Here is a 72,089-nt window from a genome sequence, read left to right as displayed (position 1 = left end):
CTCGTGTCAGCTGTCCTATGCCTACTCAGCCCCAAAATAACTGCACCTTCTCTAACCAGCTCTCCCAGTTTTACTGTTTTATGTGACACCGTGCTTCCCTTTGGCTTGTTTGGGCATTCCATATCATTGTTAACACTCCAAGTCTCCTCACTGACTAGGTAGCATGAACCTCTGTGGAAGTACTGATCAACAATAACTAGATATCAGTGTGTTATCAACATTATTCTTATCCTAAATCCATAACACAGAACCGTATGAGCTACTGTAAAGAAAATGAGCCTGTCCCAGGCAGAAGCAGAGCACTATGTCACAGCAGTGAACAAGTAGTTTGAAAGGGAAAAAGAAGTCTTAGGTGTGATTTTGTTTTTGCATAATATTTTAGTAAAAACTAGTACCTATACTAAAAGGAGATGAGCCCTTAATAAGTAGGAAGAAATCTTGTATGGTGATAATAACTTTACATTCTGGTTTGTAACAAATAATCTTTTATTGTTAAAAAAGGAATAGCTAATAAACATCCTAATAAACCCTAGGAATTTAGCTATTTCTTAATAACGTACATTTTGGACCCTGGTATTTATCATCAAAATATTCAAATTTACTGACAATTTTGATCATTCACTGATAACAGAACTGGTGTTGGCACTCTCCAGTGCCTCCATATGATTTCTGATGAGCTGGAAACAATATCTGCAAGATAAATCATTATAATGACTCAACAGATTGTATAGATGGGACTACAGTTCTGAACTGTAGCTGACCTACAGCTAAATCCAACTGGCATATGCAATTTTCTCCTGTCAGAAGAAAATGTGGCTAAAAATTACTAGCTGATTGAAAACATAGTTCAATATCAGGACTGTGAATTTTAGCACTGTGACACAAAAGAGCCATAGCTAGAATTGTAACTGCAAAAAACATTTGGGCAAAGTACAAAATACATTTCAACATTACTTTTTTAGCTGGCAAGACTTCTGATTTTGCATGTGTCAGTTTTTCCGGGAGTGACCACATTACTGTATACAATTATGCTTCTGTTATCTTCAAAATTACAATGACAGGTCATTACATCATTTCTTTCTTAAATCCAAAGTAGACATGCCTACAGAATTGTTTATCATTTGTGTCATTTTATAGATTTTATGTGACAAAGCACAGTCTGGACCTACGTAGTTTTCTGCAGAATAATTACCAGTTGGCATACCAGAACAAATGGTAAGAAGCCATCAAACAGCTCATCCAGGCCTACCATCCATCTGTCCACTTGCTGTCAGTAGAACAAATCATTTTTATCTTTAATCATTAAATTGTTTTCTGTATATTGGATTTTTAGCTTTCCCAATAAATGCTTGTATGAAGGCAGCATTTAGTGTTGTTTTAGCACCCATCTCCCAGTGGAGTAACCTTCTTTCTGGCTTCAATTATTTAAAAGCAATATGAGAAATACAATTTAAGTATATATTTGCCTCCTCATTTTCTCCTAATTTTGGTCTTCAGTGCACTGCCCATTTTGAGAAGTAATTATATATATTTCAGAATCTTTTTTTTTTTCAAAGAAAATAGCTTGGATGAAACACATTTTTTTTTTTGACAGCTCTCTTTTGTCGGAGTAGATAATAGTGTACCTGAAGGACAATAATTGAATTGATTTTTGCCGGTAAAAAAATCCTAGAATTTTATTTCTTCAGTAACAGGTGATTCAAGGACTAGTGTCTAACAGGAAAAAAAAAAGAGGAAGTTTAAACAGTTTACACTCCAATGTCTTCTTGAAGAAGGCAACTGTTTACCCATTGCAAGCCTGCAAAAATTGCAACAGCAATGTTGTCACCTCATAGCCTGACCAGGCTTCCTTCCACCTGGTGAAAATGCCTCCAACAACTTTCTTGCCTTTTCTGTTTCATTGCCTTTCCTCACAAGGTGTAACTTTTCTAACTCTCTGTGTTAGATGGATGGGGAGACTTCCTTGCTATATATTATTGGCTTTGCGTACTTCTTTTGACTTTGTATAAATTAATTTAACATGGGTGTATCAGGTTTAAAAATGCACTTCTGAAAATCCATAAACTTTTCATAGTTTAAATCTTCTAAGACTGTGTACAGTTTATACAGATTGTTGGTGTTGGAAGTTGGGTTTGCCTTGAGAGGAAGTGAGAATACAATGCATTTTTATACTAGATGATAATATGGAATGTAGTCAAGCAAAAAACACTGAGCTTCTTCTTAGAGACTTGATTTCAAAGCACCATTAAGTAAAGCTGATTGTTTTGCCCAAACACTATCTTCATTACTTAAATGCAATCTGCAAGGGAAATGGATGCTTTCTTCAATTCGCTAAATAGTTCAACTTGCTAAGTGTCAGATAAGATAAAAAACCTTTAAATCCCAGAAGAGCTTGATCACAGAATGAAAGACAAGCCACATTTTATTTTACTGATTTATTTGACTAATAATGCCTGAATCATAACTTGTTTCTGCTAAAACTTCAATACAAAACTCAAACATTAAGTTCTAATTTCACTAAGTATTAAAATATCACCAACAACTGGTGAGATGTAATAAAAAATTAAGTCAACAGCATGCATAAGTTTACAAAGGCAAAGGAATTGCCCACCATACTAAAGCTGGTCCTACCTCCCGGAGGACCTCTCTGTTCACCCTAACAGGCAATGTGTAGCCACATGTCACCTTCTATCTGCAAGTCAGATGAGAAATTTCAGCCAAAGAATTGCCTGTGAAAATTATTTCCTACTTACTGTGGTAGCAGAAAAATTCATCATGTAATGTAATGCTATTTTCCCACCAAAATTTTTCTCTTCTCATGGGCATCCATTAACTTACAATTACTGAGATCACTATAAAAGAAGGGTCCGTATTTTATGCATGTCATGCTAGTTTTACAAGCCTGAATGATGTCAAATCGGATTTATCCTATGTAGACCATACTGAGATTCTGTCTAACAATGATTGCTCTCTCGTGGGTGAAGTCATGTAATATAAACTACTAATACATATTTTGACAATCCAGAATGTCTAAAAATTCACCATAGATAAGTGAAGGCCCAGCTGGCATGGATTCATGAATGTCAGGTCCTGCTTCACCAACCTCGTCTCCTATTACTGACTGACCTGCCTGGTGGAGGGTCAGGCCTAGAGAGTGATGGTAAATTGAGTCAAATCCAGTTGCTGACTGGTCATGAGTGGTGTTCGTCAGGGGTCAGTATTGGTGTCTGTCCTCTTCAGTATCTTTATTGGTGACCTGGAGGAGAGGATTGAGTGCATCCTCATTAAGTTTGCAGATGACATGAGGTTAGAAGGAAGTGCTGGTCTTCCTGAGGTTAGGAAAACCCTTCAAAGGTATCTGAGCAGGCTGGATCTCTGGGCTGAGACTAGTGAGATGAAACTCAACAAGAGCAGGTGTGGGGTCCTGCACTTTGGCTACAACGTTAGACAATGCTAGAGGCTTGGGCAGAGTGGTTGGAAGACAGTGTGGAAGAAATGGATTTCAGGGTATTGGTCGGTACTCAAATGAACATGAGTCAGCAGTGTGCCCAGGTGGCTAAGTAGACCAATGGCATCCTTGCTTGTTTCAGAAATAGCACTGCCAGCAGGAACAGGGAAGTGATTGCCCCCCTGTATTCAGCTCTGGTGAGTTTGCACCTTGAGTATTCTGTTCAGTTTTGAGCCTCACACTACGAAAAAAGACGTCAAGGCCCTGAAGAGTGTTCAGAGAAGGACGGTAAGACTGGTGAGGGGTCTAGAACATAAGTATTATGAGGAGAGGCAGAATGAATTGAAATTGTATAGTCTGGAGAAGAGAAGGCTTGTGGGAGACGTTACCGCTCTCTACAGATGTCTGAAAGGAGGCTGTAGTGAGGTGGCCTCTTCTCCTATGTAGCTAGTAATAGAACAACAGGCAATAGCCTCAAGTTGTGCCGGGGAGTTTCAGGTTGGATATTAGGAAAAATATATTCTTCTCTAGAAGAGTGATCAAGTGCTGGAACTGGCTTCCCAAGGATTTGATTTAGTCACTATCTCTAGAGGTGTTCAGATGTATACTAAGGGGCATAATTTAGTGGAGAAATATTGGTAGTGTGTGAATGGTTGGACTAGATGATCTTGGAGGTCTTTTCCAACCTTTCTGATTCTATGATGAGTTAAGGACTCTATTACATCCAACATGTCACTGTGTGTCACTAAATAAATGCTTGCATAGAATAACAGCTTTCTGTGAGGAGCTGGTGATGGAAATAAACCATAATTTTTATTATTTAATAATCATAAATTTAATAATCATAATAATTTTAATAATCAGAAAATTTATAATATTAATATAATAAAATCATCTATACTGTTAAGAATTTTCTATACTAGAAAAAGAAACAAAGATAGGCACATGAAGATAAATTCCACAAATTGATTATAATCTACACATGTATAACTGGATGTAATTTGAAAATGTTCAAAAGTACAAACATACATTTATATGGACTGCATTTGACAAGCTTCTACACTGTGTGAGCAAAGGAATCCTTTAAGCTTCTCTGTTACTACTTTAGTAGCTGTCAAAATGCAATTAAAAGATTATTAGCTACTCATGATCAGTCCATCTGGCTTGCTTGATCCATGGTTGTGCTGGGCTACTTATCCACCTCAAAGAGGTTATTTCAGAGTAGAGAAATATCCTTGTTGGAGAAATTTCTTTTCCTAGGGGAACAAATTTTAACCTAAATTTATAAAAAGCACTACCAGCACTTTTCACCATGTGTATAGACAAGATTTCACAGAAATGAGAAGAGGCAAAAGATCATGACATGCTGGAGGGACGATGGCAGGTACTGAAGAAGAGTAGCACAAGTGTCAAAATTAATTGATTCGCTCCCTCTTCCTGTGCAGTTGTTTCCTCAAACATGATTATGGGGTATTCCCTCATTTAGCTCACAAATAGTAATGGTATTTAAAATTCACAAGCATGACATCTTAAGAATCTCAGGGCTAAATGATTAAATAAAACTTCTGTTTCTGACATTGGAGTAAGAAAAATATCTTATGTTCTTTACTTGGAGTCAAGAGACCTTGCCTTTAATACAATTTCAAGTTTGGTGCTAAATATGCTAACTATTTTGTACTCTAAGGATCTTAAGGAAGATTGTACTTCCTTAGCATCTTTGCAGACTCATTGCTTAATATACATGGTGCAGGTGGGATTAATTTTGCTTAGTTAAATCTTTGAAATCAGTGTTATGCAAAATATTCTGGCTAATATAGAACAAATGATGAATTAACTGAAGATCTTTTTTGATAATTTCTATTTTGTATCATTTTTTTCTTCTATGATTACCTAGTTTCCTTTCCCTGAAAGTAGCTGTACAGACACAGAGGCTTGATTATCGATATTGTAAATCACATCATTACCATTATTTACCTCATTAAGGTGGGATGTCTTCTATATCTGAGAATGACAAAGTCTTCGGGAAACCTTATGCAGTGTCTTTTCTCATCATTTTTAAGCTTCCGGTACAGTGCACACATTTAATGTTTTTTTTTAATTTTGTTTAGTAATTCATGATAAATTCATGAAAACTTGAATATAATTATCTTCTGTAAGTAAGGACAGAATTGTTATCTTCATGTTACAGAACAATAAGCCAAGCATTTAATTATCAGCCTATTAACATTAGCATGTCCTAACCACTAATAAAAATGCTAATTGAATTTTGTCAGAAACCCAATTGTCTGAATGATTTGCATATAAATTCTGGAGACAGTTGGAAAGTAGTTGTACATATTTTAAAAACCCAGCTGGCATCTTAGCCTTGTTACCCTTAAATAGTTTTCCTGATTTCAGATATTCTTCACAGACTGTGCTTTAAATATGACTCTCCAAATAGATACTGAATTTTACACCATAGAAAGGATTATATCAATCAAGTAAATTAAAGATGTTATTTAAAGATAGGAAAATATATGCAAGTGTTTTCAGCATTTTTGTTACCTTCAAAATCAAGAAATGTTTGAGCAGCATCTGGTTAAGAGATAACAGCAAGTTAATTCCAGAACGTACTACAACCATACTATTGATACTTCTGCTATGAAAATGTGTTTTATTTGACTCTGAAGGTGTTTACTGTAATAAATTTTCCATCTTTACTCACCTGGGAATGGGACTGAATAAATTTGCATACCAAACTGAAGGGCTACGTTAAAAGAATCATAGAATGACAACGGTTGGAAAAGATCTCTAAGGTCATCTATTCCAGCTATCTACCTAACACCAATATTTCCTCACTAAGCCATGTACTGTAGCACAAAATCTAAGCATTTCTTGAACACCTCTAGGGATGGTGACTCAACCACATCCCCGGGCAGCCTGTTCCAACACCCAGCCACTCTTTTGGAGAAGAAATTTTTCCTAATATCCCATCTGACCCTCCCGTGGCAGAAGTTGAGCCATTCCCCTCATTCAGCTACTGCCTACGTTTGGAAGTATCTAACATATTTCTTGTCATCTTGTTTAGCTTTATTTATTTATTTACTTAGCTTTTTGGCATCTTGTAGTATCCATGCTAACATTCTGAGACTTTGTATGTGCTGAATGTAACCATTACCATTTAGGAAGAACTGCATATCTTTCTGATGTCCTTTTGTACCTGCCAAGCAATACTCCTGTGTACTTTGGATTTCCTCTCCTGAAAATATCTTTTGGAAAATCAAGTGTCTCCTGGCCTCAGGATTTTCTGTTGCTCAAAACAGGCAATATATATGAGAAAGCAGCAACAGGACAGTTCTTCCTTCATGTTAAAATAGACACTGTATATTTTAAGGTAAGAATCCCTATCTGAAAAGAAACAGCACCTTCCTATTCATGTAAAAGCCTAGTTATTGGAACTTACACTAGAATCAAGAGTACTGTGCTTCTGTGTTCTTATTACTAAGAGTGGGACAGAGAGCAATTAACAATAAGCAGCTTAATGCTGATGAAGAAAGTTAAAGCTTATTCTGCAATGTTAGAAGTCTTATAAAGAAGTCAGAAAGTTGGGCAGTCAGTGTGGTTCTTGGAAATCCTTATATGAGTTCTGTTTCCTGAAAGCATTACTGCTATTGGAGAGAATATATACAGGATAGTGGGGAGAATGAAAAGACCTTTGGGAAACACAATTTATATGGAATAGTTTTTAAAAATTGACCTTTTATAACTCTAGGAGAATAAGGAATATAATGGTGATGTAACTCTTTTCTGCTGCGCAGAAAGTCATCATGAATATTTTAGTAGATGTAATTCTTCTCTTTTGGTAGAAGAACAAGAGTAACTGTCACCAAAAAGAGTTAGTTAAGTTGGTACCTATAAAAGTTTTGATATTTTGGAAGTTTAATGGTCTCCTGTGTTGAAAAACAGGTTAAAATAATGCTTTTCAGGGATATTTGACCTTTATTTGATCTTGTCTGAGTGGATTTGGATTTTTTCCTTGACCTCCCTATAATATGTATAGCTGAAAAAGTTGAAAATTGTGTTTGGAGGAAAGTGACAGCTCTGTAACTGAATCAGATCTTGTGACTAGAGGTGGGCAGCTCTAGCCACTGGATGAATAGCTATCATATTTCTTTCTATTTAGGTTGTTTTTAGGGTGCGTTGTTTTTCATGAGGATGCCCAGATTTCACCTTTATTTTCTTGTGTAAAATACTTCATGTGTTTTTAAAAAGGTGCTTATTCATTGTATCTTTACCTTAGCATGTGCTGGAGAGTGTGAATACTGTATTTTTTTTTCTTAGCTCTTCATAAGGATATCCTACTCAGTTATATATCATGTACTGAGGCTTATAACTGTTTTTTATGTAATGTAAATTTAGCCACAAAAAGTCCATGCCTGTAGATAATATACAACTTGCAGTTGGAAGTAATCCTCTATTATTTAAGAGTAATAGCCAAAGTTGTAAACATCAGGGAAGGGATGAGCAGCATTTGAAGTTAGTGTTCAAAATTTGCAGATAACTGAATTGAGCTCTACTTACATCTCTACCTACAGTAGACCTGCTGGCTTGGCAGTAGGTTCCAATTCTGTAGAGGAACCTTACCTGGATGTTTAAAAAACTTTGACTTCAAAAACAGTTGTAGTAGAAACTAAACAGACAACACCGAGTGATGTTCTTGTAAATCAGTCTATGCAGAAATGAATGAGAATGTTAATTTCTCCCCAGATCTCTATATAGCCTATGTATCTATGAGAGCTAGATTACTGAATAGTTTTTTTGCTAGGATATGGTAGGATGACATTCAAAGATTTTTGTTCGTGATCGTGCATAGACCAACATTACTGCCTACTATAATTATCAGGTTTCAGCATTCACTGTGCTGACTTGTGATCTCTTAGCTATTTGAGAATGTATACATATTCATTAGCAAAACTCTTTCAACTTCTCTTTAACTTAGACGTGATTCTCAGTCAGTTTCAAGTGGAAGGTGCCAGATAAGACTTTGTTTTAATTAATTAACATAAAAAGGTATTCTACCCAGGGTGAGATTTCTTCCTAGGGTTTTTTTTTTTCAAATTAGAAACAGTGGTTTGGCATATAAGTAAGAAATAGGAGTTTTAAAAATGAGATTGATGTCCTAGACTGCTGAAGTGTGAGACTCTTCTGCACTAAAAAACTTGCCATTTCTTCAGAAACACTTGATAGAATGTGCAGACAGTGTTTTAAATGCTTTTGCTTAACAATTCCAAATGCTCCTGTAAGAATTTGATCAAGTTGTTCAATGATGCACAGCTTTTGAATAATGACTTTTGGAGAACACAGAAACAAATGAAACCTTCCAGGTTTCATGCTGCAGTATACTCTGCATACTTCAAAATAAGAAGACTTGCAAATATCCAACTGAAACATAGATTACACTGTGGTGAAGACAGGAAAATTACATAACTCCAAATACTGAATTTTGGATCTGCATTGAGGAAATGTTTTTTTTTTAATTTGTTCTAAGTAAAGAACAAATATTGGCATTATGAAATTATGTTGTAGTTTATATCCCTGATAGTAGATCATGTCAACCAGTATCTCCCAAGCTGCTTGTAACTTTGAAGTGGAAATGTGTTTCTAAGAGCAAAAAAAAATAATAAGTAAATACCCCTTCTGAACTCATTTGGACTAAACTGTGGTGCATGAGTGTAAGGCAATTACTGTTTCCTACCATTATATTGAGTCAAAAATATAGTATTAGGCTGATTTCTGTGAACATGTGGTGAGAAAGAGGAGACTGGTTAACCAGAATGCCATAATGGCAGGATGGTAGAAGGTTTGCTAGATAGAACATGTTTATGTGGAATATTATGAAAGGGGGACAGGAAGAAATGGAAATAAAAGAGACAACAAAATAAATGTAGTTACAAAATTTATTTACCAGGTGTACTTAAGGGAAAAAATATGCAACGCATCTTTATTCCATTTCTACATTTCTTCTACCACTTCACAACTAGCTGAAACTTTGTGATCTTCCATTTAATCGTTTTTAAAATGGTACCTTGATAAATTTTGAAACACTTTGCTTCTAAACTAATTGTTTTCACACATTATGTTTCCAAATGAAAATAACATTTGAAGTTTTGCTTTATTACAGAAATCTTTTAATGTTAATTTTAATCTGTTCAAACCTTTTTACACAAAGAGTACTGTTATTATAATTGCTGCATTTCATTAAGTTTAGATTGGACTATTAAACTACATAAACTACTCATTTAAAAATATCACGCACAGAATAAGGACATCAAAAATAACAATGCTTTAAATAGACTACTAAGGCATACATAGATGCTACGTAGAATCATTCAGTAGAATATTTGTATAAAAAATATATGTAGGTTGCTCTGAATGTAATTTCTCCTATTTATTTCTGTAGTAACTACAACAGATACAAAGACGACCATAACACTATTTGATAGAGCAAATTCTCACTACAAAACATGAGTTTCCAACATGTTTATTGCCATTAGCTATACACTTTCATCACTGATGAGCAAGAGCCTGCATGCTGTGCTCATAAAATCTGCATCAGCGGTGGTGACCCATTGTTGTCACTGCTGAAATGTACTGCCCACTGTGGTCATGTCAACTTGTTGGTCTCCATGAATGTTCAGCAAGAATCATATAATATCAATGGGGGCCCTTTTTTACTTCATGGTAGAATTAAATTCCACACTTTTCTTCTCAAACCTGTCTACATCAGATGTCATTTTGTCAGGCCGCCCCTTTGCTGCCATGTATTTTATGGCAACAAAATGTGATGTGATATTGGTGGGAAGGTTCAGCCTCTGCTGCCATGTCACTGACATCTGCCTCTGATGTTGTGTGTCAACAAAATAGGAGGCATGACTTTTGGAATAGGCCTTGGCTATATAATGTATGTGTGTATATATATGTATGTTCACATGTGGATGTATGTGTACATACATGTATATACCCATGCATTCATGGATATGTATCCTTGCAAATTTATTTAAACATGGCATTATGAGTCAAGTTTTATAGTAAAGTTTTTAGGAGTTTTCTTCCCGGAATGGGACTTTAGAGAGAGAAAACAAACTAGGGTCAGTTTACGTTTTAATTAAATAACTATCAAATTGGAAGCTGTTATTTTCATTGTAAGTGGGTAATATACAGCAATCTTTGGATAATACAAAAATACAAGTTTTTACTTTGAACTTGATAGATTTTTCTAAATGACTATTTTTCTCCAGACAGAATTCAATCAACAATTATGCTCCTTTCTTCTCTCAATCAAGAGAGAAAATAATGAAAAAAAGACTTGCTCCAAAACAGAATAATAATAAACACTTATTGCACACAAAACAAAGAAATAGGGCATAGTTATCTTAAAATAAAGGAACACTAGCCATTTCAGAGGAAGAAAATGTGGGGATCAGCCAACACTGAGAAGTTATGGCAGTTATACACAATATATTTGATTTGTTTTTCAGTCCAAAAAATGCTGACAGCAGCCATTATGAATGATAAAGGTATTTTGAGGATCTGGGCATATTTTTCACCTCCAGTTAATCACTGTTGGACACTAAATTTTTTTTGAGTACCTCATAAATTAAAAATTTTGTTACTTAAAGTACTTAAACATTTTCAGTTCCAGAGATGATGTGTGACAGCAGAGACCATCTTTCACTGTATGTGTTCTTTCTTCTGACTGAATCTAGAATTATATCAAAACCAGATATCAAGGAAAAATAATATGTCCAAAAAAATACATGCAAACAAGTCTAAACAAGTCCAAATTTAAGTCCTAATAGACATACATTTATGCACTTAAGTGATTTATATTGACTTGGGATGGTTCTCAGGTCAAGAGAAAGACTTAGATTTGGAGTCTTAATTTAGATGAGATTAGAAAAACTGGAGAAGGACAGAACTGAAGTTTTTCCTTTTAGCCTTTGTATATGCAAAAAGAACGTTCTCTTGTGTTAGGACACTTGAGTACATGAAAGAAGAAACTGAAGGATACTCCAAGAAGGTTTGGTAAGACAAGTATACTAGGTCCTCTCTCACCCAAATAATTCATGGCATCTTTATATGGTAAAAAAGAATGAGTCAGTTCTCTTGATTTCATTGTCTGATGTCTCTTGTAGCCACCTCTCCTCCAGTGGTTTTGTATGAGAGGTCTGAAAACCTTTTTGAATATTACCATGTTTTTTAAAACTTTAGACTGCTCATCCCTTTCTGCTGTTGAAGAATTTTCATGAACAAAATCATGTTCTACAAAGTGTGTTTAATGACAAAAGAGAATATAAACCTGGTAGATGATATTTTCTGTTTTAATTTCAAGAAATTTCTTCAAATTTCTAAAATGAGGGCTACTTTTCTGCTTGGTGTGCACCCTAAATCCATTGCTTGCTGAGCATTTTCCATACTTTTCTGATTTGTTAGACTGTTGCATGTTGCCTTGGAAACACGTGAGGTGCTTTTACATTGCTATGGAAACAAATCAATATAAATATCTTTACGTTTTATTAATAGACAAGGTAGTCTAAAGGTCACAAAAATATGCCTGTGTGGGTAGAGCATTAAATAATGTGTAGGGTGTTTTTCATTGTTGATGCTGATTTTTTAACTAATCAAAATATTAGCTGATGATGAAATGAGCATCTGTTTTGTCCTGCTGCCTAGGATGAAGTGACTATTTCCACTTCCTGTCATGAGTTTCTCTAATTCACAGTTTTTGCAGTCAGTCTTTCAACAATTATGACACTAATTTAAATTACCATTGAATTTGGTATTGCAAATGTTATTGCACTAAAGCTAAATTACAGGCTCATCTAAATTGCAATAATGTAGTTACGTTTTACTGCTATCATTGGAGCATTATTGTCTAATCTGAGAACAAAAAAGAGCTTTTCAGCCTGCAGTAAACCACAAGCTCATGTGACCTTATTCTTTGCTACCATATTACTTTACCAGAATTGCTACCAAAGTGATTTACCCTCTTGTCTGACATATGAGAACTACAGAGATGCTCCTGGGATTTTTAAGACCTTACTTGATCTATAAAGGTTTAATGTCTGGTTAAGCTGTGCAATAAAATAACTACAAATTTTTGTTTTCTTTTTTTCTTTTTTTCTCTGTCTGTTCTTTATATACAAAATGAGTAGTTGTAACTAATAAAAAAGTCATTGCTATATTTTTCACTATGGCTTCACACATATTTGTATATAACTGCAGAAACACACTGGAGGACTAGACTTTCATTTATTCTAAAATAAATTACAATGATACATTTTTTTCATCATTTTCTGTGGGCTTCCAAGAAGAATTTTCAATGACATTAATTTTTTTTTTTTTTTACTAAATATCATATCATTTACATTTTAGGAACCTCAACAATATGGGAATACTGAAATAAAAGAATAATGCATATCTTTATCATGACAATGTAATTCAGCATTTGTTTTCCTTGGCCTTAAATTTACAGCCCCTGAAAGTTTGACAAAGGTATTTAAAGGTTTCAGTAATCATTTCAATGTGTTCAGCCCTATATATCATTTTCTGCCATTGTATTTGCACAGATGGATTCTAGCTAATCTTTGAAGCTCTACTAACTTGAAGAAATAAGACTAGCAACCAATGGGACAGTGTCTCTCTAAGGGAATTTTATGGCAGGTACCATCCAAAGAAGTTTTTACACCACTTTGAGGTAAAACTATTTTGGTCTGGTTTAAACAAATTGATGTAAGATATAATAGATAAGGCAGAGTCAGTGATTAATGCCAGCTTGACCTAAGGCAAAATATTTCTTAACTAACAATTTTCCCCTGTCAATCTGTTTACATGGAAACTTTCAGTTTTTGTAGAACTCCATTTTCTGATGGCAGAAAACTGTTCTATTGGAAATGCATTGATGCTATACTATAATTCATTAAACTAAAGTCTGTAGCGAAAGATGAGAACAACATGGATATGCATGGACATAAGTATTTTATTACAAGGATTAATGTACTTGCCCTTATAACAGCCAGAAGCAAATATGAGTTGCATCTGGTAGGGATCTGTCAGCTCTCAGAACATTTGAGAAAAGAAGCACATGTTGGCAGTACCCATAAATAGTGCATTACAGGAGTAAATAAAATAGCAAATGGTCAAGCAGATGGTACTTCCTTCCCTATTAGTCCTGTTAAAGCCCGGAAGTCATAGAATAGATGACACGACACTGTTGTCAATGTACCAAACATACAGGTAGACAATATCTGTATTGGAAAATTCACCTATGGAATTAATGAAGAAATTAACCTCAAAGCTGGGGAAACATGAAGAGAAATCACTGAAAAGCTAAGAAAAAGGAACTCACAAAATGGATAGTCCATAGCAAGTTATTCAGCCTCTCCATCCTACACTTTGAGTATCCACTCCCATTTTACATCATCTAATTGTTTCCTTTTCTCAAGTCATTCACTTTGCGATTTCAGAAGAATCAGACTTCACAGGTATTTTTCATTGGCATTTGCTGGATCAAGGTTACATTGGATGTAAACAACCTGAGTGGAGAAAGATAATAAAAGATTCAATTCCAAGCTTCCATTTTACATGCACATGCTCTATTTCAGAAAAATAGTTAACTCTGTTGAAGTCACTCAGAAGCTTTCTTGAACGTTTTTAAGAGTAGAGTTTCTACTATTTGATCTGAATGTATACTTTTGGGAATAAGTATATAGTTAGATTACTCAAATCAAATCTGAAATTATGTCATAAGTTATTATTAGTCTAATGCTTATAACTGAATTCATTTCTTGTATATTTTGTCTTTTGACCTCAGCCTCTGCAAAGGTTCGTCTCTCTTTTGTTCTTGCTTCTAGCTGTTATAGAGAATTGAAACAATTTCTGAAATTATCTCTGACAAATATCTGTGGTATGAAATGTCATTTGTTGGTCATAAACTGATAGGTGCTGTGATTGTTAAATCTAAAGCACAACACTCCTGAAAATGTAAGAGACTTCTTTCTAAATTCTGAAATTCCGCTAATCAGATAAATTAAATTTAGTGATTGTGAGATGCTTAATGGCATTGGCTACTATCAGATGGACAAAGACAGAGATGGAAAGAAGCCAATAATACTTTTAGGACCTGACTTTATGATCCCATGATTGCATGTAATTTACTTCGATTTTCAATCATGCCTAATCTAATTTGTGTTCATTTTCTGTGTAGAGTGGTTAGTTATGTCTCCATTTGTCTTGCTATACTTCTTTTTCTGGGTGGTCTTTATTTATTGGATTGTTTGTTCTGTGATCTTCATCTCATTTAGCTGTCTTGTAAAGTGTGATTTGATGTTTAAGGCTATGAAGTCTTTGATGATCAGGTTTTATTTGTTTTTAACTCTCATTTCTCCCTGTGTAAGGATTAGGAAGTGGCAAAATATATCCTGCTACTTGCATTTTCCTAGCAAACAGGATTTCCTGACGGTATTACTTTTCCTCATTTAAATGTCTAGATACAGTGAAGTTCAATTTCTCAATCAGCCTGTAAAAGGTGTTGGTATGAACCTACACATGATCCTGCATACTAGTTTCAGAGAAACTCAGTGGATGTTCCCAGGTGTTTGTGGTTTTAGTTTGATCTGATCTTGAATACAGCCATACACGGGAAGCATTTTTATGGATTATTCTCATGCACTACACATTGGTAGAAAACGACAAGAGAGGTAAAACTGCCACAAGTTTTACTAGCTAGAGTGTTAATGTTTCTTTTTAGTTGGTTTCCTGTGGACAAGGTACAAATAGTTCCACCTGAAAATGAAGAGCCAAGTCTTTACTTTCACTTTGTTTAAGGAGAGCAAAATGTCAGATGGCTGGTTAGATCCATATAGCCTTCTCATTCAATTGTCATCAGGCAGACAGTTTGAAACATTGCTTTGATATATGTCCACAGCAATGGCTTCCTGAATGGCTTTTATTTATGTGTCAGTGCAGTGCAAAATGTATTCTTTAATATGGAAATTGTTTCACATACTTCCAATTTTTGTCTTTGTCTTTACATGTGGAGAAAAGAAAAATCTAATCAGAACATGATGATTTTGATGAAAGCATGATACCCTACCCTTTCAAAATATCTGAAATGCAAGTTTTGAGGTAGACAAAGATTTTAAAAAGACAAGAAAATATTTAGAAATCAAAATTACTCTTAGACCAAAAAGAGCAGTAAAACCTTAATGGAGTTGTTTTGAAAACAGAAATATCATAATGTTATATTCAACCTGAAATGCATTGGAGTAATGTAAAAAAATACAAGCAATAAAATAACAAAACAGACTGTATAGGAAACAGCCACATTGAAACAGTAAATTAACGGCAAATCAATAAAATAAAATCACAGATTCACAGAATTGTAGGGGTTGGAAGGGACCTAGAGATCATCGAGTCCAACCCCTGTGCCAAAGCAGCTCAATAGACCAGGCTTAAAATGTTTAAATGTTCTGTCATTACATAATATAATTGTAAACATTACGTTAATTATAGTGGAAGTAATAAGATTTTCAAAGGAGCTTTGATTCTCAAGATGAAATTGTCTTAAAATTTTTTTTTTTAATAACTACATTCTTGTCTTGTTTTTTCACAAAGTGGAACAGTCTGACACTGAATTTTTTGCATTAGACTGCTCAGGTCACATTCTGTGTCCAAATTGATGTGACATGGCACAGTAGGACTCATTTTCAGAACAGCTTGTAGGAGAATTAAACAATTTCGATCACTGTTAATAGAAGTCCTGCCCCTTATCTATTCTCAGTGTATGCTGAAGACTTACCCCATATTTGGGGCATTTTTGCAAGACTGACGCAAGCCTTCAAGACATAAGCACTGTTTTATGTGGTCTTGGAGGGCAATGGTTGGGGGTGGGGAGAGAAAAGCAGGAAGTTTCTATTTGTGAAGGTCATGTGTGAAGTCTTTTTGAACTAAATGGTGTTGTACATAATTAGTTAAGACAACTCTCATGTCTACTGGTAATTCAACCTGACCACTGTCCACATGAGGAAGAAGTAGGACCTATGAGTCTGGTATGACACCAATGCACTGTACTTATTCTTGCTTGCAGAAACCTCACTGAACAATGTTTCTTCCACTGAAAGAGTGGAAGAGTCTAAAAATCTGCTGTCTAGTGGCATAGACAATAAGTAGATCAATCAGCAATTGAAAAGTACCTTTCAGGAGCAGGAGGAATAGATGAACAACTTGGACTAAGAGGTAATTGAGGTTGAGATCATACAAAAGAAAACACTTCAGTAAATTCTGGAAAAAATATATCTGTGGCAAAATGAGGAAGAGCATTCACATGAACAAATATACCTTTAGTGGACTAAGGCAGGAGTGTTGTGCATCAATGACGCCCAAAGAGTTGTTGGTATTCACTAGAGTGTGTGCAAGCACTGAAGAGCTAAGTATTGATTTTTAATCAGTAAATTAATTTTTTATTATTAGACAAAAACTGGAGAGCCCTATGGATTGAATAATATCAATGCTTTTAATTGTTTTCACTGGGGAAAGGAAAAATAATCTCTGATGACTCCTTCTTTCCCACCTTATTCTGTGAGTTTGACCAATTGCAGTGGGGACCCATGCTTTTCTTGACATTCATTTCTACTCCTGTCCCTGCCAGCACCAAGGTGCTTGGGTGCAGTCATGAAGATAACAAACGAGCTCAGAAACTGGGTATCTACCATGGTGAGGGATCTTTGTACCTTAGAGATCTCTGTGGAGTGACTGCAGCATTTAGAGTGTTGTATTTCACTGAAAATAAAGCAGGGCCTCAGCACAGAAACTTTTCCACAACAGAGCTACCAGAGAAACTAAGAGAGGGTGGCAAGAGGTCCTTATTTTTAAGCTAAATAAACCACTTATTTCCATTATTTGGCCCCAGGTCTGTGTCTTGTCACTTGTAATTAGGCAATCTGCAGTACCTGAAACATTTATTTTTGTTTTCCTAAACCACTGAAGCATAATTTTATTCTCATTTCTGTCAGAAAAAATCACATTTGTCATATATTAAGTTTTGGGAAACTGCCATAGTTTTTATTTCATCATGCAAGCTCATGTTATGACTGGACATCTGTTATTGTCCCTGCTGGCCTGAGGGTTGTATCATACATGATTAGGTTAAAGAATGTGACTCAAACTCACCTAAAAGGAAAGGTTAAACTCTGTAATTAATCCACTGTGTGTTACACTATACAAGTTCACTTGCTACTCTGAAGTTCTTTTTACATCTCTGAAAGTACCATGATAGAACTCTATTTAATGTAACAACTTAATGTCCAGCTATTAGTTTGTCACCCCAAAACATAATTATTATCTTGTTTTAATTTTGAGGGTGAAGACTGTCTTTAATCTCTGTTTCTTATTTTTCTGTTCTTTCCCCAGTAACTTTTGCCCTTCAAATTCTTCATTCTATTGGAGTCTTGGGCCTTGAATGATAGTGCCTTAATATCCTTTGTAAGCGAAACAGAGCTAGTTCCTCTGGCAGTCTTTCTTACACTGCCTAAGATAGTTCTAACCCCAGTTAGTTCCCTAGCCAGCACAGCTGCAAAAAGAGCTGGGGGAAAACTTTTTCAACAATTTTTACTGAAAAGAAATAGATGTTTACAACTTACTAAACAGAGAGAAATGTTTATCGTTGCAACTTTTTTGAACTGCTTTATACCAGAAGGGATGTTGTCACATCCTAGGATTTTTGGTATTTTCTTGAAATTATTTTAGTTCTGCTCAACTGTTGAATAGAAGTCCATGTAGATCAAGCAGAAAGGTTAAATAACCCAAAGCCAAATTCCAGCCACTCTCTCCAGATGTTGCCAGCTGCTCTCCAACATTCCTTCTATGTATTCATTACGCTGAAAATCCCTCCTCAAATCCCTCTCCTTTCAACCTGGCTGCAGAGCTCCAAGTGGGACAGAGTAGGCAGCATGCCTTTTATTTTGCTTAGAAAACCACCACAGTGGCATTTCTTTAAAGAACAGGCTGTGTTCTGATGGACAGTTTTCAGCTTTTCTCCTCAAATTTGTTTGATAGCAACCTTCAGATTGGGGTTGAGGTTTGCTGCAGTCAGAGCTGTAAGAATTCAACAAGATTGTAAAAATGAAAACTGCTGTATGCAGACATCTCTGTTTTGCTGTCGGTTAAACTTATGCAGCTTGGCTTCTGGAAGGAGTAGTGGCAGTGATTAGCTTTCTGCTGGAAATTTTTCCTTTCCCTCAGGGAAGCATTCAGGGAAATATGCTGGTATGCAGCCATACACTCACCATGTCACACATCGCTGAAAGACAGTGCTTGCTGCTTCGCCTGCTTGTAGCAGCTTATAGGGGAAGTTCAGTATGGCCTGTCAGCTGGGACCCTAGGTACGTCCCTGAAACCAATTATTTTCCTTTTGTGTATAAATTTCAACAGAGAATTTCCCCTGCGTATGAAAAGTCTAACACTCCCAGATCTTAAATACGAAAGATCTGAAATTCCACTCTGGAGGTGAACTTTCTTCAGACTGGAGGCTGTTGTGAGATAGGTGCAAACTGCAGATTCATATATGAAGTTTGAGTGCCATGTTTTTCTCAGACACTTTGAGAGTCCTCAAGGAGTTGTGCTGTAGTTTGTCAGCTGTCATACTAAAAATGTCCAACCACTGGTGATTTTTGGCAGCAATGTAAACAGCCTTCATCTCATTTGTGAGGAAATATCTTTCTCTTGATCTTCCCTCTGGCCTTGCAGCAGAGGGCACAATTATATTGTAGAACAGTTACCATGTAGCACATGTAGTACTAAGAGTAAGGCATTAGCACTGCAGAATAAAAACCTGCCATTTCCCTCACTTTTTGTGCCCGTGTACTTCATTAGGGATCCAAAGAGTTAAAGATCCGTAGGAAAAAATGGATCCTGCACTGCTCTGGGAGAAAATAACAGACTAGAAGAGCTATTTGAAGGTGATGGGATATCTCTCTGCCAGTGGAAAGGAAGCAGAAGAATGGCTCCAGGGCCCATATGAAACCCATTGCACTAAGTACAGATTTTTGTTTCCAGCAAGGGCATTTAATCATGTCTGAAGTGCCTGTCTAAAGGGATCTGTAGTCCTGAGATTATTTCTGTAAATTCCTGCAATGATAAAAATGACTCCCATCCAAACCTGTGATATAGGCCCCCATGATATAAATCACAGAACAATATGGTACAGTAGTTATTCTACTAACAAAGTGAACACCTTTTCAAAGGAGGCAACACAGGCCCGTTCCTTATTCACAGAGCTCTAAATATTTTTGAACTCCACCCTCAACCCATCATTATTCAGTACTGAAGATAAAATTGTCTTATATAACACCTTGAATTTATCCCATACCGGGACATGTATAGTGTAGGATGGATCTCTGTCCAAGACAAGTGCCCAGGTGCTATGATGTTGCTAATTATTGAATGAGAGGAGGACCAAACCATTTAATTAACAACAGTGGATGCATTTAATCAAATTTCATATTTTGAGAAAGTTAAAGAAGCTTTTCAGTTTGGCTTCCGAAAGTATAATCAGATTCTAGATATCAGTTTTGTCTGTTGGTTTTGAAAAGTGAGCAGTCTTCTGAATGGGCCATGTGGGACATTTAATCAGACAAGAGGACTCCAGACAGAAGCAGGAAGGGTTGAACTCCCACAACTTTTTCCATCATCGTTTGATACAAGCTGCCAAGAATGATTTTTTTAAAAATGTGTGAAGTATGTTTTCAGCCTGAGAGATGTTGGTTTTCATAATGTCACTGTGAAAACCATTGACAGAACTGGCAGAAAGTAATCTGCTTATCCCACAAGATTCAGCAAAAAATGTCTAACCCACAGTCCATACTATTCTTGATTGGCATTCAACAGTCCTGATGTGTAGTGGTTACGAGTGTCAGTTAGCCCTGATGTTTCAGCAACTAACAATCCAAATAGTAATCATTTGTACAAATCTCATTAAAACAAGTATGAAATGTATGCAGAGAAAATTACTTATAATTGTGAATAAAATGCAAAATGTCTGTAATGGGGTGACTAAACACTGATAAAGGCGTCATGAAATTTTACATTGAAACATCATAATTTAATTGCACAAGAACTGAAAGATTTCTTGAACTTCTCTTTGCTGCTAAATACTGAGCATTTCTAAGAGCTATATTTCTGAAGATCATTTTTAGTTTCTTGACAGGTTAAATCTGGCTGACCTTAGGAAAGTGAAGTTATTATTTGTTTTATAACCTTCCCATTAAAAAGATAAGGAATCAGTATGATGGGAGCTCTGCCTCAGTACAGATCTGGAATGGTAGCATAAGAACCATCAGGAGCTTGGCGCTTCATTTGATTCTTACTTTACATTGCATTTAAGATCATCCTCTGTGATGGTGTGTGAACATAAATTCTCAGCAAAGGAAAGAGCCATAGAACTGTGTAATGCAGGTGGAGGTGGAGAAGCAAGCCTTGCCCAGAAGATGAAAAATGTGCCACTGGCACCCATACCTGAGATGTAGGGAGGATCTGGGAGCCTGAGGCTGGGAAGGTTATTCTGAATACCATTTCTTAATCTTGAAGAAGCCTAACTATAAATAATTCCAAACATTGTAAGGAAACATCATTTCCTATGTGTTCAAACACATGGTGAAGGATATCTATCTTCTGTGTGGGCAGGTAAGAGGCACCACTGCTGGTACCACACCCCTTTTACCTTAGCAATTCGAAGGTCCAACTTCAAAAATGGCAGTGGCTTTGTACAACCTACTCAGAATTTTGTGCTTTCTTCTAATAGGTGTGCTGAAACCATAATTCAAATTTGAGTTTACCAGTCGTGGATCTGGAATAGATTTATTATGATGCACTGTAAAGCTGGTAGAAAAAATTATAGACGGCCTGCATTTTTCTGTGTACATGAAGACCTTTATAGAAGCAATAAAAATATCATTCTGCAAGCATCTGTTCATGTACCAGTCTGTTCACACTGTGACCCATACTGGTTACAAGCCCTAAATAATATCCCTTGTAAAGAAAGATTTAAATAAATTTGGACATTATGTCCTTTCATCTCAATTTTAGATTTCAAGTAAGTCTTTCACACTTCTTTATTTCAGCACATTGCCTCTGGAAATTGGAGAAGGTCTCATTTTAGTTTTGCTTAACTAAAAGATCACTACAAAATAAGCCTAATTGATTTTTAAATTTTCTAATTAATGGTAAATGAATCCAAACTAATCAAGTGCTTTCCTTTTTTTTTTTTTTAACATTTTCAGATATGTAACTGATATCACAGTAACAAACTCACAAAGCTCACCTTTAGGCAATTTTTATGATAATAAATATTTTTATTTGATAGGCTTAGATTAATTCTAAAGTCAGTTTCAACAGTTCTAGAATCCATCTGATTTGTCTGAATCCTTATTGGCCTGTTTGGTTTTTAACACTGAACCTTGGAAAGGTAGCAGGTATTTAATTCTGAATAGTAAAGCATTCCATCTGTTCTGCAGTCTAGTCTTCTGGCAGTAGTTTTGCCAGAAGAGAATGCCAGTGCTCTGTATGTGCTGGAAACTAATTGAAATTTCACCTAGATTACATGTTTGCATGCAGTGCACCATATTAATAAAAGCAACAGGGAAGGGTAAGAGGTCTCAAATTTCCTGCTTGTTGGAGCCTTAGTTACAGCGATGATTCGATGCAGGTATTGCATCTCCCAAATATCAGGGGTTGTATGACTACTTAAACTGCCACTCTGATAGGAGCCATGTCCTGTTCTGTTGTCTGGAAAGTATTAAAGAAATAAAAGCAGATATGAAGACTTTCTTCAACATATGGCAGCACTTTTTTTCTGTAAACCACATTCCAGAGTAGGAGCTGTCAATGTGCAAAGCATTTATGTATCTCTTCTTACCACCATCTCATCTGTCTTTTAACCCCGTGGAGCATTAAATGAAAAATCCCTGTTACAGAAAGGTTAAGGGTGAGCTTTTGTAGTATAAAAGGCAGGAAATTCAGAGTTAAGAGTCTATTGTAACTTCATAGAAAGTTCTTTCTTCATGACCCAAGGGCAGCAAGGTATATAAGCACTAGCTTATATTTAATCTTAAAGTTAGGTGTCTTGCTTAAACATGCTGCTGAAACAGGACCCATGTGATCATCTGGATCAATTAATGTCTTTGTAAAATCACCAGGGAAATATTTATCCTGAAATGTTTTTCACAGGGACTTAATAAAAACAAATCATAACTGTGCATTGCTATTGACTATAGGTTATAAAAGTCTGTTGAATGTTACTGTTATGCGGTGACACATGTCACCAAGGCAACCTTTTGGATGACTGCTGAGACATAGTCACAAGAATATGTGAGAATGCCCAGTGGCTGGAAAATGAGTGAAAAGATGGAATGTGTTTGATAGATGAGATTATGGGTTGAGAGAACTGTGGTTGGAATTGGTTGCGTTGTACTGCAAAAAGATAGAAAGTATCTGTGAAAAATGACACTGGCAAAAATATTGTACATACTCAAAAGAGAAGGAAAAACTCTAGGTATGGCAGAAGCTATCTCCACAATAATAATGAAAATATATGCATTTTCCAAACAGAAGAAAGACCTACAGAACCCTGAAATAATATCTATGCCATCTTCACTGATGTTATCTGTCATAGTAGAAGTCCTTCAGTTTAGTTATATGTTTAACAGAAAAAAATATTTTAAAACAATTTTTGTAAATGTTATGTAAATGTCATTTTTTTTAATTACAAGGAAAATTCTGCTCTCATATTCCCTATCATTTTTTATGAAGCCGTAAAAGTTAGACATAATTATTATAAAATAAAAAAAAAGCTATAGAAAATTATTATATAATGTTGCTTTTTTCTGTAACCCAGTCAGTCAATATTCTTTATGTGTCCTTCAGGAGATGACACTGATGAAATATGTCAGGTATAGCTTGGGTGAAATCTAGTTTATTAACCAGAAACCTGTGCAAGTGGCTGTTCCACTCAGCACAGAGAAAAATGTCAGCAACAAAGACTTTCTTTGCCCAAATATCCAACTATTCTGCAGCCAACTGTTGACATCCTTTATGGCCCTGTTTCTGGTTTCTCCTTGATCTATTTCTGGACCAAACACCACTGGATGCTTGCTGTATTCCTGCCTGGTGCTGTTGTCAGCTTTGCACAAGCACACATCGCTCCAAACTGCAAACTCCTCCCAAGGAAATTCCCTACTGTCATAGCTTTAGTTTCTGCCCAGATATCAGTGTGGCCCTGGATCACTGACAGTAGGTAGTTTTCTATATGAAAGGACTATACTTAAGTCTCTTGTTGCTGTAGAGTTTTGTTGTTGAACATATCATGGTACTGTAAGTAAATCTGTCACTATTTCAGTGAGACAGTCACTGTATCTCTTATGCTACAATGAAATGCAAAGAAAATTTTCTTAATATTCCAACAGCTATCCGTCTAACACTCCATATTTTCTGCTGTGCATTTGTGAAAGCCAAAAATGCTATCTTATAGAAAAAAAAATGGAAGGAAAAAGAAAATCTATTTTAAATGCTGTTTCTGAACAACTTTTTGAAATTTTCCAGAAGACATATTAATTTTAAGTTTTATTCATTTAGAATTTTAAAAAATCTTTGTATATATTTACAGTTTAATACATTTTGCTATTTATGACATACCTAAATAGTTGAAATATTATAATATTTTAAATTTTGTGATTTAAAAGAATATCTTACTGCTTTTAAGATGCTATTCAAATCACAGATTAATGAAAATATTAAAAAAAACAGTATGAATACAAGTAACAGTATATGCTGTCTTTAAGCATGCAGTGGATGCTGATACAAGGACTTCTCAGAGAATTTGTTGCTGCCTTTCAAGTCCAGGATTGAAGTTTTATGATATGTTGATCATTACAGCTGTTTATAACTGAAGATTTTCGAAGATTAGCCAATACAAAACTTAAAGAAAAAATAATTTTTTATCTGCATTGATATTCCTTCTATTTTCTAAGCACTTGTCACATAAACTAGCTTTCTCCAGTAAGAGTATATGAGATAAGAAAAGAGAGTTGCTCTGCTAGCAGACCATTCACTTACTCTATGTCTTGCAATGGCTCTTTCAAGGAATTCCCTGTCTTTCTTGAACTGGAGAACCTAGACTGGGCACAGTACTCCAGATGTGGCCTCAGCAGCCCAGAGTAGAGGGGCAGGATCACCTCCCTTGACATGCTCTTCTTATTTCACGTTATACAACCCCAGGGTTACCATTGGCCTTCATGGGCACAAGGGCACACTGCTTGCTCATGGCCAACCTGTTGTCCGCCAGTACCCAGTTCTGCCCCCTGGGATACACTATTAATTACAGGAGTCTGCTAAACTCTGTGCGGCTGATCACAACTCTCTGAGCTCTGTCAGTGACCCAGTTATCAATCCACTTCACTGTTCACCCATCTGTCCCACACTTCCTAAGCTTGCATAAAAGGATGCTATGGGAGACAGTGTCAAAAGGCTTGAAGTAGTGTATTTCATTATATTTCTGGTGCACCACTATTCCAAAAACATAGCTTTACTAATGAAGATTACGATTGCCTGTCTCTAAATTATTCAAACAGCTCCTGTGATCATTTTATACTGTTAGCTGAGGGCCTTGGTTTTAATGATTTTTCTCTCCTAAGGTTTGTTGTCTTTCTAAAAAGAGCAACAAAGCTGTGAAGGTTCTGGAACACAAGTCTTATGAGGAGCAGCTGAGGGAACTAGGGTTATCTAGTCTGGAGAAGTGAAGGCTCAGGGGAGACTTTATTGCTCTCTGCAACTACCTGAAAGGAGGTTGTGGCTAGAGGTGGGTTGGCTTCTTCTCCCAGAGAACATCAACAGAACAAGAGGAAATGGCCTCATGTTGCACCAGGGGGAGTTCAGGTTGGATATTAGGAAGAATTTATTCTCAGAAAGAATGGTAAAATATAGAAACAGGCTGCCCAGAAAGGTGGATGAGTTACTGTCCATGGAGGTGTTTAAGGAAATGGTAGAAGTAATACTTATGGGCATGGTTTAGTGGTGGACAATTTGGTGGTAGGTGAACGGTTGGGTTGGACTAGATGATATTAGAGCTCTTTTGCAACCTTAATGATTCTATGATTCTAATCTCCAAAACAATTGCTGGGTGTAATCTACCAGAGGTCATAACACAGTCAATAGGAAACTAATGCTGTTGCAGGCTCTGAAATGAGACGACAGTTTTTTAAGTACAGAAAGATGTTTCACCTTAAGAGAAGCTGCTGTAGAGTGCTGTCCTCAAGGAAGGGAAGGAAGCCAGTGCCTGACTATGACTGCAAACCAGTGCAAAGTATTTCCAGCTGGCTACATTTTCCCATTTCTAAGCTAAGAAAGCATCCACTGTCATTCTCTATCTACCTCTACTTAATCTTCAGCACAAAACTTGGTGTGATCTATAAAAGGTGATAAGTCAGCTCTGGATCTTATATAGGTGGCTGGTTGTTAAAAAGGTTTTCTAACAGACTATAGAATCAGTGAGTCTCTGGAAACACTCATCTGGACACTGAGTTTAAATTTAAAAAGGGTATGCTGAACAGATGATCTGAACATTGAAGAAGCATGGACAGTGTAAAGACAGTAGCACCATGACTTGATTTTCAGTTTGTGGGCTAAACCCATCCAGGAATTCAGCAGCTGATGCATATGCTATTTGGTGTACAAGGGGTAGTAGACAGGATCACCTCATTATTCAGAGACTTTCTGATTAAAAATTCAAGTTATCTGCCTTGTTAAGAAGGAAGTAAATCACATTTAGTTTAATGGGAAAGTGAATGGAAATACTGAATTGAATTAAATGTGTGATGCTGCATGTTTCATGCTCTTCACAGTAACAGTCTTCCTTATTAACGTGAAGAACAACAAATGCCTGTCTCTGTTGACAACTGAGATGCAGATTAATGCTAGGAATTGGATTTGTCATTTCAATAGGCCTATGATATAACGTTGATATGGATACCAAAGACAAGCATAATCCATAATTTTTTTTGCTATGTTTAAAAGTTTGCCTTCAGCAAGGAACCTCAGCAGGTTTCAGAAAGATATTGAAGTGCAAACTGTGATCTTTGTAATTAGCTTTTAATAACCTTGTGACAAAAGGAATGTGGATTTCTTAAATGCAAAAAAGCTTAGAAAAGTTACTTTATGAAGGACAAGATTGGTATTTGCTGATGTTGTGAAAAGCTCCACTGTTGTATGTCTGATAACAAAATACAGAAAAGGGAACTTATCTTTCTACTTTCTTCTCTGCTAAATTCAGTGTTCAAGTCTGCATTAAAATAAATCTGACTCTGACTAGCTAGAACAATTGTTTGGTACACATTTCACAGGAGTTAAGCAAACACAAGGCTTTCTTCACTGACTGTGATGTTCAGCAGGGCAAACAAGCCTAGCAGAAAGTGTACAGACTGATGAGTACAGTTACACATTTATACCAGCATTCATACTTTTAGATGTCATAAAGTTCTGGAAGTCAGAAATGCCTTTAATGTAGAATGTTGTGTTTATGGAAATTAATTGATTTCACTTTCTATGAGAAAATAAACAGACAAATTGAATTCTGTGCCTGCAGCGTCTGTTTGGTATGAACTTCAATGCTCCACTGCCAAAATTATTTTATGAGAATGTGTCACTTTCCATAGCATTTATTGCCTTGAATTAACCAGAGGGGCTTGTTAAAGAAGCACGGCGTCTATACCAAATAAGTGTGGGAATGCCAAATTGGTTATCCAGCAATGCCTGCAAGATTGGCAGGGACTGGAGCAAAAGCAGAATTGTGATCTGGAGCTTCTTCTTTGAGGTCTAAGGTGATATGATGTGTCCCAGAATGTAAACTGGAATCATGATTGTTGCAATGACCATTCAGAATGATGAAATAGCTGTTCTTCTTTCCTGTTGTTTCTATCTCATATTTGTATATGCATTTAGCAGTGACAAAGGACATGAACAGCTAGAGCAGAAACTGTATATATTGATGTTCAGAAGCCACAGGTTTCCATGAGCAGTCATTTGTTATATATTTTAAATGAAGAGTGGAAGGATTTACTGTGAAGATTTTACCTGGTAGGGATTTTTTAATAAGATAGCAAAATTGGGGCTCTGTGTGGCTTAAACAGAATTCTCCTGCCACTGGCAATCAGTCCTTCTGTACATTTATTATTTTTTATAACATATGGAAGCCATTTACTATATGAAATGTTGTGTATGACACTGTAGTGAACACAACGGGATTTCTTATAATTCTGCGACTGGGTGGGGAAAGCTCTGATGTTACTTCACAGACTGAGTCTATTTCTTAAAATATATGAACCTTACATGACAATATACCACTTCAGGGGTCCATCACTCTCTTTTCCATTTATTGTGCTCCCATGGGCATGGGCTGAACTAGATCAGCTCTTAGATGTTTTAACTTGCAGATATTTCTGCAATGGATGAGTAAGGCAATCATCAGAGTCAAGAGCATTTTAGCCTCTGCCCACTTCTTATTTAAATTGGGAATGCATGCATACATCAGCCACTTCCCTCCATAAATATCTAAGGCATCAAATTCTGTACTATTTATTGTACACTCTGTGAGTTTATAATGCAGTAAATAACAAAATGGCTTCGGGATTTTAAGAACATGATTGTAAGTTAGGATGTTCAGTAGCTGAATCATCCAGCTGGTTTGGATAGAAATTGGCTTAAATCACCCCCAAAAGATATTTTGTTTTGAAACTGTTCAGACTCTTCTACTGAATATTAATGCTAAAATGTTTCTCTTATTTTGAGGTTATTCCTTACATTTTTGCAGGACTGTTCAGTCTCTATAGATGATGGCTGTCAAGTTTTCCTTCAATTTGTGGACACTATTAATACCTTTAGCATTAACACTGTACATATTTTTTTCTGAATATTTAGAAAAATAGTTCTCTACTGTATATTTTTGTGCCACATTGTGTGATATGAAAAGTATCTTTGTCAAGAAATTTCAGTACTATTGCTATGTTTTTGCGTCCACTTATATTTAATGACTTATTCAGCTAAATAATATGAAACCACAGTAAAATATCTACAAAATACTATGTGTATAAAATATGCCAGGACGTATTTCCAGCAAAAAAAAAAAGCCCAAATTTTCTTTCTAGCTGCATGGCCTGTGGTTCAGCATATCTTGAAGTCAATGGTGTTCCGCTCCTTGGTAGCTCTGGTAATACTCATGGTCATACATGACACATGAGATCATTTATGCTGGGAAGAATATCTGAAATATTACATAGTGAGTCTTGCTGTCTGTGAAGCTTATTTTTACATGAAAAGTCTATCAGCTAACTCTTAGATTTAATAGATAAGAAAATTGTCAGTTCATTTTGAGTCCATCAGTCTCTGTAAGTGATAATTTTATCCAGTTTATTTCCATTTGTGTTGATATAAGCCATCTGTTTTTTCTCTACTTTGCATGTCTTCAAATGAGTTCTTTCATGCTTAGGAAATATTTCGTCTTCAACCCTTCATGTGCAGTTGCCATTTTGATAGAAATTATAACACTTTTGCTTAAGAGTTCATTTTGAACTCAACCATTTCTAAAATATCTTCTATAATGGGTTACTTATTTCTAGCTACAAACATGATGAAATGTTTCATTTTTCTCCAAGCTGTGAATATTAAATAATTGATAGCAGGGAACAAATTCCAAACCTGCAATTTAATCACTCAAACTGCCATTTCTATTTACTAAATTGGTGAAGCACAGCTTTTTATTTAATCAAGACATAATATGTTACTTCCAGAACAATGGAGATTTTTTTTCCTTCTCATGAGACTATTACCCCAGAGGCTTGCCTGGTTAATGGCTGAGATGTAGTGCACATCAGAAAGATCTGCCATAGCCTGACCCCTGGAAAGAAGGAAAGCATTTATATTTTGCTGGCTTTCCTGTTTAGGATTCTTTGTCCGACTTTGGCCTCTTGTTGACAAAAGCCCCTCTTTGTGCACAGCAAGCAATCTCCCACCATTCTGAAGTTCAGACCTTGCACATCCCTCTAGGGTGGAGTGCTCTGAACTGCAACAATATGAGGTTGCTGGTGCTCAGTGGGTCATTGTTTTCTTTGGAGGCAGATGATTATTGTGTTTTCCAGTATAGTGATGGAGTCTATCACTAAATAGCACAACACTGGTTGCTGAGATTCACAAAACAGTGTATATGTATATATATATATATATATATATACTGTTTATATATATATATATATATAAACAGTATATATATATTGTTGTTGCTGATACCGCAGAAAGACACAGGGCACGTTGTTGAAAAAATGCAATGAAGTAACAGCAGGAGAGTTATGTGCGGTAACTGCAGAGATCAAAGCAAACAAGTTTGAACACTTATCAGGCACAATTTATACTTCGTCTGATTTCTTACAATGACTCAACGGTTTTGTGAGAAATTTCTAATACTTCCTACAGCCAAATGTAAAGAAAAGCTATCCTCATATGATTCTATGCAGACCCTAAATTTCTAAGAATTACAACCACAGAAATAAATTTTTAAAGTAGTTTGTTTTTGTTGTGTGTGCTTGATGTGTTTGGTGAGAAGAGAAATACAACCATCAGTATCATTAAAAGCCTTGCCAGGGAACTTCAGATATTTTATGTGTTGTGAATTAACCGGTGTGCACATAAGGGCCTCAATTTGCTTATAGGACAATGAGTTGCAAATAGTTCATTGTGAGAAGCTGTAGAAGGAGCTTTTGCTTCTAAGATACTCATCCTATTTCTGCTGACACTGGGAAACCCCAAAGAGCTTTAAAATGATCTTGTCAGGAAATTCTGTGCATTCACAGAGCTGTAGCTATAGTATGTTGTAAGCCTGGATATTAATTTGAAATGTCAGAACAAGGTAATAATTTGAGGACATGAGCCTGTCCATAAGATCAGCACAAAGGTTTTCAAAGCATACGCTTCATGACTTCTAAATAGTCAGCAACTGATACAGCATAGAAATCCTTTTGCAGATAGGAATGTGCAAAGGTTACCTTAGTGAACTTGAGCATTAATTACTAACTTTGAATGATGTAGAGACACACAGGGATAAATATTTTCCTGTATTGAGTTTTGACTTTACAATAAAGAAATATGTAAAATACCAAGCAAATAAATAGGTAGATAAATAGACGGATGGATGGATAGTTAGGTAAGCAGATCTTCATTCCTAATTTTCCTATGACAGACTTGAAACAGCCTAGGAACACATGGAATAGGGAGCTTGTATCTAGTTCTACAGCAGTTCTGGCTGTCATCATTTCGTGCTCTTTGAAGAAGAGAAGAAATCTGGAAAAATGGGCTTGTGATGGAGATTATACTTATTTTGATGTATTGAATGTTGGCTGGAAAAATTTCCCAAAGAGATCTGAAAAAATATGATTTTCTCCACCAGATCAAAATAGGGGTCATGTAAACATGGAGTAGATCATCAATTGTTGCTTCCTAATTCTATCCAGTTTTGATATATATCACAAATCTTTAAGACTAACCACCTTCTTTGTTCCACATACCTTAAGATCCTTGGATCGGTAGAAGGTCTTTCTCAGTTCCCGGTTCAGACAAAGAGGTGGTTGCTTAAAGGAATGTTCCAAGTATGACAGGATACTTCTTTACAAGAATATGCCTTCTTGCAAAAAAGTCAACCATCTATGTATCCAAGCATCCTGGGGATGGAATGTGGAAATCCCCTTTCATGGTGGGCTAATGCTGAAAGTAAATATGCAGATAGCTTCTCTTAATCAGATGACTTTCAAATGCTTCTATACATTTTCCAGGAGGTGGATATAGTTCCTATTTGTTGTCGTTGAAGACTTTCCCTAGTATCTTTTATCTTCTGAAGCAGAACTTCATTGGTTGCTTGCATTTTCCTGCACTCTTCTTTGGAATAGAACTTAAGAAGATATTTTAGAGCAGTAGTCAATGAGCAGAAAGAATTATGAGTTGAATGTTGAAATCTACTTCTCATTCAACTCAAGAATGTGATTGGAGATGGGTACATTTTATCTATGTTTATTTCATTCATGACCCTCATCTATGTAATGTGAATGGGAAGGAGCAGCATATATCTTTTTATTCAAAAATAAATTAATAAAAAAGTATATTTTTATTTAGAAGCCCAGCAGCCTTAAAATGCATTCCAGCTCAGACTAATGCTTGATGTAAGACAAGACATTATATTTCCCCTGTAAATTCCTGCAGCAGAGAGGGTAGACTAACAGAAATTTGTGTGCTCTCACAGCCCATATTAGCCACTTCCGTCCACACTCCTTATATTTTTGGCACTAGGGATGAAGGATGCTGTTGCACTGGCAGATGCTGCTGCTGGGAAAACCAACAACATCCCACTGTGGACTACAGATGTTTGTGTCCCTCACCTCCCCCAGGCATCCTATTTTGAACATGTTGGGACAGAGCACAGTTTTCTGGCAATATTTTGTGAGATACTTCAGCGTCCTTGGGATAGGAACACTCTGCTGACATGCAAAATGATGTGTTATTTATAAGTTTGCTTTTGTTTCATTAATAAAGAAAAAATACTTAGATAACATGACAGAGGATTGTATTGTTTGCCAACACACTTGGCTGAAACTAAAAGTATCTGCTGGAGAGAACTGAGAGCAGATTCTGGGAAGGACATTTCCACTGAGTTTAATTACCTGAATCCCATAAAATATTTTTGCTTCAGAAATCTAGTATGTGAATTCTAAAAAAGCTTTTGATTTTGAGGTTATCTTGTAGAATTCTACTTTTGCCTATGGCTAACCAAGCATATTATGGCCCTTCATGGGAGCAGCTGAGAAGGACAATTCTTACCTACAAAAGACAGTTTCTCTGTAACAGTCAAGAGGGCTATGCTGCGGGAAGCCTGTGTCTTGCATCTCTCATGTTACTGAGCACCTGTTCTATTGAAGTCTGGTTTTAATATCTGGAAGGAGTCCTAGGTAAAAACAGAAGTGGAACATTGTAATTACTGTGATGGAGAGGCACCTGGATCCACACTGAATGCATCAGCACATAGCTGATAAGTTTATTCAAGTGATTCAGAATTACTATTATATCTTGTGCCATGAATGCTCTCACAGGCTCATTGACTCAACATTCAGACCTGTGGAGAGAAGAATGGAAGATCTTGTCCTCTTCGTGGTTCCTTAGCTGAGATTTTCTGCTCCTGTCATTTCTATCCAGCACAGTGCTGAATTTGCTTTGTGCAACTCCCAGCTACTTGGGAAAGACAAGAAATAATAATAATAAGTATATGTTTCCCTCGTAAAATTCCACTGAATGTAAAAGCCTTAAAAACTATGGTGAATTTTTATTACCTGTGGAGATTTAGTTTATACTCTTTTCAACACCAAAATTCAAAACTGATCTGCATGAAAAGCACACAGATTTTTGCTAAAAACACACTTCCTTAGGAAACAATCAAATGGTTGCCAGGGTCCTGAAAAGGCTGACAGACTTGCTTGCTCCAGGGCAGCACAGGGGTGTTCTGACAGCCCTCCCCTCCCCTTACTCACCCTCTGCCCACTTCAGCTCTGGGCTGGGCCTTCAGTCCAGGTGTGGTTCTGATGTGCTATCTGTTTTTCCTAGCTTGACCTTGGACCTGGACTGTTGCCTTGCTGAGTGCTTCCTGGATAGGGTCTGGTGCTGTCACCACCCTTCTTGACTGGGAGACAGTGCCTAATTGATAAGGTCATTGCCCATCTTGTGTTGTGGCTGCCCTTCTTTCCTGGTATTTCTGGGGAAATAGCCCCACTCTCAGTGCACCCTAACAATGATATTCTGTTAAAATTTTTTATACCAGTGAAACAGTTTAGGAGAGTCTTCCTGCACCTAAAAGCAACTTTAACTGAGGAAGACAGTGAACTGGTAACCTCAGGATGTCAATATGTGTCGTTGCCATTTGTCAGAACTATTGCCAGATGTCAAGAAAGCTCTGTTGAATGGCCAAGTAGAATGGAAAGGGAGAATGGAGGAGTGAGGTTTGTTCATTCCAGCACTCCCAGTGCTGGCTGTCATGTAAGAATACAAAGAAAAGAGAGAATGGAATGTCATGTCCTTTTGCACTGATAAGATTTATTGGTACCTGAAACACTGTGCATCATCTTCTTCTGCGCCTTATCAGATTTGAAAAGATATTTCCTGGAAATGATACTAAACTAATGTTTTTAACAGTGCAGAACTGATAGCAGCAGTATTTTAAAGCAAGCAAAATTTGGGGCCTCAGCCCAGTGGCCTTGCCACTGCCTCATGCATATGGCTTTGATAAAATAATGGATGCCATATGTTGTTTCTTAGAAATGTCATGCAGTTTGAATAGGAGAACCATTTTCTAATCCAAGAAAGCTCATAGTGAGCAGGAAAGTCAACAGAAAGCTCCTTAAGAAAACAGTAACAACTCCTTACCACTAAGCCCTACACTTATGCTGTATTTTATTGAAAAGTATTTGCAAATGACATTATCTACGCACCAAAAGTCTGAAGCTTCCTGAGTACAATTCTGATTGCATGAAGTCTCTGTTTATGGTGGTGGCTTTTGCTTTTGTTTGTTTGTTTTCTTATTTCTGTAGTGTATGTGGATTAACATATTATAAGGATCTTTATGACTATTACTAGGTTAAAAATTATTGAAGTGTAGCTTCAACAATCATTTCAGCTTATAACTATTGTTTTCAGTGTTTCGTTCAAAAATATGGCCTGCATGTAAAAGCCAGAATATTCTGTCTCCCTCATGAAGTGATTTTCAGTTAGCAAGTCAACATTTTCATTGTGAAAACAAGTCAGTGGTATGGAACCAGATCGTATGATTGTAACCGTTTTGAACTGATATTTTTGTCCATTCATATCATCACCGTAGTCAGCACTATATCTAAACAGCAGAAATTAGAGCAATGGTAGATACTAGAATAAAACCTAGTAAATAAAAAATCACTGCCCATTTTCTAAAATCACCAAAGCATTTCCAATCCCTTTAGAATTAAAGCAACCTTCAAATGTCAGTTTTTCTTCCACAAAATTTTGTTTCTTCATTTTCAAAATCTGACTTTTTTTGTTTTTCTTGTAGCTTTATTCAAGATGACTTGCTCATTTAGATGTTCTGTCAATTCCTTAAAGGCCTCTTCAGACACATGGATAGTGGCTTTGACTGGAATTTCTCAGAAGTCAGGGGTTAGGCAGAAGAGATAATTTTTCAGGATAGGGAAAGCACTGAGGGTAAAGAATGTGATACCAGCAGATGTTGTTGGGCTTTCATAGTTCTTTTCTCTTTAGGTAAGACATTTACTGCTTAAAATCTAGTGTGTGTGCATTTCTGTGCTAGTATTTCTGGTGGGAATGTGAAAAAATCGTTTTATGTGTATTTCTAGAGCTGAACACCAAAAATAGAATTACTTGCAGAGAAGAAGAAATATTTTCCACTAATTTAGTACAGTGCAGCAGTCAATACTTGCACAGCTTCCTAATCACATAACTTGTACAAAGAAATGTCATATGTAACAGAATATAGAATTAGTTATGGAGGAAAATAGCTCATTTTCTAGAGCAGGGATGGCATTAAACATTATATTAAGCCATTGGTTTGGCTTGCTTTTCATAGATTAGTTTGCCAATTGTGTGTGTGTGTGTATATATATATATATATATATATATAAACATATGGAAGAGTTAGTGACTGGGGCAGATGGGTCATGTTCCCCTGGGATGCTGTGCACACAGTTTACTCTCAGATCAACTAAGTCTGCAGCAGACAACATGGATATGTTTGAAAAGGTTGTCTCCTCTAGTGCATTTGTCTGAGTGATTTTGTTAAGTATGAGATTACAGCTTCATGCTGTTTGCAGGAATTGGGTCATTCTTATTTGATATTCTTGATAACAAATGGCATATGCATATACATTTTTAATATAAGCCTGATGTAGAGGAGGCATATTGTTTTCATACCAGATGGGAGTTGCCTCTGTATGAATCTGTTTCTCTACCCAGCTTAATAGAATATTTTGTGTTTTCTAGACTGTAGTTCCAAAGTAATTACTATTTTCATATTAAAGAAGAGCAGGTATATTTATTCTAAGAAATGTAGTGGATTTGTTGGCTCCTTATCTGTCAGGAAAACTCATAAATAATAGGTAAGAGATGATACCATGTAAAAAATCAGTCTCCCCCCCTGTTTATCAGCTCTCTTTAAGTATTGGAAACAGCAATGAGGTATCCCTGGAGCCTCCTCTTGTTTAGCAAGCTAAACAAGCCCAATTCTCTCAACCTTTCCTCATAGGAGAGGTGCACCAGCCTCCTGATCAATTTTGTCGCCATTTTCAGGACCCACTCCAACAGCTCCACATCTTTCTTGTTTTGGGAGACCCAGGCCTTGATGTAGTACTGCAAATGGGTCTTCAGGAGAACAAAGTAGAAGGATACAATCATCTCCTTTGCTATGCTAACCATACTTTTTTTTTAATACAACCTGCAGTATTTTTGGACTTCCAGGCAGCAAGCACACGCTGCTAGCTAATGTCCAGCTTTTCATTCAGCGGGTCCATCTCCACAGGGCTTTCTTTCTTCTCCTGGTCTGTAGACACATCTGGGATTGCCCCAACCCAGGTGCAACACCGTGCACTTGGCCTTGTTAAGTCTCAGTTTCACAAGTGCCCACTATTCAAGCCTTTATAGAGATCCCTCTGGATGGCATCCCTTCCTTTCGTTGCATCACCCAGTTTGATGTCATCAGCAAAATTGCTGAGACTACAGTCCATCCCACTGTCTAGGTCATTGATTAAGTTGTTGAAGAGCACTGGTCCCAAGATGGACTCCTGGGAGACACCACTCATAACTGGTCTCCACCTGAACGTAGAGCCATTGGCCACAATCTTGTGGCTGCAATCATTCAAACAAGACTTTATCCACCAAAATAGTTCAGCCTTCAAATCTGTCTCTCTCCAATTTGGAGATAAGGATGTGCCTTGCACATGTCCATGTAGATGACATCAGTTGTCCTTCCTTTTTCTATGAATGCTGTCATTCCATTATAGAAGGCCACCAGATTGGTCAGGCATTATTTGCCCTTGGTGAAGCCCTTCTGGCTGTCTCAGTTTTCGTCCTCATCTCACTCATGCCTTGGCATAGCTTCCAGGAGGATCTGCTCCGTGATCTTCCCAGACATAGATGTGAGAATGTTGTAGTCTGTTTCCATTTAATATTTTAAGTATCTTAGTGGATTTTTAACTAGTTATTTGTTAACTGAAATCTTATTTCTTCCTGTGGAAGCAAGCTCTAATATAAGAGAGTTCCTGTTGCATAAAAAATACTTGCTTCTCACACAAAATACTATCTGAATACGTTGTCTTTATGATTCCTTCATATTTCATAATATTTTCACTAGGAAAATGAGAAGTCAAGAGGTTACCATTAATAGAATGAAATCAGATCTGTACTCCAGTTGAGTCATCAGCTATTTCGCCATATTTGCTTTTGAGCTTGGAAAATTCAATTAGACAACATGTTAAAACTACCACCACAATAAAACATTAAAAAAAAACCAAACAATAGTGTTTATAAAAACTGCTAGATTGACAGCTATTCCATAAAATCTGTCTTTTATTACGGGGGAAACTATTGTCACATACACAGTGATGAATGACAATAAGCAATACATCTCAACTACTAATTCACCTTAAACCTTACTTTGGGGGAGAAGAAGCAATGCTACATCATATACTGAAAAAAACAGTTAGTGTTGTTGGTGTTTTTTATAATCAAGTGAGAGAGAATTCATTGACTAGGAATGAGAGAGTATGTATTGTTTTTCAGGGACTGCTGAAATAAAAAACAGAAAATGTTAAGATGTAATGGAAATATATTTTAACTGCTCTCATTGTATGAATTTTTTAATGAAAATAAAAACTGTTTTTGCAATTGGTAATAAATGACAGAGAAATTAAGGTCTACGTTCAGAACATCTGCGATCTCTGATGTAGGTTCACGATTAGTCAATTCACTTTAACTTCAGAGACATATTCATATCTTACTCTGTGAAAACTGAGCATTCCATTCCTCATGTGAACCAGGGATTAATCAGTTTGGAATTCAATTTTCCAGGTTTCACTGACTTTGTCATTCAGGGGCACTGATTCCCACTAACTGTAATCCACGCCAACAGACAGAGCACCACACAGTGCACTTCACATCATGGTGTTGGTAATGATAATCATTAGGACAAGACAACAATAACAAAATGATAAAGCAAGAGTTAAGGCCTGAACTTAGGTTCTGAGTTTTGGAAAGATAGCTCTAACTGCAGTGTTGCTTCCTAAATAAATCTGTCCAAGGTGGCCATATTTATGAAAGCAGTTGCTATTTCTTCAGATTTTTGTTCCAAATGCATTAAAAAAAGTGTTTTGGAAATGCTAAGAATTTATGTCAGAAGGATTGGAAATTCACTTTTTCCATTTTGCTCACTACTGCTAGGTGGAATTATGAGATTGTGGCACTTGAGAGAGGCTAACAATAGCAGTGTTTTGAAAAAAAAAAAAACCAAAACAAACAAACGACTGCACATCATTAAATTTCTACTTTAATACAGTCTAAACTGGGGAAGAAGAAGGTACCAGGAGTACGATGAATGCAGTTCTGTTTGAGATTAGTAGGCACCAAACGCAACCATGTATCTTGCAGCCTGTAATTCTGCTTTGTTAAATGGACACTAGGTTTGTGTGTAGAAGCACTGCATTAATTAATCTGAATGGAAATTGTCTGGAAATATGCCTGACTGAATATTTACCCTCAAAAGCTAGAAGTAAAAATTAACATTATGGATTAGTCAAGTCTGTATTTGTTACTTTAGTATACAGCTCTGCCCTTGGGTTCTCTTCCGCTTCCTGAGGAGGGGAAGCACAGAGGGAAGTGTTGGTTTTATCTCCCTAGTTACTGATGGCAAGATGATAGGAAAGACACAAAGCTGTACCAGGGGAGGCTCAGGGGACTGGGAAAGAAATATTTACCAAAATGGTGGTAAGAAACTGGAATAAACTCCCTAGGAGGTTGTTGGTACCCCAAGCCTGTAAGTGTTCAAGAAGCATTAGTATAATGCCCTAAGTGAGATGCTTTAAGATTTTGTTAGCCCTGAGTGGTCAGGCAGTTGGACTAGATGATCTTTGAAGGTCCCTTACAATTGAACCATTCTACTCTACTCTATTCTGTTTGCAACTGTTTGTTCTGTAGAACAGAAATCAATGACTCTCTCTAGAGATTAACGCAGCTGCTCTTTTCAGAAACATTCTGCCTTGAAGATATGACCTTCAATGCAGAAATGCACCATTACAAATGAGAAAGTTAACATCATATAAGAAATTTTTTACATACATTGTTTATAGTACTTATATTGGTTAATGGAGAACATCTATGAATGGCACATTTGAAAGACTACTTATATTGTTTGGAGCTTGAGGTCACTATATTGTGTTTGTTTATACTGGTTTTGGCACTTAAGAGACAAAACCAGTATGAAGAGATGTTAATATTTAAGTCTTGGGGAAAGTCTTCGATGAATACCCTTTACATGAATACCATAATGGATGTTAACTTGCACTTGCATTACATGTGCAACATGCTCACAACATTTCTAACAAATTAATCTTTAAAATGCTATGCTAAAATTGCAGTTATTTTTATCTGCTTTTCTATAATAGATTTTACAGCTCTGTAGAATTCTAGATAATTTGTATAGAGAAGAGTTATGAATCCAAAACCCAGTTACATTTTACAGTCTAACTTCCATACTTTTACCATTGCTTATAGCTCCTTTTTTTTTTTTTCTTTTTTCTTAAATCTCCAGATTCTGGAAGGATGAATATAGATCAGGTAATAGCTCTTATATCAGAAGAAAATATTAAGTTAAAACAAAGCAGCTACATGTTTTTGAAGCATCTTATTCTAAGAGATTCACAGGCTGCCTTACAATATGATGGTAATACCACCAGAGACACATTAATTTTATCATGAAAAACTTCTTAAATGTCTGAGTTGTACTCACAAGTTAGTCTGACATCATTGTGTGTTGTATTGCTCAGTACTTTCCATGTCTTCCTGTATGTGTGTGTAAACATTTGCACATGTGTGTATTTGTAGGTATGTTTTGGCAAGTGGGGCTTCCTCAGTAGCCTTTGAGTGGTATTTTGGAGATTACTAGTGGAGTCAGGGGTTTCTGATTACCTCCTTGATCAGGTGTTAGTATAACCTAACAATGTGAGAATGCACAGTAACATGCATGTGTGTGTGCATATGTGAGGACTATAAGCAACTATGCGACTAATTACTTCTATTTCTAGGGCTGCAAAAGGAATGACTGCTGACATAACCCTTTGGTGATATGGCAAGATTCAGTCTACTAGCCCTTGGTGTACTGTCTGCTTTTAAAATAGTTCCAGAATGTCTGGCTCTTTCCTGTACTGTATTTAACAGACTTAGGCCACCCACTCAAGCTCTATGCATTTCAGTCTGCGGAACAAGCTTCTGTATCTTTGCTATTTCAACACTGAAATATGCTAAATTCACATCTTCTTGTTAAAATCCTAGCCTGTATGGTTGCTAAAAAATATTTGAAATTATTCTGAAGACTTGAATAGCAAAATAGAAAATGTTGGACAAATTTAATTTTCAGTATTCTTACAACTACAGATATTTCCAACTTTCTCATACCTTCCTATCCCTGAGAGGTACTTTAGAATCATAGAATCCTTAGAATTGGAAGAGACCTCTGAAGGCCATCTAGTCCAACTTCCCTACAATGAACAGGGGCATCACAACCAGATAAGGTTGCTCAGGGCCTTATCCAGCCTCACCTTGTAAGTCTCCTAGGACAGAACATAAACCATATTACTAGGCAACTTGTTCCAGTGCCTCACCACTCTTACTGTAAAATATTTTTTCCTCATATCTAACCTAAACCTGCCCTCTTTGATGTTGGAACTTTTTCCCCTTGTTCTATCACCACAGACCTTGCTAAAGAGTCTGTCCCCTTCTTTTCTGTAACTCCTCTTTAGATACTGAAAGTCCACTTCAGGTCACCTTGGAGTCTTCTCATCTCCAGCCTCTCCTTGTAGGAGAGGTGTTCCATTCTGTGGGTCATTTTTGTGGCCCTTCTCTGGCTGTGCTCCAACAGATCTATGTCTCTCCTGTACTGAGGACTCCAAATCTGGATGCAATACTTTGGGTGAAGCCTCACCAGCACAGAGGGGCAGAATCACCTCCCTTGACCTGCTGGCCACTCTTCTTTTGATGCAGGTCAGGATACAGTTGGATTTCTGGGCTGTGGGGGCACATGCTGCCTCATGTCCAGCTTGCAATCTACCAGGACCCCCAGGTCTTTTTCAGCAGAGCTGTGCTCAATCCCTTCTTCCCACAGTTTGTATTGGTAATGGGGGTTGCCACAACCTTGCTCTTGGATTTATTGAACCTATTGTTTTTTGGGTATCTGACAACAATTTCAGGACGTCTAGGTTTGCAGGATCAGTGAGACACTGTCCGCAAGCCTCTCTGTCAATATTCATCTGTATGATAATTTAGACAAAGCTCTATTTGGTGCCAGTGGCAAAATCCATGAGTTTTGCTTACTAGATTGCATGGACTGCTTTGGAGGCTGACTGACCACATTGAGTTCTAGGCTATTCTGACCAGAACTTGCTGAAACTTTAGGACCTTAGACATGACATAATTCTCTTCTACATTTCTGACTGCCTAGCAATGGTGTAAGATATGGTGGGGCTATCTAAATGGAAGATGTTATTTTCAGTAATTTGGCTGAGTATAACTTACCCTAGATTTTCTGGAGATTACTATTTCTAACTCTAGAAACTGATATTTACAGCCATATTCTCCTCATAGTTCCATCTCACTTCTGTAAAAGGGCTTTAAAAAAAAAAAAAAAAAAGAAAAGGATATCTCTGTTTGAGTTTGGCTGGAGTTACCCCTGTGTTTCACAACAGTACTCCATCTGTTTTGCCTCCTTTTGTCACTGTTTGATTTTCAGTCTATGGAGGAAGTCTACAGCTGGTTTTGAGTGAAAATGCTATTTATTCTTATTTTAAATAGGTAATCATAAAACCAGTCCACCAACAGCTGCAGTAGTTTCCAGTGTCATCACTCTTCCAGCTGGCCTTCTGTAGACTCTTGTTCCAGCAGAACATGGTAGAAGATCCTAAAGGTGCTTCTCATGCAAAGTCTAAAGATTGTCCAGAAATGATTGAGATTTACATGGCTGACTACGCAGACAAGAACGAATCAGAATAGCTCTGGTCTGAGGGTGATAACATTTTGCAAGCAGGTAAGATACAACATCAAACATCAGAAAGATTACAACTTCTTATAGTGTTCCAGCTGTATCCTCAAATCATCCTGACTTTTAAAGTCTTTTTATGTTGCCAAAATATTGTCAAGAGATTTTAGGATTGGTGTGGGGGCAGATGAACAGCTGTGCAGAAGTTTTACTCAAGGCTTGATCCAGGTTGAGAGCAGAGTTTGCACAGGCTGTCCCCAGGGAGTCCAGGTTATGGATTAGCAATACGTCATGAGTTAAATTTTGCTTTCGAATGTACTACTTGGCACAATTCTTTACCATTTTCACCAGCTGAGAACAGCATAAACACAATCTTGTGCTGTACTCCAGTGCTCTGGGAATCTAGTTCTTGTCCAGTGTTTGTATATGGAAAGCTTGTAAGTGGATAATTTGTTATCATTCAGTCACCCAATCCAAACTTCATTTAGAGATTGTCTCAAGATGAAAAAGAAAAAAAAAGGAAATGTATTTTATAAGAATGAATGCTTATGTTGCTCATTATTTCAATATAAAATTATCTTTGTTATATAAATGAGAAAATCTAAGAAGACAGGGAGATGTGTGTTGTTACTGGTACTGATGTCAAGTCATGTTGTTCCTCTTACATTTTTCCTCTCTTGAATACAAAAATTATTGAAGTTAGGGCCAGATAAGAGTTTTAAGAAGAAACATACATTAAAGATGGAAAATGTCTTCTCATTAAAAATGGGGGGTAAAACAGGGGATGTGACTTAGAAACACTCTGTGGAAATAGTCTCTTTCCAAGTGGTATTAGACTCCTGATACTTGGTATATGAAAGACTTTGACTGTGAGTCACCACCCTGAATGTCATTCAGAGTGCCATGTAATGTTATTTGGAAGGTGACAAGAATTACACTATTGACAGAGCCTTAAGGTGATTAAGGCATTGTTGTAATGAACATAGATCCCAGCTGCAGTGAAGATCAAATTGAAGATAAATGGGCTTCTGTTTTGCTAAGCCCATTTTCCAGGAAGCATGATACATTCGAAGTTTGCTGTGAGCTTCGATGAGAGGGAGGTTTTTTCTTCACATTGTGCCGATACAAACCATAATATTTAAGACACCGAGAGAAGAAGATCCAGTATGATGTTTTCAGTCAGCCTAGACATGGTGTTCTCAAGGGATTTACTGTATACTAACTGCACTTTCTAAAGGGCTAACAACAGAGTAATGTCTTCTGTAAATAAGTTTTTATGAGCACATACAAGCAGACAAATGTAATGTTAACATTTAATAGCTTCTAGAAAAAAATCCATTACTTCTTAGGTCTGTAGCTGACTAGATAATTTTACACGTAGATTTGAACAAATTATCAAAAGCTGATCCACACTGATCCTTTGTGGAAAGCTGATAAATAAAAGAAATAAAATTGCTTCTGGAATAAGGATGTTTCTTTGCTTTGCAACATTCATTACCTCTTTTGCAGTTTTATGCAATATTTAAATTTAGTTTTCCTAGTCATATGCAATCTTGTTAACAGTGAGTGCAAGTTAGCAAATCAGGCTTTGATTTTCTTAGTTCAGTCTCTGGAAAATGTGAAAGACTAATAAATTCATCTATTGCAAGCTGCTGACATTGTAGATGAGGTAGAATCATAGAATCATAGAATGGTTTGGGTTAGAAGGGACCGTTAAGATCATCTAGTTCCAACCACCCTGCTATAGGCAGGAACATCTCTCTCTAGACTAGGTTGCTCAAAGCCCCATCCAGCCTGGCCTTGAGTGCTTCCAGGGTGGGGGCATTCACAATTTTACTGAGCAACCTGTTTCAGTGTCTCACCACCCTCATGGTAAAGAATTTCTTTCTAATATCTAGTCTAAATTCAGCCTCTTCCAGTTTAAAACCATTTCCCCTCATCCTGTCACAACATGCCTACCTAAAAAGGAAAACAAAAAATTTCTAGATTTTCATAATTTCTATCAGTCGATTCCAAAGCACAAGCTGAATCCCCATGGACTATTAAAACAAAGGTGCCCACTGCATGCTACAAAAATGTGAAGTGCATAGAATGATAGAATATCCTGAGTCAGAAAAGACCTACAAGAATCACTGAGTCCAGCTCCTGGCAACACAGACCACCCAAAGACCAAACTGTATGTCTGAGAACACTGTCTCAATGCTTCTTCAAGTCTGGTGTCCTGGAGCTGTGCCCACTGCCCTGGGGAGCCTGTTCCATGCCCAACATCCTCTGATGAAGAATCTCTTCCTAACCTCCAACCTGACCTTCCCCTGATGTAGCTCCATGCTGTTCCCTCAAGCCCTCTCTCTGTCACTAGGGAGCAGAGCTCAGTGATGCCCTTTCACTCCCCTCATGAAGAGCTGCTGGCCACCATGAGACCTCTTTTCAGTCTCCTCTGCACTGAGCTGAACAAACCAAGGAATCTCAGCTGCTTCTCACACACCTTGCTCTCTAGACCCTTTACCATCTTTGTAGCCCTCCTTTGGCTGCTGTCTAATAGCTTTATGCCCTTCTTTTCTTGTGGCACCCAAAAGCGCACTCAGTGCTCAAGATGAGGCCAGTCCAGTGCAGAGGAGAGGGGGACAATCTTTTCCCTTGACTGGCTAGGAATGCTAGTAATTTATATGAGTGTTCCTCAAAGGCTGCTTGAGAATAAAATAGAGGAAAAAATAACTCCATGCTTTCAATATTCATTGAAATTTTTCCTCTCTGAGCTTCTGTTGAGATTTGAAAATTACATTTCTAAAAAGTCTACATAAACAAAAGCAGTATCACATGTCATTGCAATAGGACAATAAAATCCCACTGCCTCCAAGTCACCCCAGCTCCTGACTTTAGACTCGTGAATGGTGGGGAGGATAAGGCAGCTCAAACTGTTCATTATCTCCTTAAACTCTGGTGTATGAGAAAGAAGAGAACTACCTTGGTGCCTCTTTTAAGAAAAGATGGGATATCTCTTGCTCCTGCTGGTGAAAGAGATCTTACCTTATCAGAAGGGATGGTTTTGAAACCATCTTGCTGCAGATATCTTGAAAAAATGATGTTTTCTGATCCTCAGGTATTTTAAACCACTGGCCACAAATGGAAATACTGTTCCTTTCTGGCTTCATTTTTACAGGAGATATGAATGTGTTTAGAATAATGAAATAACAAAGGAAGTGATGAGGCACAAGCTGATCTAATTTGTAATTTGTAAATGTGGCAGTTACATGAAACCTTGTTTATATTCATACTATCTGAGCAAACAAGTAATACATTCCTCATAACTTCCACATTAGCCATGCAAGCACAAATGCTGCAAATCCATATAAGTGTTGTTTTTTGTTTGTTTGTAGTTTTATTCATAGGGTTGGTTTCATTGCTTTCAGTTCCTGAAATTAAAAGCAAAACACACATTTAGGGAAGGGAGATAAGAAAGTGGGAAGATGTTTCTAAATATTATTAAAAGGTACAGAAAAATATTGCTGCAAGATTAGCAATATTTCCAAAAAGTTTAAATGACTGCAAAAGCAGACTTAAGTTTCACATTCAGTGCTTAGCTCTGCTAAAATCTTCCTGGATAAACTTTTGCAATTCACTTTATCTTTTTCTGCCTTAGTTCCCAATCTGCAATATGAAGATAACAGTATTTTCTTCCTCTCAAACTTTATCTATCTGAAAACTCCTTGAAGCAATGGACATCTCTGTCTAGTGCCTGGCTACTAATTAGCCATAAATTTATATACACTGAAGCTGGGAAGAGGAATAAAAGATGAGTTAGATTAAGAACTATGAAGGCATCAACATTTTTTGTTTAGTGAACACATAAAAATATTTTCATTCTGGAAGCAAGGCATAAAGTTAAAAACAGAAAATGTTTTTATAGGTAAACTGCAAAACCATAAGTTATTTCACCATTATGATGTATCGTAAAGCTACATTTTTTCAAGGATTTTGAAGTTTTGATGCCCCCACTTGCAAGGACAGATTGTGCATCCCAGGGTAGTTTCATGACTCCCAGAAGGTACCATGTTACTCACTTGAAAGAGCCAATTATGGCATCATGGAATTCGCCTTCTATTGACAGTCTACAACAAAGAGCAGGGTGGAGGGGATTCAAGTTTTAGGTCTTACTATCAAAGAACATGCCAAAGGGTACCACAAGGACAAAGGGAATACAGAAGAAACTTGTAAAAGTCAGTATAAGTCAACTCCATTCTGCCCTTAGCACTGAGTCCATAAGACAAGCTGCCAGAAAAGTTTGCAACTGTGTGGTTACTAAGACTATAACACAGTACTTGTAGTCAAGGCTGTCACAAGGACTGTCATGCATCAGTCAACTTGTGGTATTTCCTGACTTTTTATAAGAGGTATTTACTAACTTTATATTTCCCAAGGAATCTTCGCATTTTTTTTATATTAGTTCCTTTTGTCCTCAGGAGAAAAAAAGCAAAATTAAAATAATTAATTTAAAAATTATTCCCTAGAAGGAGATAGCCTGTTCCTTGAAAATTCATTAAAGGAGTCCTCTTCCAAGGACTGTGATCTTAAATTCTTAATCTCTTAGCTAATTAAAAACAACAACAGCTACATATGCAATCACTTTCATACTACTACTTGAAGTTATTTGCATATACTTAATTTATTCACAAACCATCATTAGCTGAAAATGAAAAGTTTCCTTTCTTTGTTCTCTTTGGGGTCCTAATAGATATTATCTCTGCAAAATGATGTTCATGTTCACAGCTGTTTTCTTGGTCTTGTTTAGCTTGGAGAAGGCTCCAGGGAGACCTCATTGTGGCCTTCCAATACTTGAATGACTGAGGGGGAATGGTTTTAAACTAAGATGGGGGAGATTTAGGTCAGATGTCAGGAAGTTTTGCACTCAGAGCGTGATGATGCACTGGAACAGGTTGCCCAGAGAGGCTTTGGATATTCCATCCCTCTAGGCATTCAAAGCAAGGCAGGATGTGGCTCTGGGCAGCCTGCTCTAGTGGTTGGCAACCCTGTTGAAGGAAGGGAGGTTGAAACCAGATGATCTTTGAGGCCCTTTTTAACCATTGAGGCCATTCTATGATTCTATCGTTCTATGACTTTAGTTGTGATGCTCTGAAGTAAATTGAACTAAACTAAATGTGAGATCAGTCTATGATGTCCTGACTTTAAGATTTGAAGTTTATAAATGAAGAAATATTACAGGATTGGTAAAACAATAGTGAGGACTCACAATACTACTGAATATGATGTTCACAGAATACCATAATCTTGTTTGTGGTAGACCTCTTTAACTTTAGGACAGGAATTAGTCTTTGGGTATTTAGATGAAGATTGTCCGTCTAATGGAAATTTGGTCTCAATAGATGTTTAATCTTCTTTGGAAACAAAAAACATTAATATTCATTAAATTAAATTTTTGAATAGTGCTGTTTCTGACATTTCAGTTTGCAAAGTTATAGGAATTTTCTTCTCCTATAGGCTAGTGTACCATCTAAGAAAATTTTAAATTGAATCAAATATAAGGAGATTTTTGATAGTGTCCTTAGTTGCAGCTAAATTCTTTAGATAGCTATGAACTGCTCTGGTTTAATTTGTTGAAAACAAATTACTTATATCTTTTATCTGAGCCAAAATTTTCTAAACAAAAAGCAAAGTCTTAGTGATTTATTCAGTTTCTTAGAAGTTGCCAAAAGTAATTCATCTAATGAAACCCGCACTACAGCAAATGTGCAAAACCACTTTCCTGCCAAGGCACAGGTGGGAAATCTTTTTTCCCTTTATCTTCAGTAACTTATCTTGGCCAGCAATAGAAGTGACCTTCACTTCTAATTGAGAACAGATGCAAAGGACTGAGAAGTATGCATGACTGGTTGATGCTTGTTAAAGATGTACTAGACTTTCAGAGGCTTGATTAAACTTGACCTCAGTATGCTTCTGCTAAGTGCTGAAACCTTAGCTCTTTCAATTCAAAACAGTAAACAATATCACTTTGAATTCCAATCACCTTGAAAAAGTGGAAGAAATCTTGTACATCTAAATCTGTCTTCCTGGGAAAAAAATAAAGTAAAAAAAGTGAAAAACCTAGAAGTCTCATAGTAAATGCCCATATTTCCTACTTCTAGTTAGTTTGGAGATAGAGGATTGAAAGAATTAATTATTTCTGGACATAATAATAGGCAGGAAAAAATTATAATAACGAGGAAGAACCATCTAGAGAAGTTTCAAAACAAGCTGTGCAGATGCCTTGTTTAAAAAGCAGTATTCCTGCAACTGTACTGTCACACTTTCAGGTTTTTACTACTTGCCAGCTTCTTCCCCAGCCCTAGAGAGCTGTAGTTTAATGTTAATCTATGTCATACTATGTGCTTTTCATCTTTTGAAGGAATGGAGATTCTCTTACCCTATCTTTTATTCTATTGTAAAGAAGACATGAATATGAGTATGTGAAGATTGCATTCTAGTCCCAGTCTTCTAAGTAAAAGACATTGCTCACATCATGTTGGCAACAATTTTCTTGTTCATCTTTTTTTGTTCAAAACAGCTAGGAATAAAAAACCACAAACCTGCTAATGGTGTACTTTAGTCTGCCTCTGGATTGTGGATCCCAGGGTCCAAGTAAACCTTCTCAGGTTTGTAACACTTCAGGGGTTCTGTGTGGAAAAACTCTCCTTCTTCTCAGTCTTACAGTATTTTGGAAAACATCTGAGGCAAACTGCTGCAGTTTCAGTAGTTCTCTTTTCTGTCAGAGCAGATCTAAGTCATAGATTAGCCCAGCCTAGACACCCATGTTGCATCATAAAAGAATATGATGAAGACAAATTACAAATTTAAGAAAAAGCTGTACGTAAGACCCAGAGAAAAGCTATAGTTTAATGTAGTTGTGTTAAATGTGTTGCTTATTTTTGCATTAAAATAATAAAAAACCCAAAGGTTGCCCTTTAGTATCCAATTGGCTATAAATTGTCAGCATGTGGACAGTCACAGATCAATGCAGCAGAGTCAATGCGTGTGTCAAAATATTTTACCAAGACTTAGTGATCAAGGAAGAAAAAGCCTAACAAGTGTTGTTTTTTTTTTTTAATGGTGAAATGAATAAGTCAAGGAAACTGTTGATATTTTATGCCTGCAAACAATCTAATTCTCTTACTTTGACACACTGAGTGAGGAAGAGAGTGGATGGGAGAAGGAGCTATCTGAAATTCCTCTCAGATGATTTTGAAAATGCCCAAGGACTGAGTTGCTGCTGTTATACTTAATTCACATTGTTTTTGAAGTGCTTTCTACCCAAAACAAAAGCATTATTGCAGTGAGTGTAGTTTCACTGGCCCAAGATTTTTCTGAGACTAGAGCCATTAAAAATGTTTAGAGTGTTTCAGCTGAAAAAACAGAGCTGAAACACATGGGCAAATATATCTGAACGTGGAAGCACCTGTGGTTTCAATTTAAGATGATGTACCACTCAGTTAAGAGACTTATTCAGATGAATCTTGAGATTGTTGGTTTGAAACCTGCAGTACTAAAATTTGATGAGCAATCCATAGCAGAGTTTAGTATCCAAGACAAAGTATCAGAAGATGAGTGCATATGGCAGCTCTCAAAAATGCCAGACAGAAAAATGCTGTGTGAAAGGAAGATACATTCTTTGACTCAACAGCTGAGGATTATGATTGTTCATAAGATGAGAAAGAATTAAGAAGTATAAGAAACATTATGTGATGTTCCCACTTATGCACACTTTTTGCAAAAGCTCTAGGGAAACACTTTTATACACATACATGTAATGGTTTCCAAAGTCAGGGAATGAAATATTAATGTAAGAGATTAAATATGTAGCCTAATCTTCCAAGGTCACCCATAAGCTCTGTTGGATGCCTTTAGTTATTCACTCTCCCCATTCGTCTGCCTCTGGATAGTCAGCACTGCCCTGTGCAAAAGACAGTGATATGTGCGTCCTACTGATTGTCTGTTGACAAAATGTAATTCAGAAAATGCCACAGTTGTTTAATGGGGTAATAATTATGGGAAATTAAGATACAATGAACCTGTGTTAGATATAAAAATGGAAGCTAACCATCATGTTGAATAAGAAGAAAATGTCTGTGAATGAAAACGGTAAAGAATGCTTATAAACAGTGCTGAATTAATTCATAGAAGTCACTCATGCAAAATGTTATCTACACTGAAATTATTGGGATAATCAGTCCCAAAATTACATGTCAAGAGCTGAACAGTAGATGAGGTCTGTAAGGAATCTCTCCTACCCAAAACTTGTAGTCCCATGCATCACTGGTCATTCTGTGCCCTTCTTTGAACAAACCAATAAATAACACCTGAGAACATCAGGTCATATTACCCCAATGATATTCTTATGCCTTTCCTTCCAGGCAGAAATTTTTATTCCCTTGGGCTTCTATTCACGCTTAATATTTTGACTTTTTTCCCCTTTCCCCTACCTGCACCCCAGGCACAAAACTGGGTTCATTCCTACAGGGAAAAAACAGACTTAAGTGTGTTTGCTAGCTTTCTTTGCTAGTTTCTGCTAGTTTTTGTCATGAGCAATAGAAAGTAAAAATCTGCAGATCTTCCATTGGCAGTCTTTAGAATCTGTGAACCTGTCACATACAACACAGCACTGTAGATGTCCCAGTGTATCACAGTGAACACAGGCACTGTCTGCATACCTTATGTACCTTTCTCAGCACCAGTTCAAGACCTCAGGACTTTAAGATTATCAGCAAGTGTTTTGGTAGTTTGTCATCTCAAACTTTCCTTTCTGATGTCAGTTAAAGAGCTATCTATCCTTATTTCTCTTCTTATTACTCATGTTGTGGATGTAAAATGTCTCATGCTTCCTTAAAAGGACATGCTCTAATACTGAATAGGGTACTGACATTGCATATGCTACCTGTGAAATTTGGTCAAGTTAAAAATGTTCTTTCTGTCCTTTATTTTATTTCAAAGAATAGCTTGAGGATTTTAAACATAAGTTTTTCTAGAGAAAGATTTGTGCTTGCTCACAGATTTCCAGGCATCTATAAAGCAGTCACAGACTCAGCCTAAGATGCAAGTTTTACAGTTCATCAGGTAGAAAGCAGTGATGTCTCAGCTAATAAACATGTTTCTGTTCCTTACATGATTGGAATGAACAAGGGCCACACAGACCACTGACTTCACCAACATCATGATGCCTCTGTCATGGAGCAGTTTTCACCTCATGTGAGTAATGTCTGTGAAAAATCAAGAATCCCTGCATGCTCCCAAGAAAATTTACTTGTGCAAATGGACCTTACCTAATTAAAAGTAGTAGTGTGAGCTATCAGCAGCCAGACTCTATTACTGAATCATCCTAGTTACAGTAAAATGAAACAGTATGATATCCAACAATACTGCACATGGCCATAGAGTCTTGTGGCAAATTACACATCCTTCCTCCCTTTCTCCCTCCCTTCCTTCCTTTTCCTTCCCTCTTTCCCTCTTTCCCTCCTTTCCTTCCTTTCCTTCCCTTCCTTCCTTTCCCTCTTTTCCAGATATTCCTAATAATCATTATAATTGCTCTCTTACCTCATTAACCATTTAATAGTTCTAGATATTTTATCTCATAAACTCTCAGATTTCCTGTTTTTTTGATAATGTCCTATTAAAATCAATAGTGATTATTAATGCCACTTGCTTTAAAAGCATGTAGAGGTTATGTAGAGGCAGTCATGCTTTTTTCACTGTGATCATCTTTCTATCTGTTAAGTGGGTTATTTTCTCAAAGAACAAAATAGGCAGGTGCTGAGAATCACATAGCAGGTCCCTTCACACTGTGAACTGGCTACATGTATATGAAGACTTTTTGAGAAATCTCATGCCCTTAAAGTGAAACCCATCTTGAACCATTAAATACAGTACAGGTTTAGCTTCTTATGATTCTGGCCTTGTAGGACCTTGTGGCTGCTGAACAACCTCAAATCTGTCTGTCTCTGACCTCTGGCAGATGAGCATGAAATTGTCAGTACCTATTCAGATAAGTATGTCCTGTGTGTTGTATATTTGGGTGCGATTTTTTTTTTTTTTTTACAATAGCACTATTACAGCTTCCTAAGGTGTTTTTTTTTCTCTCTCTGTTCTGTTCTTCCTGGTAATTTGCAGAAATGAAGTGAACTTGGGATACATGGATAATAAAGGAGAAATAATAGCGCATCTGTCTGTCCACAGATATTGCCTTCCTGTAGCTTTTATTTAAGATAATCTACCTGACGCAGTTCTTGAATCAAAGAAGCAATAGGGCCTGATGTGTTTCAATCTGGTTAAGGATAACAGCCTTCCATTTTTGTGTTTCAAATACATCACATATTATCAAATGAACTAGGATCTCACAGTAAATCTTTATTTTCTGTGGGGAAAAGAAAAAAAAAGAAGTATCAAGTGTAACTAATTCAATACAAACAGTACTGCGCTGTTTTAAGAGCAGCAATTACTAATTAGCTATATATTGGTCACTATGGTTGTGTTATGGCCTGTGTTCAACTGAATGAATGCTCAAAGAGGTCAATAATTATTTATATGTAGAGCCTATAGATAGTCTTACAGTTTCTTATCCTCTAACACTGCAAGAGAGGTTTTTCTAACCAACAAAATACAATTTATTGTATACTTCTAACACTGCTGATGCATGAAACTGCACAGATGTAATAATACAGATCAAGAAGAAAGCAATCATGTTTTTCCAATTCTTCTTTTCAATTTAATCTTATTACTGTAAGTTACAAACCTTCCTAACCTAGTATTTCTTTTGCTTTGAGCATGACACTTTTCCAGGAACTATGGAAGTGTATCATACTGTGCATGATCAGGTCTAGAAAACTGATATTGTATTTAAAATGTGTATTTATCTGAATCCGATATATGAAGATCATCCTACCCTTGACAGTGCAAGTGAGAAAAGATAAAATCTTTGATTTTTATACCTTCTTCTTAGGAAAAATCTTCACAAATATTGTTGAAGGCTTTAGGCGAGGAATTCATAGGAGAAAAGCCAGTGGTCCCAAAATACAAAGAACATTCAGATATAGGAAATGAATAAGTTATTGTTGCTAAGTTTATATCAGTATCAGAGAGGTCTATTTGGTTGACCATGTTGCGGAAGATGAAAAATAAAGTAGTCTTTAAAAGTATGTATTGTTTTCAGTCAAACACTTTGATGCTTTTAATCCAAATTATTCACGTTCTTGTTCTAAGAATTTCAAGCCAGGCTCTAATTTTAGCCAAATTGCTGTAAATAGGGTGGAATTATATTCTTCTTTCTCTGAAAAATATTTATAATTGAAATTTGACTCTTTTTTTTCCCCACAATTTTTCATTCAGAAAAGTGCTAAGCACAATTGTGATTTCATCAGCTAGGATTTTTCCTTTGCTGACATCTTTGGCCTTCCCAAATCTGAACATGGAAAATGTACAGGATCAAGTATGAAGTCTTTCTGGGACACATTCCCTTTGTAAACTTTGACAGCAAACAGAATCCTGCTCAAAGTATTGTATATGGTATGACCATATGTCTGATAGTTTATTTTGACCTTGATTATCACTGATGGTCTTCATCAGAGATATCCTACTATGTTTGGCTCCAAAATTAGCACTGATGACTCTCTAAAAAAGAAGTTAAGGTTTCAGCTTATATACAGCTCCAATACAGCTCTGGATTTCCATGGTTTGAATTATATAATCAAAAGCTGTAAAGATAAAATGATTGAGTAATAACCTCTTCTGTGATAATCTAGAACATGATGTCTTATCTATGGATAAGAACACCCTCATTGGTACTCAACTTCGCTCTCTACTATTCAGTTCATTCCTCTAAATTCACACTGGCAATACTAATGATTTACCACAGAGCAGGATCCAGATCTTTGTTGCTGGAAAAATAATAATAACTAAAAAAGAGATAGTACTTAGCAAAGAGATAATGAGACAACATTCTGATACTGGCTCAGAACTGTTCACTGTCATTTATCTGAATGTTCAGGGGAAAGAAGTATGACTTGGTTAAGACAGAATGTGAGTGATGTGCCACTGCTTTAGAGCCAGCTTTGGATTTGTAATAGTGAGCTCCCAGATGTTATCAAATTTAACACCCCTGAAATAAAGGAGCATTTTTAGGTTTGTTTTATTTTGATAGTAGCTTTTTTTCTCTTTTTTTTTTTTTCTTTTTTTCTTTTTTTCTTTTTTTCTTTTTTTCTTTTTTTCTTTTTTTCTTTTTTTCTATTAAGTACGGATTTACTTTATTTTCTTTTCATTATTTTAGAAGTGACTGCCAAAATCCTAGTGATTCCTAGTCACAAGATTCCCTTTCATAGTGTCTCTTCAGGCTAAAGTAAAATTCTTTTCTCAAATAGAGCTTTTTTACACAGCAGAATAGGTACAATGGACTATTGAACTGAATTCTATTGAATTTATAGAGTCGAGGCTTAATATTCATTTTTTTATGATCTCTTCCTTTTCATTTTAGCATTGTTCTGCTTTTTCTTTCTTTCTTTCTTTTTATTTATTTATTTTAAACTGTGCATATCCTGTTTTGTTCCGCTGAAATAATTTTGTAAGAAATCCTTCATCAGGATAATGCTGCCTATTCAGTCATCACAGGCACAGTTCTGTTCTTAGCGCTTTGGCCAGCTTATATACACACTCCTACACTTCCAGTGATTACTTTCAGTGCCAGCTGGGATACCTATTGGTGAATTCAGAGCTGATTAACTGAACAAGACAGTTGTTGCTCCAATTAACCTACTCCGTGCATCAGATTTCATTTTTTTTCATTAAGAAAACAAGAAGTGGAGGGAAAGTCTTTCTTTACTATAGTGCTCCATCCTTCTCCCCACGGGAAAAAAAAAAAAGTCAATTTGGTAAACAAAGAACAATCATTACTGGACATCTGCAGCTAATAACTGGACACAACAGAAATTTGAGAGCTTGGTGCTTAAACATTCATTGTAGCTTTTATTTGCATATACAAAGCTCCATCCCAGCCGACTGAAAAAAAACGTTTCCTTTAGCTGGTTGCAGGAGAAATTATTATTTTTCTACAGAGCAAACAAATGTGTTAAATAATTAATGCTACCATGAAGTGCTCTGCATAAATATAAGCTTTAAAAATTAACGTGCTTTTTACTTCAGAAGTATTTAAGTCATGAAATTCACAAGGTAGGACTGTGCCTGACCTCTGTGGGAATGCAGAGAAACAAATTTTCCATGATTTTTCACCCCTCACTCTTTTTCTCTATAGGAAGAAGGAAACAATCACAGTCCTTGTCTTCTAACACAATACTAACAGACGAGCTTTGGAGTTATTTCAGCAGCTGCACAAGAGGTTCACTCCATCTCTTTGCCTCATATTTACACTGTCACTGCTAATTCAGCAGAAGGAAATATACATCCATGACAGAACTGTCCCAAGGAGGGGAGCACAAATGTGCTCGGTACCTTGTAAGATCCAGGGTCCTATTTAGATTGTTGGGATAGATAATGCATAGTGCCAACAGCATGAAGTCCAGTTTAGCTTCAGAAGGTTTTTTTCATCTCCTGATATGAATTCTTGTGCAAATGGTTGTATGATGGTCATTGACAGCATAGCTGGAAGAAATTAAAACAAAACCCTCTGTGTTTTGTGTTGTTTCACCCTCTTCTTTATCTCAAAATTAATCTACTGTTTCAATTAAGTAGTATCAAAGGTGGTGATAAAAGTAGATACTGATGTCATAGGAAGCTCTCAACCCTTGTTGGATTTATATTACTTTAGCTTTAGTGGAAAAAAAATTGATCAGAAGCAACGTAAAATAAAAGCTTTGTTTGCTTAAGAAATATGTAAGTTGCTCTGAAAGTAATGCCTCTTATTTATTTCCATGGAAGTTACAATGGATACAAATACCACAATAAAAATATTTAGTAGAGCAAATTCTCATCTACAAAGTGCTATTTTTTTCCACATAGTCACTGTTATTAGCTGTACATTTTTGCCAGTTGGTGAACAAGTGCCTGCACTCCACATTCTCCAAATTTAGTAAGCAACGATGAATGTCAATGAATATCATTTTTTCCACATGTAGGAATTCAGTAACACAACTTTGCTTCATATACACTTCCATGGCAGACACCATTTTGTCTCACTGTCCCCCTGCTGCCATCTGGCACATGGCAACAAAATGTAATGGAATATTGTTGGGTAGGTTCAACTTTTACTGACATACCATCAGCATTCACTTCTAATTTCATAGGCCAACATGATGAAATAGAAGGCATTACTTTTAGAGCAGCCCTTGTATATTAGCATTTAGCTTTAATGCATAGAGCTGGCCTGAAGTTGAGGATTACTGATGCCAATTATCAGTTCTGATTGAGAATACAAAGATGTATAATAAAAATAAAATCTGATGACATATGTAGTTTATTTTCAGTGTCAGCTAAAAGCTGTTTTCTTTTAGAACATTTTTCCACCATCAGACAGGAACTGGAGTCTCAGATTGCAAGCTTTGGAAAAGCATCTTCCAAGGACTTGCTGTATACCCAAAGACCCCTATGCCTCCTAGCTTTCCCTTAAGCCAGCTCTGAGCACAGCTCACCTGCCTGTGTTTTCATGGAGTTAACCAAAGTTTAAACGAATCATGTAATATTTCAGGCTTTTAGCTGAATGTCTGTTTTACTAGGAAATTTCCTAGTGCTTCTTGTTTATTGATGAATATATACTGCATTTTATTAACACAGTTAATTCATCTCTGACTACAGTGAAGAATTTAAACCAGATGAGCTGAACATACCTGTGTTTGAATGTTAGAAACATACAACTCCACCAAAAAAGCTCCACCTAATGCTCAGAGGCAAATAACTTATGCCCTGTTATCATCAGAGTCAGATCTATGTAATCTGTAGCTCATCCTTTGCAAGTCTTTTCATTCAAACTTAGCTCAGATATTATCCTGGGCCATCTGCCTTTGCTTGTATCTTCTTACATATGGAAGGTAGATTAGATTGCTCCTGCTCCTCCCCCTCCCCCCCCCCCCCCCAAAAAAAAATAGCTGAACTGCATTATTAATTTTTTCACTTTTAAGGATTTGTAAAATGGAGCACTGTGATCGTCAAGCAGATGGCAATAGGAGATTTCTGTCTTCTTTTCTGCAAAGAAGGTAGGGAATTCCAGTATATACCATTAATACGAGTCCTCTGATTGTGCAATACTAAGCAATGACTTCCTCTTGTGGGCTTTTTTTGCTGTTTTTGTCTCTCTTATTCTGTCACTGTTAGCTTATTCTAGCTGATAGCCTGAACTGTTACAGAACAGGTTAAGGAGAAAAGAGCATTGGTCAAACTCCCTTTTGAGAGCATGTTTCTTTGAATGGTATTTTGTGTTAAAAAGAGGGAATTGGAGGAGAGAAAATGACCTCGCTGACAGATGGTTAAAGTAAAAGCAGCTGCCTTTCTCAGCTCCTGTTAACTGGCAAATTTGCACTTCAGGCTTCTATGCCAATTCTTCTGTCAGATGTGAGGACCTGTGTTTTCTGTGATGCTGCAGCAAATCCAGTCTGTTTTATTACCTTAGGAAGGTAGTAGCCAACTGTTTCCCCACTAACCTTCAATGGATGGAAGCTGAGGCTGTACTATGGCACTGAGGCTGTACTATATATCTGCCTTCCATGAAGTTGCCTAATAATATCCCATCTCAGGTGCATCCTTATTCCAAGGTCCCTTCTCTGTCATGATTACAAGAATTCTTCAACATGAAGTCTGTGAGTGAGTGTGGTGCATCCCACACACCTGGACACTACTTTACAGTAAATAAGCTTAAGGTTTGTGTGCACTTTACACTTGGCACTTGGGAGAAAGCCCCCTTACACCATCCTCTGGGACAAAACATGCTGGATGCAAAAGTGGAATAAAAGTACCCTGAGACATAATGCTGCAAAGTGCATTGCGATAACAAAGGTTTTCAATGCAGTCAGAGATGTTATAGTTCTTCCAAGGATTCGTTTAACCTTCCTTTCAGGTCAGTAGCCTGTGGTGATAACATCAGTCAAAACACCATGCTTCTCTTTTCCCACCAAGTCTCCCTCCCCCTCATGCTGCCTCTCCTGCTTTAATTCAAATGGCTCAGAAAAGCTGCGTTAACAAGCAGAGACAATGAAGTACTAAAAGACACTTTCACTGTGCCATAATTTTAAAACCTGAGGGATGGGAGGAAATGAAAGGCGGGTGCCTTGTCAGTGATACAGATCCGGATCCCTGCTGGCCAGCTGGTCTGGAGCATGGCCTGCACGGCTGCCAGCTCCTCTCTGCCAGGTCCCAGGGCTCAGCCTGCGGGGTCACCATCACTCACAGGCCGTTGCTTCGCAATGGCGGTGGAGGAAAGAGGCAGCTCGAGTTTCACCAAAGCCGAGGTGGTGTCAGAAGGGGGCTGATCAGACAGCAGGACCCTTGGTTACATATTCCATTGTCAGCACTGCAAGCAGCTGCTGCGCTGGGCTCTCCCTGAGGCTGCTCAGGAGTGTCTCAAAGCATGAAATATGAATATGGAAAGCAGTAACATTTTCCTTGGCAGATCAGGATTCTTAAAATCATCTGCCCTGCCTGACTGTCCTTTGAATACGGTTCTCTGTACTGTGAAGTTGTTTATCTCTGTGCTTTGCCCCTGTATGTCATTAGTGCAATCGCTGTCCTTAGAATTCTGCAGTGTGCGTGGATCCCTGTGATAGGAGGCTAATAAAATCTCAGGGTTAAATCCTGATTTAAAGTAGGTGGCAATACATTCATCCAGCAAAGCACATCCTCTTTGGAAACCAAAGGAGAGTCAGTCTTAAGTGAAATGTTAGGATGTGTGTGAAGTAAGCTGGCTCCACTGACTCATTAACATCTCCCACATGGAAAATCATTCACTGACATCTTTAAAGGATTGGGCCTGAAATCTTCTGTCCCTTTATAAACCTCTGGATCTGAAAGTAATGTTCTGCAGCATGTTCACAAAAGACTGCTTACAGTCATGCATATACTTATTTTAAACTGAAATTGAAATTATGTTCTGCCTCCTTCCTGACCCTTATCTCATTCTCAATGTGTATCACTTGCAGCAAGATTCCTACTGCAAGAGAACAAATCATGTCAAGCTTAACCTTAATATTTGTGGTAGCATGGCTACTGATATAGATACCTTCAGAGATAACTTCTCTCACCGTTGTACTATTTCTCAAAATCTTCTCTGTTCCAAAGCGATGCATCTGAAGGACCTGCAACGTCATTCCCCTGCTGTATGATAGGCTGAGATTATTTTGTTTACTTGCATGTTGGTTGACCTGTGACATTGCATGGTGTAAACCCAGTGCTGACATTAGGATAATCACATGGCATTTGCATACTTTATGGACTTAAAAAAAATGCAGTGCCTATAAACACATTTACAGAGACAATATATTGTCCGGTTGGAGATAGACAAAAGCAGACCCAGGAAATTTCTGCAAAATGTAGTGATAATACTTCAGTACTTCACTGAACATCTGTGGCAGAATAAAACTGCAGGATTTGTAGATTATAGTTCTGGGCTGTGATATGCTTCTTCTGGAATCTTGGGTGTACTACCTTCGTCGCCCTCCTTTATATTGGAGCGGGACAACTGGACACAGAATGTTCCCGTGAATGGAATTTTTAACTATACTGAGTGAATTTGGGTGGATATAGCCATCATAATGAGAGGCTGCAAGACTTTGCAGAAATTATCTGTGGCCTTTCATGTACTTTGCATGGTGACATGAGAGATGCTGCTCACTGTCTCTGTGCTGAAGGATCTCAGTAAAAATATGCATTCACATTCTTTTACCTGAGTAAACTTTCAGAAAATAACCTGTATACCCTGTATAATCAGGTAACATGGTGCAGTGAATCTATTTTGATCAAAACAGTATGGATGATGACTGATGGCGTGAGACTTCAGAGGAAATAGCATTGCTCAGTGGAAGTTCCTGTAGCTGAGTATTACATAAGATAATTGCCTAGAAATTTTGAAAATCTCTGTTGAAAAAGGTTGTTCAATGGAACCTACTAGTAATGCTGCTTAGAAAGGACTATCACTATTAGTCTTAGGATGAAGTGTCATGATCTAAAACATTTTAAAATTGGAAATTATTGCTTTTGCTTTCCTGGTTTTTATCCTGGAACATCAGAAATGTTCCACATATACTCAGATCCAAGGCACTGGAAGACAAATTCTTCCCTCCCAAACTGTGTTTAGTTTTCTTTGAGCTTTTAAAAAAGTTTTCTTCAAATGAAGTCTTAAAATGGACTAAACTAAAGATGTCAGAAAAAAAAAAGAAAGAAAAAAAAGGAAAATTTCATTACCAGGTATATGGGAAATAAGATGAAAATTAGTATCAATACAGTCACAGTTAGGTACATGGAAAAAAACCCACCAGAATTACACCAGTGGCCTTCCAGTACTAGAAGGGAGTGTATAAACAGGAGGGGGGACAACTGTTTATTCATGGGTTGATATTTATAGGACAAGAAGGAATGGTTTTAAACTAAGATGAGAGATTTAGGTTAGATGTTAGGAGGAAGTTTTTCACTTTGAGGGAGGTGACACACTGGAACAGGTTGCCCAGAGAGGTTGCGGATGCCGCATCCCTGGAGGTGTTCAAGGCAAGGCTAGATATAGCTCTGGGCAGCCTGGTCAAGAGGTTGGCAACCCTGCCCATGGCAGATGGGAATGAAACTAGGTGATCTTTGAGATCCTTTTCAACCCAAATCATTTTATAATTCTATGATTCTATGAATTATATACTTCAGGATTGGCTTTTTTCCAATTAGAAGAAAGAATTAGGAGTTACTGTGGACAGCTCTGTGTAAATGCCAGCTCCACAATCAGTGGCAGCCAGAAAGTCTAACAGAAAAGTCAGAACAACTGTGAAAGGAAAATGAAACAAACTGAATGTAAATGGTTTGTACTGTCATAAAAATTGGTACATACTCTCTGCCACAAATGTTGGGGTGGTGGCTATCCTTAATAGTATTTCTTGCATGAAAAAGAAGATACCAAAGGAAAAATTATGTTAAAAACCATCATGAACTAGAAATGATATTTACTGCTTCTCATAACTGAGGAACTAAGGAAAGAAGGTTAAATTATGGGATCAAAAGGTCTGAGATAAACAAAAAATATTAAAATTTTCAAGATTGCTTAAATGTACTGTTTATTGCCACAGGTTGCTTTTAAGGAAAGCAGTAGAAAAATAAGATTAAAGAAGGCTGGATAGAGTTGCAGAAGATAGCTGTTGTTAAGCACGATGGTTTAGGTGCAAATTCCCCTTCATTTTATAGGAAGATGGGATGACTACCACAAGTAAAAGTACATAACTATTAGTATGGGTTTATCCCACTCTCATGTTGTGGAAAAGAGATTATAAGACTCTATGCAGTCCAGACATCTCAATTTTCACCTGTAATATGCAGTAGTAATGATTATATATATATATATAAATGCTTTAAGCCTTTACTGATAGCTGTGACAGTAGAATTTGTGATAATATACTGCTCAGTAGAGTGCTTTTGTGTGCAGAGTTGTGGGTAGGTCAGGTTTAGCAGTGCCCCATCTAAATGTTTTTATTCTCCAGTTGTACATACAGATAACAGTGACTGGCTGGGGAACTGGGGAATGTAGTTTTTCCAGTTCTTCACTCATATAAGCCAGTGCCTCCTCTCTGCTGTTGACAAAGAAGTGCTGCACAGTCTAGTGGGTGATAAACCTTTGTTTCTGGAGTGCTGATGAACACCTTCCATGGAAAAGGTGAAATATAGTATTATTAAGCAGACTGATTATAGAAGATAGCCTGAAAAAAATGTTTTATAGAAAGAAATATAAAATTAAAGGAAAGAGGGTAGCTGATGATGCTTTTAGAATTACTAAATACACTAAACATCTTTTTTTTTTAAGCAACTTATTTTTCATTCCATCAAAACACATTTCTATGTTTATTAAAATTTGTTTCCCCTTTGTATTTACATTTACAAATTATTCCATCAGCTTTTCTCCTTCTCAAATCCTTTCTCTCAATCCTAAAAATGTTGATATTTATGTATTTTCTTTGCCTTCTTTCTACTTCTCCTCCTTCTAACATGCTAGCAAGTCTTGATGACACATTCCTGTCAATTGCTCATAATAATGCACTACTGAAAGTCATTATAATTTTACAGGATAAAAAGAAGCATGTCAAGAGCTCTTCTTGGCCATCATGTTGAGACGATGTTCAGCCAGAAAATAGAGGACAAAAAGACTGTGCAAGGTCATTGGAAACCTTAAAGTTAGGAAAAAAATGAAGTAAATTAGTTGACAAGAGCTGAAAAAGTTTCTAAAGGGAAGTTAGCTATTTTTAGATGTAAAAAGGATATGCTTTTTTTTTTAACTTCAACTATTTGGAAAAAAGAACTTCAGAATTACAATAAAGTTACGGCAAGATACAATAAGACGTTTAATCAATTCAGTAGTTCAACCTGAAATTAAATATATCCAATGAAAACAAGCTTTTCAAAATGTAGTTGAAGAAAATGAAGTAGCCTTCAACCAATTTCAAAGCAATTCACTGTGAATGTGTTCCTGTGCTGTAGTGCTCCCTTGGACTCCTTAGACTGTACTCACTGTGAATGGCCTTGAAATTACAAAAATTGATTCAGTTCAATTCACATACTTAGAAAATTCATTCAGTCAAAACACTGTTCCATGCTACTTAATATAATGAAAGCTTTGGGTCTGGAATACTGTTATTAAAGAATAGAGTGACTTTGCATTGATTTTTTGAACACAGAGAAGTAAATTCCTCATTTTACTGTAAATGTGTGACATGACTGTTAATTGCCTAGTTAATACATTTGCAATGATACCTGGCACAAATTTAGTACACCACTTTGTCTTGTTCCTAAACTTCACATAAGGATAAGTGCAGTACAATTAGGGTTCTTGTATGGTTGAGTATTATGCAAACCTTAAAGCAGGCAAGCACAAGAGGCCAGTATATTTAAAAGTAGTATTGAATGGGAGGTACTTATTAAGGAATGGGTGAACTGATCTGAAATCAAAGCTAACATAGTTTGTAATTCCTGCCACTACCAGTCACTACAGTCACTACTGAAATGGTATTTTAAAAAGTGCCAGTTTGCAGTTTTTCATCGACAACATTTTTATTTTGAAACCAAATATATATAAATACATTCAAGCATGCAGTTCTGTTTTTGCCCTGACAAAGGCAAGTGGAATAGGAAGACTCATAAACACTGCTACAAAACTGAATTACTCAGGCAAAAATTTGTCCTGTAGCAGAACTTTATTCTGTATTCCTCTATTCTGCATCATAGCCTATACTGAAACAAAGATTGGGTTGAATATAGAATAAGTCCAGTGAACAGAGACCAGAAAACTTAATTCTTCTCTCCGCGAAGGCTGTAGAACTTACTCCTAATGGAAGAAAGGCAAATTAATACCTAGAACTAACATACTATAAGGGAAACATTTAGTTTTGGTGCTGCTTTGGAAACCAGTCATGTTTTGTGCGAGTCCCTTGGTGGTGTCCCTGATCATTGCAGGGGAGTTGGACTAGACAGTCTTCAGATGTTTGCATCCAACTTAAAGCATTTTATGAGTCTGTGAAATAACTTTGAAACTGGAATGTGCAACTCCTCTTTTGTCCCATTCTGAGTATTAATCCAAAACTAAGTTAAGGATTTATGCTATCTTCTCCTCATTCTCACTCTGGATATCTCAGTCTTGCATTCTTTCTTTTGAACAATCACTGGACTATCATTGCAGTGAAAGAAAAACTACCAAATACCCCAATGGTAAAGTTTTTATTTAGGGAGGTAAAGATGTCTATTTAAATTCCTTTACACTTACAGAAAGATAGAATCTCAGGTTGTCACCAGCATCTGATCATCTTCTAGCTACTCAATTCTTTGAAGTGTCTTGCCATATTTTTAAGTGAAGACGGTGCATATGTGGGGAGCTTTTGCAAGTCTTTCAGTTAGGATAGTGGCAAATGCCCCTTGAGAATTAAAACAAGAATAAGTGCTTCTTTTTAGGTGTTTCATAACCAAAATTATCAGCTGCTCTTAGGAGCCCCTGAGATCTGGATGTTGTTGAGAAAGGGGCATGAGCTATGCTGATGTTTACGTTGCTGTTGTGATAAGTCTGGCCATATGTATTGTTTTAAATTTTCAGAATTTTTCTTTAAAATACAGTCCTTGTTGCTGAATGATCTCCATATATTTATTAATCAAAAACAGAGAGGAAGATAAATTATATATGAGGTATGCAATGATAAGAAGATGTGAAATCCTTGAAATCTAAGAATCATAGAATCACAGAACTGTAGGGATTGAAAGGGACCTCCAGAGATCATTGAGTCCAACCCCCTGCCGAAGCAGCTCCCTAGTCCAGGTTGCACAGGTAGGCATCCAGGTGGGTCTCGAACATCTACAGAGAAGGAGAATCCACAACTCCCCTGGGCAGTCCGTTCCAGTGCTCTGTCACCCTTACTGTGAAAAAGTTCCTTCACATATTGCTGTTGAAATCGCTATGCTCAAGTTTATGGCCGTTTCCCTTTGTCCTGTCCCCACAGACTGCTGAAAAGAGGTTGACCATGCCTCTTTTACTCCCACACTTAAGATATTTATAAACATTAATAAGATCACCTCTGAGTCTTCTTTTCTCAAGGCTAAATGCAGTTTGCTCAACCTTCCCTCACAGGGGAGATGCTCCAGGACATTTATTATCTTTGTGGCGTTCCTCTGGACTCTCTCCAGAAGATCCCTGTCTTTTTTGTACCGGGGAGCCCAGAACTGGATACAGTACTCCAGGTAAATCATGCAAAACAAACAGTGCCTTAATTGCCTGACATTAAATAAACAGAAAACTAGTCAAGAAACTGTTCTTAATGGTGAGATATTCTGGAATATGAAATAATGCTGTTAAGAAAGTAGTAGAAGCACCTTCCCTTGGGAATTCTAAAAGCAATCTGGAAAAATGGTAGAAATATAATGTTAGCCATTGCACTTAACAAGGTGGGCAGACTAGATGACCTTATGTCACCGGTTTGTGGGACAGTTTGACCCGGTACCGTGACAATTGAGGCAGGGGACCCACAGGCCCACACCCTGGGGAAGGGCAAGGGAGAAAGGGAAAAAGGAGAAGGTAGATGGGCCTAAGAAAACAGTGGCAGAGATCTGAGGAGGAAAGCTAATTTACTAAATAAGATATCAGAAAGGAAAATAACACAGTACAATATAATATAATTGGAATTGAGGCAAATGAATCAAATAAAATGAGCAAGAGAGAGAGTGTCCGATAAACCGAAGGCCTTACGCTAACGTTGAAGGTGGACGGCTGCAAGAAACACCCACTGCCGAGCTCGATCCCGAAGAGAAGAGAGAGTCCCGTGACCGCAGACAGTTTTTATCTTTCCCTCTGGGCGGAAATACGTAAAAATACAAAGCATCACACAGTCCTCTGGGGAATGTAGTCCTTCTTCTCTTCTGAGACAGGTACACCCAGAACTATCGATGATCCACGGAGCTGGAGCATTAACTCCTTAACTTCCAATACACCACATGATGTTATGATATGAAATATCAATAATACAACAAAAATCATAGAACCATAACACCTTATTAAGCAGTAAGACATGACAAGGTGTGTATTGTGGTCTCATAATGATACACTTTATTCCTTTAAATTAAGACAGTTCATAAAGCTGTTAAGCACTGAGGTGCATAATCTCTAGACATTATAAGACCTAGATCTCTTCAAATTCTCTTTCTGAAATATTAATTTCTAAAGGCAAGAAGATATCAGCTATTAGAAATAAAACTATTCCCCAGATAAAGTAATATATATATTCTTTTATGTTCCTAAAGGTCACATCAAGAGAAATTGTCTAGACAGGGATTACTGCAACTACTTCTCGATGATTATAGTAATTAACATTGTTAACAGAAAAGTGGTAAAATGCAAATATTTCATCCATAAGGTTGAAATGGAAATGCATGTGAGAGGAAGGACTGCTTGGAAATACGATTTGCATCTGTCTCAAGTCCTCCTGCTGCTCTTTCTCCCAACAGTAGTACTATCTGAAGGCAGAAAGCATTGGGAAAGTAGTACAGAGAAGATGGGGTCATTTGGTGGCTGACAGAACTTGTAAGCTCAAGACAGGTAACTTTCTTGATGAATTTCAGGTCTGTTTATTTTTCCCATTTCCAAATGTTCCTCCACCTCCTGACATGGATTTTTGTTAGTTGCCTAAACCAGAAAGCATGTGAATTCCAGAGGTACCTGTGGAGAATGCTGTGATATGAAAATACTTCTACACTAAAATTGCAATCAAGAACACTGATAATTAGAATAGTGGCATCTCCACTATGTTATACAATTCCTAAGTGTTTAACAACTATTATTTCCAAAGTAGAGTTTAGTCCTTACCACAGGAAAATAGAGAGAAAATCAAGTGAGGCGTTGGCAGAAGGGAAATGCTTGTTTTTACTTCTCATTGACCATGGTGAATTCCTGCACTCAGCTGAGCATTTCCAGTGGGTATCACCAAAGTATTTTGAGTTTTTTTATACTTATGGTCTTTTCTTACCATTAAATCAAAGGAATTTTAAGATATGCACCACTTACTTTGGTTGCTCGTTACCTTGAAAGAGTGTCAAGTCCCACACCGGCCCATTTGTGAGAACAGTCCTGACAAATTACTTGTATTTTTGAAAGGTTTAACTCTAATTAAATTTTCATTTGCATTATTATTTAAGTGGATTTGGTATCCCTAGTACACTTGTAGTACCCTGTATTTTTTACTGGGTGACTTTCAAAACTTTTTTTATACTTACTAACTAAGGTATTTTTACTCTGAACAAAATATTTTAAGTTACAAGAAATTGTGGGTTTATTCATGTGTGTGTGTGTGTGTGTGTGTTTAATTTTATTTTTTAAATTAAATATTACTGCATTGAGAAGGGGCAGGAAATTTGCTAGAATTTCTGCAGGAGTTTAGGACTCTGTGCTGAAGAAGTAATTACTGAAGTTCACTTGTCCTTTTACATGTGAAAAAAGCAAACTTGAAGGGTAGCTGTTGTTTTTTATAAGAAAAAATATTCAGATTCAATTTTCAACTTAAAGCATCCAGTATTTGACAAAAAAAAATCCATACACCAACTTGATAATAGTTGTTACCTTTTAAATTATCATCTCTGCTTCTCTATATTTGAACTCGATAGAAACAGATTTATAAATACAGGAGTACTGGAAACTCATTTATTCAGAGGGCTGATCAATCATACTGCATTTTTATTTCTTCCTCGCATAGTGAATGGGTAGCATAGCCAGTCAATCCCCTACACATTCTCCTGCTGTTAATTCTACTATATATTCTATTTTCAGCATCAGCATTCCCCCCACGATGTCACCCAGAACTTTCTTAAAATCTGTATCGCATTTCCTCCTTTCACCTCATCCACACAAATACCTAATCCAAATTTAAAACAGATTATAATCTGGTGAATTCATTATGAATTTGACCTTATATTTCAACAGCTCTGCTTTATCTGGTGTTGGCTGAAGCTGCTTTTTCATCGTCTAGCTGGCTGGGTGGTTCTGATGTTAATTTTTTTCTTTATCACTTATGTTTTACAGCAAGCTGATACACGTGTGATATAACTGTAGTACCTGCCATATCTATTTAACTATCAATAAAGCATGTATTCTCTTGGCCTCAGTTAGGTGAACAATTCTCTTCTAGATTTAGGTATCCTATGCATGACTTGTGTAAGGCATTGAAGACTGTTGGAAAACCCACCAAGATATTTATGGGATTTCATTCATATGGGATTTCTCAAAGTTGGGAGATGAAGAATCATATTTATCACAACAAATGTTTTATTTCTAGATCATTTATAATTGCAGATAGAGGTTACCAAAGGAAAGGAACAGGAGGAAAATGCATACATTTTTTGCTTTAGCATGAAGAAAATAAATGTGTCTTTCTCAATAACAAGATTAGGACTTAGTCATTCCACAAACCCATCCATGTCCTGAAAACTTGCCTCTTTATCTACTTTCAAGTTAAAAGCAATAATGATTTCTCTATGATAATTCTGGTGATATAAATGCAAGGTAATATATTTGTATGAAAATATAATGTTTTGGTGAAAGGCTCCACTGCAGCCTTTGAGTAATAATGAAGTACTTCTCTTAACATGGCTCAGTCATTAGTACATTCCATTTGGTTTAGGAGAAAGAGATGCCCTTGTCTGGGCGTGCCCAAAGAATGTAAATATTTCTAAAGCAGAAGGAGAAAACCTTCTGGGGAAGGAATTTTGAAACTATGTCTTATTGGAAGCAATCATTAAAAAAAAAATCCTTAAGGAATAGGAGGAGCTGAAGCCACATTTAATCTCACTCCCCCAAAACAAACAAACAAACAAGTTGAGGGGTTAAAAAGGAGTTGGCAAATTCAGACTTCTGTGAGGCAAGTTAAGGACATAGGATTTGCATAGAACAAGACTGACAAGGCCATGAAGCATCTAATCAGCTTGTCAGCTGCATCCTGCAGGGTAAGAGAAACCTTTGGAGCTTATCTAAGCAGTAGATATATGCCTGCTTCTGTTTTTGCTTTCACTCATCTGTTCCTAAAGCTTCTGCAAATTTGCTGTTTGTATTTGGTATATAATTATTCATTTATCTTTCATCTTAACCTGTCCTTTGCTAAAGGTGATCTTAGTATAATTGGAAAATTCAGAGACACTTCATTCCTTGGTGTAGAAATCCTTAAAAATAGGGTAATAGACTTACTCAGGATGTCCAGCAATCAGATGATATTTCAGGGATTATTTAAAGTATAAAATAATGTGTCTCTGTACAGAAGGGAGTAGGTAATTCAGGTGTTTGTGCACAATAAATATTATTGAGGAATAATGTTATCTAGTAAAGCTTGTCAGCTCACAGTACAACAGTGCTAAGTGTGCCTTAACCATGCAGAAACAAAGGAAGTATGAAACAAAATTAATCTAGGAAATGTAATGTCAGTTACAAGGCCAAGTCTTCCATATACACAAAAGCACAAAGCAAAACTGTAGATTGCATCACATCATACAGTACTTTCATGGGTCTCCTTTTCCAGTTCCTATGACAAGTTTTTCTCCAAAATATACAGGATGCCATGGAGACTGACTGAAAAAAAGCTCTTAATCCCTGCTTTGCCAGTGCTGACAGGAGAATAGATCTCTAGATACATAGGATGCTTGGTAAGCAGGAAGATGGGGACTGAGGTTGTCAAAGGTGAGAAATCTTGTCTGTGACAGTCCGGCTTTTCTTTATGACGATATCACAGGATTTGCCAAACTGGCTGTAATCCAGCTACAAAAATCTGGGCTTTGGGGATTGCTAGTCATGAAACTTCTACTAGTCATGACTTTACACAAAAGCTGGTGACTGGTTTTATGTCAGGAACAGTACAAAGTAAACTCAGTTACCAACCTGAGTTGGTATAGATTTAGACTATGGATTTAACTATACAAATGTAGAGGAAGGTGAGCCCTCTTTCTTATGTGCTTTAAATTTGAGACTACTCCAAGTATGCTTCTTGGAGAGAATTCTGTTGTATTTTTTTTCCTGTTTCTTATTTAACATACTTATAATGCCATACATGTGTGGTGCTCTTACGGAACATCAACAATTTTTGTGTTGGAGTTGCACGATAACTTGCATTTGTCTGTTGTTGGGCTATGTAGGTCATAAATTACCAATCCATAACTGTACAGTAAGCACGGTTCAGAATGGTATATTAGCTAAAGTTCAGGGTCTTGTCTACTGTTTTTATTTCTACCTGGTACCATTCTGGAGTGGTGAATTTTGGAGAGATCGCAGTATTTTTCTGCAGAAATTTATATGTTTCCATATCAGGAATTGCTAATTAGATAATGAAGTGGAAATTCTCCTTAGCAAGTGTCAGGTCCAGTGGAGCTTTTTCCATGCTTGATCCAAACCAACTCCAGGCAGAACAGCTGTCTTTGCTGTCTTCCTGTGGGGATGAAGAGGCTCCTGTGCTAGGAACCAGCCCTGGTGAGAAAAAGGGAAGATATTACTGGCATCCCAAGTAGTGGTTTCATCAATGCTACAGTGCACTCAGCAGGACCAAACTGATGTCTGATGATGTCTGTGTTTTGTCTGTGTCCTGAATGCCTCAGGGGACACTGCACTATCGTGTCACTCAAGCTTGTTCATAATTTAGGGTAACTCATTTCCCACAGACACAGCAATAGAGACACAATTGAATTAATCTACTTATGCTGCCTAACTCTGCTCCTCTGAAGCTATTGCTGAATAATTTCATATTCCTGGTAGAGATCCAATAAAAACTGTAGAAAAGAGCAATAAACACCAGTAACAGTTCATTTCTATTTTAGTGCAGTATATTTCTTTGTGAATGTAAGAAGGATAAGGTTCATGAAAAAAATGAATGACACTTCTCATTGACTACAAAGTATTGTTGACTTTTCTTACTGTCCTTCCAAGTAAAAAACCAGTTTCTCTTTCAGGTGAGATAAATTGATGGTAATGTTGACAAATATAAAAATAATTTATATTTTCAATGCAGATATTAATTTAGAGGTAGTTTTCTGTGGGCTAACATGTTACAAGGAATTTTACTTTAAAATTATGTTATGATGACTAACATTAATCTGTTTCATTTGCAAGGTATGAATACGAAATAACTGATACAAATAGTTTTTCCTATTGAAAAAACACTTAACTAACAATAAAATCCAAGTGCAAAACACATGAGACAGCTTTACAGGCATCACCTCAATTAATCCAGGAGTTCACAAAACAACGTCTGCAGTCATTAAATAGTATCTATTTACTGTGGAATTTACTGATTAGGGCAATTAATCTCTTAAAACATTTGCTTTGACTCCCTTATAGTACACATCTCTCTCATGCTATTGAAGTATTTCTCTGGCTGCATATTCTAAGGCGTTGGTTTGAAGTCAAGAAGAAGATACCCGCTGATTTAGCAGACTTTGGAATCGTTCCTTGGCTGTTGTGCGAAGCACAGAAGATTTTGCCCTATCAGTCATGTGCTAAGTACAGAATATGGTCACACAAACTCTACACAGTGTTCATACTGCTTCTTACGTCTTGGTAGGATCCAGAATAACCAACAGCTCAGCTGCACTACATAATGGAAAAGAATGAATAAAACAAGTACATCAGGGTCTGTACTGTATGATGCAGAAATACCATTGCAAGGAGTCAGACAATATTACAAATCCTGTTTCAGTGCTGGGCTTGCAGGACTCAGGCTATTCTCCAGAATTCTTGATTGTGGACTTTGACTAATGTACAGATAAAACTTGGATCCATCGAGCCTATTACTCAAAGCTCTGTGGGAAAGTAGGTATACATCTGGGTCTGTTCCAGCCCTGGAAGCAGTACAGCTGTATTCACAATGTGCTTCATGTATCACTAAATGCCCTGCTGGACAAGAGGCATTGTATCCCTAGCACGGATGATCAACAGAGCACATTACCTGCTTAAGGATAAATGAGAGTTGGCTGCATTTGCCAAATGTGAATCAGTGTTTCTGCTGGATGAGGTATGTAAACTTAAAGTTATATACGAGACTTTTAGATCATCAGTTCCATGGGATTCTTAGTATCTTTTTGATTGTTAATTAAAAAAAAAATGTTGGCAAGAAAAATGACTGTGGGGTTATCACATTTCAAAAAATGCTGTAATGTCTCGAAGTTTTTAGTAAGCTTTTGCTTTAATATCTTTACATATTGAAAACAATTTGAAAATTGGTATTTTGTCATAGAATCATAGAGTGGCTTGGGCTGGAAAGTTCCAAACTCCTGCTGTGGGCAAGGCTGCCACCCACCAGCTCAGGCTGCCCAGAGCCCCCTCCAACCTGACCTTCAGTGCCTCAGGGATGGGGGAACCACTGTTTCTCTGGACAGCTGTGCCAGTGCCTCACTGCCCTCTGAGAAAAAAGATAATTCTACTGTCTAACCTAAATCTCCTCTCTTTTAATTTGAAAACATTACCCCAAGTGATGGTTGAAGTTTTGTATTAAATGCTTCCTTACATTGCTATAAGAAGGCCTGAACCAGTCTCTTGGAGATAAAAGGGAAGAGAAATTAACAAAAAGCCAGTGTAAGATGTAGCAAGTAAGAATAAGA

Source organism: Cyrtonyx montezumae, unplaced genomic scaffold (genome assembly GCF_038088225.1).
Source record: "Cyrtonyx montezumae isolate F1298 unplaced genomic scaffold, pur_monq_1.0 scaffold_0, whole genome shotgun sequence".
In the NCBI taxonomy this organism is placed as follows: Eukaryota; Metazoa; Chordata; class Aves; order Galliformes; family Odontophoridae; genus Cyrtonyx; species Cyrtonyx montezumae.
Note: the sequence above shows the minus strand (reverse complement) of the source record.